General features: G+C 39.3%; 1 protein-coding gene and 1 pseudogene across 4 annotated transcripts; both read right to left on the bottom strand.

The window, feature by feature from the left end:
• Positions 1–230: 230 nt before the first annotated feature.
• LOC139705029 (ERV-BabFcenv provirus ancestral Env polyprotein-like) lies at positions 231–43,034 on the bottom strand. Of its 4 annotated transcripts, none has more exons than XM_071609209.1 (3): positions 42,923–43,034; positions 1,452–1,613; positions 231–968 (listed from the first exon to the last, which is right to left on the bottom strand). In XM_071609209.1, the coding sequence occupies exons 1-3, from the start codon at positions 43,010–43,012 to the stop codon at positions 624–626; spliced, it is 597 nt and encodes a 198-aa protein (XP_071465310.1). In that variant the 5' UTR covers positions 43,013–43,034; the 3' UTR covers positions 231–623. The 4 variants fall into 4 exon arrangements, with proteins under 4 accessions (XP_071465310.1, XP_071465313.1, XP_071465316.1 ...); XM_071609212.1 differs by having other exon boundaries at positions 231–785; XM_071609215.1 differs by having other exon boundaries at positions 231–773.
• On the bottom strand, positions 27,192–29,183 carry LOC139705027 (tRNA (cytidine(32)/guanosine(34)-2'-O)-methyltransferase-like; annotated as a pseudogene).
• Positions 43,035–60,948: the final 17,914 nt, after the last annotated feature.

Here is a 60,948-nt window from a genome sequence, read left to right as displayed (position 1 = left end):
ACAGTTGATCTTAGGACTATCACCCAAAGGATCTCTGCAAAAGAGTTCAGTGTAGAAAGCTTCCTATTTCCTGTTGCTCTCTCTTAAAATAATTTGGCCGCGGGCCTGAAAAAGTGCTGAACGCTCCTTTACTAGTTTTTCACAAACATTTGTGGACTATCTAGTAATATTAACAATATATATAATAGTTTGTAAAATTTTTCAATCAGGAAATGCAAAGTGTGATAAGGAAGACTGAAAGGAAAGCAAGGAACCTGGAGATGGGCGAGTGAGAAATGAAAGACAGAGACCAGGCAGAGACACGCAGGAGAGTTTATTTGTCAGAGCTGATAAATAAAGGCCATCTCTTCATAGACAGAGAGAGGCAAAACAGGCTTGGGGTTCAGGGCTTTTATGGGGCAGGCTCAGAGATCAGAGCCAGGTGGGTCCTAATGCAGGCAGTTAAGCCTGGGTTTGCTATGAGGGAGTGGTGAGCCTTTCTAAGAAAGGCCCTTGGGTGGGAAAGCAAAATTTTTCTTAAGATGGTGGCAGTCACTTAAGAAGGCCGTCCAGATGCTAAGCAAGGACCTTATATTCCCCTTTTCTTGTTTGTTATTGGGCCTCTCAGGAGACAGAGGTGTAGATCAATCTTCTGTAGATTTTTCCTGGTGGGAAAAAGTGGCTTCTGAGCACTTGTTAGGGGTGCAGGGCATCATTGAGGCAATTATGATGGTCGGGAGGTGCCGGGCGATGGTGACTCCAGATGGCCCAATTTTGTTGAGGGCTTGGAAGTCCTGTAACAGAAGCTGGTTCACGGTTTGGTTAGAGATCCTTTTAATCTGGTCTTGAATAAATCTAATGATACAGGGGGCAAGCATTAGCAAAAGGCCTATGACAAGGAGAGAGGTCAGGAAAGGAAGGGCCCACTGGAGAAGGGGGTTACTTAGCTTCCATCCTTCAGTTCCAATGGCAGTTGGAAGCTTTGAGGCCTGAAGGAGATCGAAGATAAAGGGGGCATTAGTAATTGAAGTTCCTTTGGTGGTAAGGAATCCGTGCTCCTTCCAAATAGCAGAGTGGGAGAGAAGTACGTGGAAAGAGTATTTAGAGTCAGTGTAGACATTGAGGGAGGCTCCCTTTGCCAAAATCAAGGCTCTGATGAGGGCAACCAGTTCAGCCTGCCGATTGGATGTATTATTGGGGAGGGGAGCGACTTCCACACCCAGGGTTAGAGACTGTAGCATACCCTGTCCAACAAACTCCCTCTTGAAGGAAGGAAGAGCCATCTGTAAACCATGTGTATGTTGCTTGGAGCAAGGGGCCTTCCTTGCTCCAGGCAACATACACATGGAATAGTGCCCTGTTCCCCTAATGGGAAGGCACATCCTCACAAAGTTGGGGGCTATGCTTTCTTTCTCCCCTCATATATGCTTCCATCCAGACTCACCTGCTGCTCCCCTGATCCTCACCCTTACCTGTATGTTGGAGGGATGTAGAAGAAGCTCCTCCAGAGTTTCAGTGCATGAATGGGTAAGAGGAGAAGAGATGGAAGAGTCCTGAGGAGCAGGGAGGAGAATAGCGGGGCTTAAAGGTGAGCCCGTGTGGAAAGTAAGACTGGGATCTTCCACCAGGGAAACCTGTAGAGATAAAAGGTGGCAGGGGGATAAGGAATAAAAGACCTTGTAGGTGAGCAGTTCCTTTAGGTGATGGGGAGCCAGAATGCCCCAAAGGTGAAGGGCCCCAAAGGTGAGTTTCTTTGACTCATTAATGAGTAGAGAGGCTTTGACCAGAAGTCAAGACCCTTTGATAGAAAAGCCACAGGGGCAAAGGTTGGCCCCAGCATGTGTCGGAGAACCCCTAGAGCAAATCCCTGCTTTTCAGCCACTTAAAGGTGAAATGGGCCTGTGAGATCAGGGAGATGGACAGAGAAAGTTTTGAAGTTATTCTTCTGTGTTGTAGCCAAGGGGAAAGCTAAATTGACACTTTGTTTTTCTTTCTCCCCCCCCCCCCCAGGCCTCTTATCAAGCCTGGTGAGTCTGTCCTTTGTATTTCAATGTTAGCTTCTGTGTGGCCCTGGCCAGGGAGATGGCTGCCTAGGGCTTCACAATGTAGGAGAGTTCTAGGTCCCTTGTTTGTCTAGAAGTAGGGTCTCTGGAGGAATCCAGAGCTTAAGTGGCGAATAGAACCTGGGTGGGGGGGAGCAAGAGGAGCAAAGGGAAGGCTTAGAATGGAGAAAGGAGAAAGCCTGCACATAAGGGATTTCCTTCCATTTTCCTAGGCACTCACAAAAGTTATGAAGATTGGAAGGTTCAATTGACCCATGGGCCTTTAGATCAGGAGCCAAACCGAGTGGGGCTAAGTGGGCAAGGAGGCAGCCAAGAGGTGAGTCAGATGGGATTTGGGAGTTCCCCATGGCAAAGTTGGAGTCTGGGACTGAGAGAAAGGAGTCACCTGCTACTTCCCTAGTCCTGGGCTTTGCCCATACAGCGTCTTGGTTGCCTGGCCAGGGCTTTCATGAGCTCTGCTGAGGAGCTGAGAACCAAGACCCAAGAGTGAACTCGCCAAGAGAAAGGGATTGGGAGTTTCCCATGGCGAGTTGGAGTGAAGTGGCACCCCCTCTCTCCACAGAAAAAGTCTTAACTGGGCTTCTCCAGGAATCCTCACCATGGCTGATTTTGGGACTGTCAGCCAAAGAGTCTCTGAGAAAAAGTTCAATATGGATAAATTTCCTATTTTCCTGTTGACCTGTTTAGCTTGGCCACTGGCCAGGAAGATACCAGCACTCCAGGTGCTGGGCACCCCCTTAATAATTTTTCACAAATGTATCCAGTATAGTAGTTTGTAGAAATGTGCTAACGAGGCTTCTGGCCTTGAGCTGGGCTTCACAGAGATGTCTACATTTTTTAAGATAAGAAGAAGATACCAATTGGGCTCCATGGTAACAGCTGGCAGGGGAAGAAAGAAAGGAGAGAAGAAGCTCTCCCTTTCTCAGGTGTTGTCCTTGAAGTATTAACTTGCCTAAAACAGTGAAGGAAAAAGCTGCTTTTGTGTGAACTTCTGCAGGCTGTGAACTTCTGAGCCCCTCCCCTTACATGCTGGGTATAAAACTCTGAAATTACCTGTATTCGCCGTTCAGGGGATTGATTGATTACAGCAAAGGCTGTACCCTCTGAACCTGGCTGCAGCCAAATAAAACTGTTTCCTGCTATCTTTGGTGCCCTGCCTTGTTTGTCCCTAAAACAGAAGTGAACTCATCAAGAGGAAGGGATGGGTGAGAATCTTGGTGCTGGGCCAAGATCTAAGTTGTAAAGACTTGTCTGGGGCTGGAGATGTGGCTCAAGCGGTAGCGCGCTCGCCTGGCATGCGTACGGCCCAGGTTCGATCCTCAGCACCACATACAAAGATGTTGTGTCCGCCAAGAACTAAAAAATAAATAAATATTTAAAAAATTTTCTCTCTCTTTTTTTAAAAAAAAAAAAAGAGGAGACTTGTCACTGCTGTCTCTAGGGAGTAGACTTGGGAGGAGGAAGAGAGGGGAAGGGCAAAGCCACTTACTCAAATGATGCCAGAGTGTAGATGAAGAAGAGTGCTAGGTGAATGGAAGAAGGTGTGTCATTGTCCTGGGCCCTCAGGCCAGGATCCCAAAGTAGCTCAAATTCCGGAGGGGAGAGCAAAGCTGATGGGAGAACGTGATCAAGTCACTGGCATCAATGAAAGAAAAGTGGCACAGGACTAATCACACACACACAGCTGGGATAAGAAGCAGGTTTATTGTCAGGAGCCTGACAAGGCTGCTCTGCAAAAAGAGAGGGACAGCAGCAGCAAGGGGGGAGAGCAGGTATTGTGATTGGGCCAGAAAATGGAGGGGGTCTTTGAGATGTATGTGAATGGGCTCATGGTGTGAGGTGATAGAAGGAAACATCCCAGATAGTAGGATCCACCTCGGAAGGGGGTAATGGGAAGGCCCTGGCAGAAGGAATAGGGGATGGTCCTAAGGTAAGGGTGCGGATCTGGACAGAAGCGTATATGAGGGGAAAAAGAAAGCATAGCCCCCAATTTTGTGAAGATGTCCCTTCCCATTAGGGAAATAGGGCACTGTGGAATGACCAAAAAGGAGTGGGTAAAAATTAGAGCCAAAAGTGCAAACAAGGCTAGGTGTCTATAAGTGTTGGTAGTAGGCCCCCAGAACTCCTTGAGGACTGAATATGTATCCCTGGGGTCTAGGAGGAAGAGGACAGGCCTACCTGAAACATGCAGAGTTACCCTGGGTTCCTGTGGAGTGATGGTAGTGGTCGGGTGATAGGGAGCTTGTCCTCTGCAGCCAGTCCCAAGAGTTGGAAAGGGGAACCAGAGGGCTGGATGGCCAGGGGCCGCTATGGGCTCAGGGACAGTCAACATCCCAGTGTCCCTCCTGATGGCATTTAGGACAAGGGCCAGGAGGCTTGTAAGAATTGGGTCACAGTTTCAGCCGCCTTCACCTCACATTCCAGCACCACCAGTGACCAGTGTCCCTTCCTCTGAGCTCTTGATGTGTATCCAGGTACCAGCCACACCCAGCCATAGTGGAGGAGGGGCAGAGTGTCTCTGGCAGCAGGTTTGAGAACCTCCTTGCTTCTCATTCCCATGAGTATTTAGAGGCAATGCCTCAGAGGTCACTTTTGCCAATTGATCCATAAGAGAATTTCTTGGAGGTAATTCTCTGCTCCTTGATTCAAAAAAGGTCTCCCAAGGTGCCAACTCCGACTGACAGCAAGGTTATGATGCCAGAGAAACCTTCATCTGCAGCATTATTCATTACTCTACGGCATCTAGTGGTCAGGATGGACTCACTCTTCTTCTATTATTAGATTCTGTTATTTGGTAATACTTAATAGATGCTGCATTCATCCTGTTGTGTGGCTAAAAACAATTCCACTTGTGGTTTCTGAAACTGGTTGGTCCTCTCACAATGGTCTAGTGTGGATACAGATCATGTTTAGAGCATTGACCATCAGTTTGAATGCATACAAAGGGTGGTACAGAAAATAAAGCCCAGTACATCCAACTCATCTCCTTGAGCATCAAACTAATGTCCGTGGATAGGCCATGTCTTGGGTCATCAAGAAGAAAGAATGTGGAATATGTGTCTTTATATAAAAGTCATTTTCAATTTGAACTCAATGAACAAGACTTGGAGACATGAAAGAATCCTTTCCAAGAGAAGGGTTGTAGTAGCTTCTGAGAGTCATTTATTAAAATTTCAGGAGTTGTGTGTGAGTTGTCCATTAAATCATCGATATCCTGAAATTGGTCCTAGTTGGAATATTATCACCATGGAAATTGGTAAATACTACTCTTATGGCTCACCCCTATTTCATTCCTGAATGCTTATTTATTGGCATGCCTCTGAATAAATGAAATGTCCTCAATGTATTAAGAAGACACACTGCATCATCTGAAAGTTAGAAATTGGAAGAATTGAGATTATGAGTGCATTAACCACTCATAGTTTATCAAAAGTTTTCAAAAGGGTCTGTATAGTTGTTTGTGTGTCAGGCACTATGAAGTGCTCTACACTGATTCATGCTGAACTCACAAAACTACCTCATTTGTTTATTCACTAATTCATTTATTCATTAATTGGGTGAATTCTTATTGAAGATCTGTTTGGGGATATAGCAAAGAAAACCAATAATTTGGCTTCATGGGTGCTTGCATTCTATTGGGAAGAAATAGATGACAATTTTATAGTTAGGAAAATGTCCTGAAGAAGATAAAGCACTAGTGAGCTGGGAGTGACTTGGAGGGGGTGACAATATAAACTAAGACCTAATGACAAAAAGGAGTCAGCTATGTGAGGATCTCAGAAGACTGTTCCAGTCAGGAGAAAAGGCCCATGTCCTAGGAGGTAGCTGCCATTATTTGGCCATTTTACCTGGGACAAGTGACATCAAGAAGTTTGCTCAGTGTCACACAGCTAACAAATGTATAGCTGTTATTTGAATCAGGCTGACTCTAGAGTCTCAGCTCTTAAACTACTTATTTATATTCCTTTTCTCAAAGAATCTTGCCCAAAGTGTGCTGGGCAGAATAGCCATTTTGTGGTAAGTTGATGTGTTATGAGAGAAAAGGGGCTTGAGGGCCAAGTGAACTTGGGGACATGCTGGGTTCCACGGAGTTTACCACAACTTGCTATTCTCCAATATGCCAGTGTGTAGGGCTCATTTCCAGGCAGCAGACTGGGGAAGGCAGAGCTTCTCAAGAGTATTTGGCTCACTGTTCTCTTGCTGCATTGGTGTCCTTTTAAGACATTTTTGAAAAATGCTATTTTAGAAATTGAAAATTGTGCTATTAGTTTGTGACCAACGAAATACTTAATAATATACAAATAGTTGTTTCCCTGTGCCAAGTAACTGAGAAATTTCCTTTATTAGTTATTTTGTAAGGCCAAGTTTATCGTAAACTGTTTCCATAGTCTCCACTGAGTTTTACAATGTACTTCTATCAGGTTATTTTAAAAATTTTTAATAGAAAAATGTGTCTGACCACTTTTGCTATTAAACCAGTAAGAATAACTCGGCTTGAATAAAGAGGTTGCCTGACCTAGGTTAATTTAAATGAATCTAAAACGGGGTTTAAAATGTACTTGAGATTTTAAAAAAGTTCAGCATGTTCCTGATTTCTTTTTCATTATGCATGGTTGGACCAGGTTGAGGCTAGATGGTGTAATGCTGGGGAATGGAGTGCTAGTGGTTTTATGATTCATTCTCAGGCAGGGGTGTTGGACCTCACATAAACCCTGTCTTCTGGTCTTGTTCAGCCTATTGTTTCAGGATGTTTGGAGTTGGCAGGAATTGCACATGGGGTGGGTGGGTTGCTTTACTATCTTGTTGTCTTTCAATGGTCTGGAAAAGGCTGAGGGTGACACCCACTCCTTTGTCTGGTAGGAAACAATGGTGAAAAGGTTGTGATCTCAACTTATTTGGAAGTTGGAAATCATTGCCCAGGAACTATGCCTGATGTAAGCCCCAGGCTTGGCTGAGCCCCAGCATTACTCACTAGTGTATTGTGATGCATTTTGATACAGGTTGATTTGATAAGACAGTGTTTAATGTGGTAATGGTTTACCTTGTTCTTTAGGTTTTCCTGCAAAGAACATACTGTTCCCTGTAAAGTACCCTAAATATTGCTGATCTGATTAAAGAAAAAAATGGTTTTTATATCAGGATCCTCTTATGCTTACCCTGCATACTATTTTTCTTGACTGGTCCTCAGAAGAAAGTCAGTGGACTTGGGACATGTCTCACTCTTTAACTGCCAAGCCCATTGATCTCCTATTCTAATACCTTCTGGCAGTTTGCCTTTCTTTAGTTGCAGGGGCAGATGAAGACTCAAGTCATGGGGGCCACATTTGCTAATAATCCAAGACAGGCAAAACCTGCAGGAGGTGGGACCTGAGCTTCCCTCTGCACTGTGGGTGGGCAGAAAGGAGAAGCAGGTAACATGAATTCTTGGTCTGATTTCTGAGGCCAGTGGGAGATTCACCAGGGAAAAGGTTGTGATCTAGAAGTTCTTGAGTTTTTAGGTCTTTTATTGATGGCTCAAACCTCCCCTGTGTAATCCCTGTCCCAAACTTATAGATGCCACTTTGGTGCCCCTTTCTCCAAACCATATAATCTCTTTCTCTTTAACACACATTTGTCTGTGGTTCTGCTGAGCCATGATTTTGCTCATGAAGGCATTTCTAAATCTAATAGATTCAATACATTCTATTTCTACCAACAAAGCTTATGATAGAAAATATTCCCAAACAAACATACCATTTTATATAGAAGATCTTTTATAAATGCTATTTCACATGTATATTATAAAACTGAATGATTATTTCCTATTTTAATATAGAAAGCTTTTGTTTTAACCTGATCAGTTCATTCCATCAATATTCCCAGGCCTCAGATATTGCTTGTGTTCGATAATATATTTTAATGATTGAAAAATAACTAGAGAATTGTTCTGTGGTTTGTGAGTATTGGGAAGGTGCATACTGACTTCATAAGTTCCATGTTCTTTTATGTTTTCTTTATCATTGCTGTATGTTTGGAGTGAAGCGGGAGTTTTGGAGTACCTGGAAATCTCCTTTCAGTTTTTGCAAAATGTGTTGGATGTTGTTGGGCCTATCTGGAATGTCCATATGTAGCATGCTGTGGAAGCATGGTGGCAGTTTTGTGATCTTGTTTATAGATTCAGGTGGGCAATAAAACAACTCGTACTCAATGATGCTTATTCCAGGTATAGCCCGATGCTGTACTAAGTAATGCTGTCATCACCATCTTTACACAGATAAGGAAACTGAGGCACAAAGTGGTATTTTCCTCATTCACAAGTGCTGGGGCCAAGATCGGACCCCAGGCGTTCTGGCTGTAGAATTTGTACTTGTCACCACTGCTTGCTATTAATCCTTGGATTGGTTTCACCAAGAGGATCTCAAAGGGTACCTAAATGCTGAACAGCTAAAAGCAGGAAAATGGATGACCAGCTTAAACCATGGCAGAACTGGTCCTTAAAGGCAGGAAGAATTTCAACACTCGGCTTGTGAAGAGGTCTGACTGAAGAAGGGATGGCTGAGTGGAGCCATGGATGTGGGAACTGTGGTGGGTTTGGAGTGCATCAAATTTGGGACTCATGAAACTCCACCTTTCAGGAGAGGGAGGAAATAAAGCTGAATAGATGGTGGGGGATCACTTCACTGGGGGCTCTGAGTATCAGGCGCAGAGGATTGGCTTTTACTCCCTGGAGCCTTTAAAGGCATTCATTCTCAAATGAGTCTCATGACCAGAGAAAATGACCAACTGAATCAATTCTCTCTCTCATGAGATTACATAGAATTTTCATTGACTGATGTCAATGTAATTCTCATTCTCCTTGTTTTCTATAAGTTCCATTTTCTCCTAGCACTTCATTCAGGATAGATGCCAACAAAGCATCTTTGTAGAAAAATGCTATTTCCGCTCCCTAATTTGACAATGCATCTCAAAGTACAATTTCATAACTTCTACTCTTCCATTTTAGATGACAGGAAATATATTCATTTCTTTTTAGCATATTTTGCTTTATCTTTTAATTCTAATGCATTCTTTAAAATTTGAATGCTACATGCTAATTTGAAATGGTTCAGGTTTTACCCCATATTGATTTTAATGAGTGTAATTGGCTGCTTTTTACAGTAACAGAGATGGTTGGAGTCCCAGGGGGCCATTAGACACAAGGCATTTCAGAACCTGCTGGGAAAAGGAAGTGGTTGGGGAGGTGGATAAAGGCTCCAGGGGGATCCAGAGAATGTCAGGAAGTCATACTGGGAGAGACAGATTACTGTCCTTTTTGCCTTAAGAGTGGAGTGATGGCTCCCTGAAAAATATTTTTTTGTTAGTTGACATAAGTTGTCATCATTGTCTGGTAAAACAATACACCACAAATAAAACCTCAGTAGTGAGAAAGGACTACAAGCCCTTGTACTGTGGTTATGTTAGTGTGTTTCATAAGCCATGGTAATGGGAAGTTGAGACAGGGTTGGCTATATCTAGGCTCATCCTATCTTATGTGGGAACATTAATTAATACCTTACATGTGGAGGAGGCTTAGTAGTTTATAGAACATGCTCCATTATAATGATTTCTTCTGATGCTCCCAGCAACCCTGGGAGGACACCGGGGCTCAGAGAAGTTTTGATGACATGTAACATTTACTGAGAATGCTGTGAGATCCGCCTGTGCTAATCACTTCCCAAGGAGTGCCTTTTTTATGTTCCTAATGATGTGCTGAAATGGATGATGGTTTTCCTGCTTCTCAGATGAGGAGGCTGAGGTCCTGAGGGTGATGTGCTTGGTCCAGGTTCTCAGAGCAAGTAGTAAATGATCTGGGATTCAAATGTGGGCCTGTTGGTGCTAGGTTCCTTGCTGCTAAACACTCCTTGAGACTGTCAGGGATTCAGACTGATAGAGAGTAGACTAGGATTTTGGTCTTCTGACTTCTCACACAGGGTTATTTTCTTTTTACATGCAAACAAGGAAAAATGCAAAGGGTTTTTTTTTTTTTCTTTCTTGCCACATCTTATCAGGGAATTTTGACTGTAAATCTGTGAGGTCACCGAGCCATGGAACGGTTAAACAGTGCTGTGTAGAAGGCAGCAGCAGGGTGAGGTCTCCCGGGCCCATTGTAGGCTTAGGAAAGTGAAAATACTTGGCCCTCCATGAATTCTTAGGGAATAGACCAGTTTTTGTGAGCAGAGAATAAGGACAAGAAAGTGGGAGGCATATAGAGTTAGACCTTTCCCACTTCATTTGTTCAAAGTTGGTCTTCTTTTCAATTTTCTTTACTTTATAATTAGCACACTTCCAGAAAGAAATGCTTTGCCTCCCCAAGCCAGCCTTACTTTTTATCTAGTTTTCATTACATATTTCAGATTTCTATGTCAGTAGTGTGACATTAAAATTGTATTTATAACTCCCAATAGGCACCTATTTCATTACTCTTCTGAAATTTGGTAAAGCAAAATCTACTTTCCTAAACACCCCGGCTTGAATGTGAAGGGGATTACTTTTTGTTTCTAGTTTGGCACAGAGGTTGTAGGGGTTCCTAAATGCTTTGAATTTTGCTTCCTTGATGTAGCCTAGCATTTTTTAGTCTCTGTACTATTGATATTTTGGAAAAGATAATTCATTGTTGTAAGGGCTCCCCCCCCCCCCCCTTATTTTATTGCTTTGTATCCTGTTTAAAAGCATCTAGGGCTTCTACCTATAAGATTCAGGTAGCAACCCCACCCTTCCCTAAACCGTTTCAACAACAATAAAAATATCTTCAGCCATTGCAAGATATCTCCTGGGGGGGTGAAATCAATTGTGAACTGCTGGTGAAGAGTGCGTGACACATCCTTTGGTGACTGGTCTATGGCCATGGGCAAGTACAGAAATTCCTAGCCACACCTGCTTGAAACTGTTTTACTGAAGAAAGTCAAGAAGATTGCTGTACTTCTTGACCCAAAGACTAATTGCAGGGGATTGAATTTAGGAAGCGGATGTCCTGAGGTGAGGTGGGGTGGAGGTTTGGGCTTGAAAACCAGAAATGGTGTGTGAGTGTGTGTGTGTGTGTGTGTGTGTGAGAGAGAGCGAGAGCGAGAGAGAGAGGGGAGACAGAGGAGAGAGAAAGGGACACACACAGAGACACATATAGAAGAGACAGAGACACACAGAAATAGAAATATGGAGAGACAGACACACACAGGCACAGAGAGAGGCATAGATACACACAGAGACACGAACACACACAAAGAGTACACAGAGACTTATACAGACACACACAGAGGGGGCGGGAACTGCCCCCTGCTTCACTCCTAGCCTCTCAGAAAATGTAGGTAAATTCAGGAAAAGAAATCTAAGGGAGGTGATAGGGTAGTATTTTTGATTTGAGCTACTGTGTGGGAAGGTTGGGACTTTATGAAAATAAAAGATATTGATTCTCAGGAGTATTTATGGAGGCAATAATTATGGACCTGAGAAGATACATAAACCTTACTTTCTGACTACCAGACATGCTATTAATTGACAATTTTATTTTACAATAAAGGTTGCTGTCCCCGTTCTCCTCAAAATGGCTTTTGAGTCTCACTTTGTTTTTTGAATAAACATTTCTCTATGTGAACTGCCACCCTCCCCCCCAGACCATCAAACTTCAAGATAATTTTGGAGTATAGTGGTTTTATCATGTGGAAATGTAGTACAGATGTTCAGAATTACCTTTTCCTTTCCTTCTTTAAAACATGACCACACGTGCTTTGCTCTAAGTACCATTAAGTATTTTTAATATTGCTATTAAAAAATCTTGCCTCAGGCAGAATCCTACTACATCTCAAGTAAAGGCAAATATTAAAATAGCAAGTATTAATGTGTATCACATTAAAATCTGAACTCATGTGTGGCTTTTTATGCAATCAAAATCTTTATTTTTTTTGACCCACTTGACCATGTCCTCTAGTTTCAGCTTCCTGTCCTCACTTTAAAACTTGCAGGATTTTGTTCCCTACCCCTCCCAACCAATTTTCTGTAGACTTGAGTTTTTCTCTTTCCTCTGCATATATCTTTGAACTCTGCCTGATCGCATAATGAAGTTTGATGGGAGGATTTGGACTGCCACCATGAATTAGTTAGTGCATGATTTTAAAAGTTATTAATGGAGCAGAGTTCTTTCCTTGCAGAGAATCTCAGATTCATGGCAGGGGTTCTCTGTTCTTTGAGTGCTGCACACCAGGGCCAGTGGTCATTTACCAAGGAAATAGTTTATCAACACTTGACACATCTCCTTCTCAGAAGTCTGTTTAGGGAGATTAGCTGCCACTCTTAAGATTAGCTTCTTTTAAGTCTATTAAGTATTGCTTTTCTTTTCTTGTTTTTAATATCTCCTCAGCCTTAGTATATCTAAAAGCTGGGTCTGGTGGTGCACACCTGTAATCCCAGTTACTTGGGAGATTGAGGCATGAGGATAGAAAATCCAGGCAAGCCTCAGCAATTTAGCCAGGCCCTAAGCAACTTAGACCTCTCACTAGGCCCTGTCTCAAAATAAAAGGTAAAAAGTGTTGGGGATGTATCTCAGTGGTTAAGCACCCCTGGGTTCAATCCCTGGTATCAAAGACAAAAAAAAAAAAAAAATTGGTTGCAGAGCTAGGGCGTATCTCAGAGGTAGAGTACTTGCCTAGCATGTGCAAAGCCCTAGGTTAAATACCTACTACCACAAAAATAAAAATAAAAATTAATCAATTGTAAGCCAGATGCAGTGGCACATGCCTGTAATCCCAAAGACTGTGGAGGCTTAGACTAGAGGATCGCAAGTTTGAGGCCAGCCTGGGCAACTTAGGGGACCCTGTCTCCAGGAAAAAAAAAATTAAAGAGGATTGGGGATGTGATTCAGTGGTTAAAGCACCCCAGGTTAAAAAGAAAAAAAAATTCTCTAAAAAGTTGCAATCCTCCCCATCCCGATTTAATTTAATTCCTTGATTTAATTTAATTCCTGGTGTCAAGAACACCCTCATCACCTAGTATACTAGAAATTAATCCTTGTTTAGACAAATGATCTTCCATAAAATGTTGCTTTTCCCATTCACATCCAAATAGGAATGCATTGCCAGGTGACGTTCTTATAGAACGTGGCATAGGCCTGTGCCATTCTGGTAGAATCAACACAGCAAGGAAATTGCAAGGTCTGAGTGTGCCTTAGACAGAAGAAATGACTCTTAATGTAGATATTCCACTCTGCCTTCATGGTCCCTTCCAGTTTTACTGCCGGTGGTGTCTGTTGCAATACTTTTCTGATGCCTGTCAAGGTTTAGTTGATTTTTTTAAGGACTCAAGTTTTGGTTGCTTTAAAAGACAGAATACTACACAATGATCGAGTCCTTGCCAATTGCACACTGGAAACTTGAGACACATTGAGGTTTGTGCCTGTTAAGTTTTCAATGTGTAGTATTTGGACGCCTCCTAAACAACCCTTAGAAGTAAAGGGATAATTGGAGGGTAGTGGAGAATTGAGGATGCTTGTGTTGAGCGTGGTGATGTTGGGCATGTAATGACACAGCCTCTCCAGAGGACATGAAATATTTTTTGAAAAACTCACTCTCTTTCCCCTTTTTTCTTGGCTGTGATTATCTTTGTTTGTTGGCTCTTTATTTTGCTGCCCTTTAGACACAAATATGCTTGTGTAGAAGATCGAAGGAGAATGGCCAAAACAACTGCATTTTCTGAAACCACAGCTGCCTCGCTGGGAATATGTGTGGCACTCTGCGTCTGAGAATTGCTGGGCTTATCATACTGATGGAGGAAGTTTCATGGAATCACATCTTGGGAGGTCCTGGTGGATGCTGTTAACATCATAAATCATCATCATCACCACCATCATTAAATAGAAGGCTTCCTGGGGTGGAGCTCAGTGCTGGGCTTTGTTACTCAGAACAGCTCTTTGAGGTGTTGGTGTTGACATTGTCGTATTATGTAATCAGGGAAGTGAAGTAACTTGCCTGAGACCTCACAGGGAAATTAACTTCGAAGTGAGAACCAGTATACTCTTTTTTAAATATATATATACATATTTATTTTTTAGTTATAGGTGGACACCATATCTTTATTTTTATGTGATGCTGAGGATCGAACCCAGTGCCCCACGCATGCTAGGCGAGCGCTCTACCTCTGAGCCACAACCCTAGCCCAGTATACTCTTTATTATTCCATAGAAATATAAAATAATTCTAATCATTTTTTTCCTACTGGTTCCTCTTCTTTTTGGTTTGTTTTCTTTGAAATTTTTTTTAAAATTTAAGTTTCTCATCTGGTTCCTATTATGACTTCATTTAAAATCTTACTGTTTCTCCTAACATGTTGATTTCTCCTCCTTATTTTAACCTCATTTATTTTCTTTCCTTTGTGCATTTTTTTGGGGGGGTGGTGGTACCAGGGATTGAACTCAGGGTAACTCAACCACTGAGCCACATCCCCAGCCCGATTTTGAATTTTATTTAGAGACAGGGTTTCACTGAGTTGCTTAACGCCTCATTTTTGCTAAGGCTGGCTTTGAACTCATGATCCTCCTGCCTCAGCCTCTCAAGATGCTAGATCCTTTTAAATTTAAATTTTTTAAAAAATTGTTGATAGATATTTATTTTTATTTATTTATATGCAGTGCTGAAAACTGATCCTAGTGCCTCACACATGCCAGGCAAGTGCACTACTGCTGATCCACAGCCCCTCCTTTGTGTTTTTAATCTGCATTGATTTATGGGGTTAATTATCTTTGTTTTATTCATAATAGCTGTGCTGTACTTTTGCAAGAGACCTAAGAATGCTAAGGAAATTTACAGGAGACTTCTGGCCTAGGAGAATTTCAATCAGCAGTTTTCTTTGCCTCCAGAACAACCTTTGCATCCACCTGTGCAAGTTTACTCTTTGGTCTCAAATGAGATGACCTATGTAAAGCACTTTGCACAGGGCTTGGCTCAACAAATGTCATTTATGTTTCCTTGAAGAAAGATGAGGAGGGGATAAGCAAGATTTGGCTTCACTGTCAGTTGATCTCATAAAGCAAGTCTACGGTCCCTTTTCAAACTACAGATTTCTGTCTTCAGGATCAAACTTGGCCTGTTGGTATTTTATAGGTCACTTGTTGGGGGTGCAGTGTTTGTTCTGAGCTGAGAGAAATCAAGGGTGACCTCTCTACCATCCCAGTTACATTTCATAAAAGTGAACCTTCTTCAGTATGTTATGATTATATTGTGTGATAGATATCTGATTCACAGGGCTTGAAAATTAAACCTATGTGTAATGCGTGTTATATACATATAGAGCCTGGCATGTTGTAAATGCTCAATGTTTTAGTCTTCCAATTTATATATATAATCCTTTCAAAACTATATATTCTATGAGAGCAGAAATCACACCTTTCTCATCTTTAATATTGCCAGCACCTTGCACATTGTTTTTATTACTATTGATATGCCTCCTACCTAGACTGCATAGCTTTTGAGCAGAGATTTTTTTGTTTTTAAGTTGTAGATGGACACAATGCCTTTATTTATTTTATTTTTATGTGGTGCTGAGGATCGAACCCAGTGCCTCACATGTACAAGACAAATACTCTACCACTGAGCTACAACCTCAGCCCACAGCAGAGATTGTTTTCAGTCTTCAGTGTCATATCTTCAGTAGGGATACTGCTGGTTACTGGTGAGTCCTGCTGCCTCACATGTTGAAATATAACATTGGAGAAGCGCACCTAGGCAAGCATAGAAAGCAAGGTTTATTTAAAAAGGGGTAATATAGACTTCTTTTGGGAGGAAGAAGGGGGCCATAGCTGGTATCCCAAGAAGTGAGGGTGTTTTGCCTTTTTTTTTTAATTTGTTTTTTTCAGTTCTTGATAGACATTTATTTCATTTACTTATATGTGGTGCTGAGAATCAAACCCAGTGCCTCACACATGCAAGGCAAGTGTGCTACTGCTGAGCCCCAGCCCCAGCCCCAGCCCCAGCCCATTTTGCCTTTTTATATGTCTTAAGCTGCCTTTGTTCTCCTGCTCTCTTCACCCTTATCTCTCTCATTCCTGTTTAAGTGACTAGGCCCAAGAGATACTCTGGTGGATGGCCAAAAGGGGAGAAGCAGATGGGCTGGAGGGGCCAAGGTAGAGTGATCCAGGCAGGAAGGGGGCCCTGGGTGCATTAATTAACAGCTTTTACAACTCCCTCTAGGGAGGGATAATCTCTGGGACAGGTTACCTTTTGTGAAGGATCAATTTTTTATTTTTAACTATTTTTATACTTATAGAAAATATGCAAAAATAATGCAGAGCTTCCATATGTCTCTCTCCTGTTGTTTCCATCTTAATATTGTGCACGACCTAAGTATAATTATTAGAACCAAGAAGATACCAGTTTTCCTTGCTCTGGTAGAATACCATAACCAAATTAAGGGCCCCATTTAAACTTTACTGATTTTTCTATCAGTGTCCTTTGATTGTCATTCTAGGATCCTGTGTTACATTTGGTTGTCATTTCCCCATGGTCTCCATATTTTCTCCATGGGTTCCTTAGTTATTTCTTATCATTCTTGGTACCTTGAAGATTATCAGTGAATTATTTTGCTGGATTTCTCATACTTTAGACCTTCTGATATCTTCTCATAATGGTACTCAGGTCCTGCCTTTTTCTGAATGTGATAGAGACAATGCCATGTCCTTCTTAGAACATTGATACATGGAGTTCATGGTGGTATTTTATCTTTTCATTAATGACTGGTGATCATACCAGTTTGAATTATTCTTTGGGATATTGGCTTAAGTGGGTTGTTATTGTTGTCAACATGGCTAACTTATTGATCTTTTATGGTGTGCCAGGCACTGTTTTAAACTCTTGATATGTGGTAACTCATTTATTTAATCCTCACAGCAGCTGTTGAACCAATTAATCTTCCCTGGTAACACATGAAGAAACTGAGAGGGAAGTGGACTACTCTGACTAGTACCTCAAAGGGAGTCACAATCAAGGTGGTCAAAGGCCTGTGTTCCTAACCATCAGGTGACACTACCTTCTTTGTGCACACCAAGAAGGGACAGCTGGGGGTGGGGCTGATAACACCATTCCAAGTCCAGAGTTTCTCAGGGAACAGTTATAACTCATATTCTCTCCATAACTGGCCCCCATGTTGGTCTTTATAATTCTGTAATTATCAATTAGGAGTTAGTTTTGAAAGTCTAGGAGACTGTTCATGAGGTTGAATTAAGGTGATGACAGTGGGTACAGACAGGAAAAGGAATTCAAGAGGATGCCTTGAAGTAGGAACCATAGCTAAGAATGTAAAGAATGCAGGGAGCAGAAGTGTCTGTGATAAGTTGTACTTGGGACAAAGAAGGAAGAAGGCACACAGTGAGAAAAACCAAGAAGGAAACTTTTATAGAGAGAAAAGAGAACCCCAAAAGCTGAGTTTTCAAGGACACGTTCATTTATTCAGTTGTTTTATGAAGAGCTTTTAAATCTAAACTATGTCTGCAGAGGGGCAATGAAATGACGGAGACCCTGTTATGGGGATTGTGTTAAGGTGGGATTTTTGGGCTGAGTCTGTAGAATTGGGAAGTTTGTTGACAAATAAGTAGGAAATATGGGATCAGGGGTATATGGCCTGGAAGGTTGATACACTAGCAGATGTGATATCTATTCTTTGACCTCCCCAAATAAGAAGCTATATGATTTTAATCAAACCTTGAGTTATTCAAATTATATTAAGACTTATAGTTTTCCTAAAGCATATACTTTATCATACAATATGTCATTTAAAGATTCTGTGAATCCCACAATAAAATGTGGGGTTAATAAAAAATATTAAACATGAACTAACGTTTTGGTTCTATGAATAGTAAAGATCCAGATGAATGACGGGTTTCTTTATTGAGTCTGGGGATTGAGTGGATGCTGGGAGCAGAGTATGGCAATATCCCAGCATGATATTGATGGTGGGTAGCAATAGCTAAAGCTGCATAATAAAAGATGGTTTCATGTGATCCTGGTCAACACAGTAGAGTTTGAGCTGTCTAAACAGGAAATTAGAAAATTTGTATCTAAAAATAATCTTATCTTTTTTCTTTTCATTGTGACCTCCAGTGCTAAGAAACAAAGACCTTGCAGAAATTGTGGGAAGTTTCTGAAACCCCAGTTTGTAACCAGCTGATTTGATTTTCTTTAGTACAGTGGGAGACTATTTGTGAGGAAATTAACTTCATTATAGGCTAGCCATTGGTTGCATGATATCAGCATTTCTATCAGAGTTCAAGGAGAATTTTTGAACATGGGAGTTACCTTTGACCCCAGTGCAGTTTTACAAAACTTCAGCAGCTTTGGAAAAAGTTTAAATGAACTTGGATCCTCTAGAACAGGATTTCTTAATTGTAGCACTGTTGCCATTCTGGGCTTGATGGTTCTTTATTGGTGTTGAGGGCTGTTCTGTGCATTAGAGGATGTTTAGCAAAAAAAAAAAAAAATCCTTGACCTCTGTCCAGAGATGCTAGTACTGTTAACTCCATGCCCCAAGTTTGCCAATTAAAAATGTCTCCAGTTATTGCCAGATGTTCCCTGGATGACAAAATCATTCCCTCTTGAGAAACACTGATCTAAATTGTGGTCTGGAACCCAGCAGATCATTGGAATCTTCCCAGAGCCAGAACTGCAGCAGCTTAGCCCCCAGGTCACTGGAATCTCGGTCTGCATTATAAAAAGTTCTGCAGCAGTCCTGTGGACTTGTGAAAGTTTGAGAAACTTTGACCTAAAGCTCTGCCTAGAGCAGTGTGGCAAGAGCTTTGAAGCCAGGCATGGCTTACCATTAATAGGGATATGACCTTGGGCAAGTCATTTCACCTCTTGGGGACTCAGTTTCCTCCTCTGTAAAATGGGACTAAGGAAACCTGTGTTATGAGAGTGAAAGGAGGGAATGGAGTTGAAGCAAAGAGAGGGGAAATCTTCCCTCATTAGAATCTCAGTTGGGCTTGTTTCTGTCTTTTTTATAAAGCTGTTTTTCTTGGCCATATTGGACTTACTCTTATTTGTAATGATGATATAAGAGGCTGAGGAAAAGCAATATGTCTGAGTTAGTGCTCTGCAAGTAGAGAAGGCAATAAAAAATCTGCTTGTTTACAGATATATTTTTGAATCATCTACTTCTTCAAGCTGTGGCTCTCATGGTCTGGTCCCCCCACCCCCCCTTGCTTGGAACACTGGGATCCCCTTTCTGGAAAACTCATTATCCTGAGCTTTGTGAACTCTCAATGATCTCGTTTAAAGGCCAGAATCTAAAGGTGGGAAAAGTAAAGCTGATGGCAGCTAAAAGCAAAAGCCATTTAGGGAAGAAGCAGCTTGTAGGATAAACTTTATTCCTATGCAACTGGATTTTGAAATGGGGTGATTATTTTTATGACCATTAGTAAAATTTTCTGGTTAAGATAAGGATAAATATTTTTGTCTTGGGAATAAATTGATTGCTCCAGAACTCCATATTTTCCCCCTTTCCTCTTTTTCCCACCATGTCATTGCTTTAGTGTAGCATGTATTTCTCTTTCCGATTTATCAAGAATAACTTTTATGACTTTGGGCTAATAATCTGATCTGACAAAGACAATCTTCCTTTTTTGGCAAAATTAATTAGAAGAATAACATAGAAAATGGGTACATACATGCAGAATATTATCAGGGCAATTTTTGTGTAAATCTTGACTATAGTCATGGGCATTATAATAATGTTTTGATTTATCACAGACCACATATATGACAGTGGTCCCATAAGATCATAATGACACTGAGCAATTCCTATTGCTTAGTGATATCATAGTTATCAGATGTTTAGATACACAAACACTTACTATTGTGTTTCAGTTGCCTACAACATTCAGTATAGTAACATGTTGTACAGTTTTGTAGCCTTCAGGCAAAAGACTATACCATATTACCTTGGTATGTAGTAGGCTATACCACCTATTTTGTGCGTGAGTTCACTCCATGATGTTTACCTAACAATGAAATTGACTCGTAATGTGTTTCTGAGGACATATCCTTTCATTAAGTAACATATGAGTCTAGTTAGTTTATCTGAAGTTCTCCGATTCTACTAATATAAAGGGATGTCATGTAGAGTCAGAATACATACTTGTGTAGATTGAATACTGCAAACTCTAGAGGGTGCCATTTATATCATGAACATCATAAATTTGTGTACATATATTATGACAGTGCTAGAATATGGCAACACCAACCTTTATTCTAGCAAAATCAGTATATTGTAGCAGTGTTCTGGCAGATGGAAATAAAATGTCTTGAGGGAAGGGGCTTTCTTCTGTAATTTGCACAAAGGGGCCATATGCATTAGTGGCAGCCCCGCCAACTAACCTTTCTTTTGGAGCTTTACTATGGTGCCTACATGCAAATAAATGTCCCAGAAGAATGAATATAGCCAAGAGCAATGAAAAAAATAAAATTTGTTTAACCTTCACATTTCACAAATATGAAAAAAGAAATCTTCCATGAAAGGGGTATCCTTGAATATCATTTTCATCTTGAACCTACTGACAGTGCCTCCCAAGTAAAGGAGAAAGCATTTAAGAGATGGGAGAGTTTAACTATCATAGGAGCAGCATACAGCAGTCAAGATATAATGAAGAATTTCATTGGCTCAGACTGGTTGAAGATTGGTACTGTGAAGGAAGGTGAGTGACATGGCATTGTGCCAGAGAGATAGGGAGAGCATTACCAGTCTTGTACGTGAAATGCATATGATGTTCTTCAGGACTTTGCTTGTTGGACACAAGGACAGTTTATATAACTTAGTACTGATCAAGTGAGCATTTTTTTTTTTATGAGCTCCCATTTTTACCCCATATACAGATTGCAGAATCACATCAGTTACACATCCATTGATTTACATATTGCCATACTAGTGTCTGTTGCAGAACACAACAGACACTAGAGCATTTTTGTTTGCCTAGTATTAGGTCTTAGGTTGACGTTTTACCTATGTTTTGCAGTTTTTCATTTTTATTCCCTGTCTTTCTAGAGAATCTACAGTTCCACATGAAATTGCTTCTGAATAGTAACCAAGTAGGGGAAAATGGTAGTTTCAACTTGGCCTATGAGATGCAATAGTATTGGTAGATTAGGTACTGGGGTTCTTAATAGGTAGGACAGTAGAGAGAACATGGTTACCAATAGGAAATGAGATGGAGGAAATATACTTTTTTGTTTAAGCACTAAACACTTAGAATTGCTTACTTTGGAATAGATGTGCCAAAATTGGTTATTTTGACTAGATTGCAAAAAAGTGGGTCTTGGGGCTGGGATTGTGGCTCAGCGATAGAGTGCTTGTCTTGCATGTGTGAGGCACTGGGTTCGATCCTCAGCACCACATAAAAATAAATCAATGAAATAGAGGTATACAAAAAAAGATATATTTAAAAAAATAGTGGGTCTTTCCTGGATGATGATGATGATGATGATGATGATGATGATTTTGGTGGTGGTATAATTTTATAGCTGTGACTATAGCAGGGTTTCTAACTGATATGGATAAAGTTGTGAGTGGTCGGGGGACAGTTTGTTTTTAATAATAGTTAAGGTCATAAGATTTGAAAAAAAACGTGTTAAAACCAAATTATATGATTACAATGTAATAATGATAATGGAAATAATAGGAACTCTGTTAGATATATTATATAATTGAAAGTTTAGTTTGAGCCTATGATCATATTTAATTCTCATAATTCCCTGAGGAAGTTTTTTTTGTTATTGCTGTCTTATGGTGAATGGAAAAACTGAGGTTTAGAGGGAATACATTCACATTAGTGGGAAGCAGAAGGGATGGGATTTGATCCTAGCTCCGACCAATTTGTGTTTCCCAAGGGGTTATGTATAATAACCACATCTCTGGGTGTTGCTCATGGGATATGTGAATGTCATTGCTCCTCCAAAGATCACCAGTCACCCCAGTTGTCTGTGAATGAGGAGTTTCCCAGGATGCAGGACTTAAATTAAAACTAGGCAAATCCTAGACAAACTGGGAAGAGTTAGTCACTTTATTTTTGCATGTGCTGGTAGAGACTAGAAAAGGATAAGGTGTGAACCACTCACTGGATTGCTTCATTCTCTTTGGTATTGTTATTTGTTTTCTGCCCAGTTTGGATGAGAATGTGGCTTTCCTATTAATCTTTTTCAGGAGGTAAAGAAAATGTGAGAAGAAAGTGCCAGGCCCTTTTAGATCCTGTCTTTAGCTTTGGGTCTTTCTCAAAGTCTTTCTAGAAGGGGGGAAGAGGAACTTTTAAACACAGACAAATAGCCTGCCGTGTCGGTGGAAACACAATGACTTGGCCATGGTGGTTGCATTTCAGCCAGATGTCTCAGACTTGGTTTTTGCTAACTTGATGGATTTTAGTAATTTGGGGGTATCCATCTGTCATATGACCCCACCCTGAACATGAGCTGTTCTTCCTACATTATAGAATTTAATGTTTAACAAATATCCACATTCTAAAACTGGAAAAAAACAGTAATAATATGCTTGTTTTAAAATGGAAATTTGGAAGTATCTGTTCCTTTGGGGAAATTCTTCAGGTTTGATCATCTTATTATGGAAGATCTGCCTGTGGGCCTGGCAGTTATTCAAGGAGAAACTTATTTGATTCCTTTTTTTCCCCTTGTAAAAAATAGAATGATTTATCTTTTTTTTTAAGGTGTCTTTGTGCTCTCATTGGAAATTGAGAAATATAGATTTTAACTAATTGACTGTGCTGCTTATTTGGTAACTCATTTTTTTTTGTCTTTTTTTTTTATCCCCCTAAAACCCTAAAATGGTTTGGGGTGGGGAGGAGATATCTGTGTCTCCTTAGGACATCTGCTGTTTGTTGTTATAGCTGACTTTGGAATGCTCTTCTTGGGACGGCTTCCAATGTGGAGTGTCCATATGCAGTGCTTCATTAACTGATGGAGTGAGAGAAAGTAGCTTTCCTCCTAGGACAACTCCCCAAGTGACCAGCGCCTCGCCCTTTGAGTGTTAACACTTTCAAAAATGATTAACCACTCTGAGGAAAACCTTTAAAAATTACAACTATTTGAATTTTTTCAGGCTTTCTTGCAACAGAGAATGGCCTGAGCAGATAGGAACCTTTACTTCATAGCTCAGGGTCAAGATTAGCAGTGTTTGTTATTATTCTTTCCCATGAAAGAGTGGGTGCTTTTAAATAGTCTTGGGAATAGACTATTTGCTTCCCTCCTAAGTGGTCCCACATGATCACCTTTTACTGTCTACTTTCAATGTCTTTATTTTTTCCTGATTCCTCCTATGCTGCTAACCTCTCAGGCTTAACAATATTTGTGTCTTAAGCACTTCTCTCACATTTCAACTTTTGACTGTTAATTTGCTGTGGGTTGGGAGTTATTGCCAAGCTTATTAGAATTGTATAGAGTAACTAGGATCTAAATAGATGTGCCCATGGGTAAACTGAGTGTGTCTTGGCATGTTAGATTAGATTATCAAAAATAGGATTTGTAGATAATTGTGATGCCAGTGTGTTTAGATAGCTCCTTGTGGGTTTTGACCCTGGCGAAATACAGTTTGTCACAAATTGAGTTTGAGATGAGAAACAGGAAGGATCTAATTCTTCAGAATGCTAACCAGACTTCACTTCTTTTTAATGGAGATGGTGCTTGGAATTCTGAAATCTTTTCAGATACCTTTTATTATATCTAGTTGTGTAACAGAATTTTATTCAAGCTGTTGGGATCTTGTGTATTTAAAATGTTAGTCAAGATACTGGTACTTATATTTCCTTTGTTTTCATTTTAGTGTTGAATCTGAAAATATTACTTTAACATTTACTACATAGCCTATAGGAAGGCAGGTGAAAATTAAAACTTTTACAGCAAGATATTTCCTTCAGCCTATTTTATTAGACTGAGGGAGGGTAAACTTTATCTAATTGTCAGAACTTCTAATTTTTGTTTTTCAACATTTTATTGAAATTTAAAAGTTATTAGTGAGTAAGATTAAGTAGGGAAGTTAAGTCACTTATACCAATCAGGATTAATAGAATATAATAAATAAAACAGTTGTAACAAATTAAAAGCTATTTTAGTTTTGTGAATTATTAACTAGAAATTTTATATTAGTATGGTATACAGAAAATTACTTAAGTTTATAAATTCTGAGGGCATATGGGGGTTAGAATAAATAAAATACAAATTTCATGTTTTGTTTTTTATACATGTACTATTTATTTTTATTGTATAAATTTCAGTTATAGTGTTTTAATATGCATATACATCTAAAGTGATGACTACAATTAAACAATTAACATATCATCTCACATAACTTCTTTCCTTCCTGTGGTAAGAGTTCCTTAAGCCTACTCTCAGAAAATTACCAGCATATAATGTTAGGAACCATATACTTCATGTAGATCTCTCAATGTATTCATCTTACATAATTTCAGCTTTGTATCTTTTGATCTTTGTCTCCCCACTTCACATGCCATCTCCCTTTCCCACTGTAACTATCATTCCATTCTGTTACTATTTGATTTTTTTATTTAAATTCCACACAAGAATGTTTTTTCCCCCATATTTGCTTTATCTCACTTTGTCTAATGGCTTCTAGGTTCATCCATGTTGTCCTAATTAGCAGAATCTCCTTTTTCAAGGCTGATAGTTCATTGTGTATTTATGTGTGCATACACTTGTGTGTATCTCACAATGTCTATTTTCATTCATTTTTTGTTTTTGGCACTGGGGATTGAACCCAGGGGTGCTTAACCAGTAAACCACATCCCCCGCCCTTTTTAGTTTTTGATTCAGAGTCTCACTGAGTTGCTTAGCACCTCACTAAGTTGCTGAGGTTGGTTTTGAACTTGTAATCCTCCTGCCTCAGCCTCTGGAGCCCCTGGGATTAGGTGTATGTCACTGTGCCCGGCCATTCATTTGTTGTCAGACACTGGCTATTTCCATGTGTTGGCTATTATGAATAAAACTGCAGGAACAAGAGAGTGCACATACCTTTATCAGTTGGGAATTTTATTTCCTGTGGGCATATATTCAGAAGAAGGATCACTGGTTCAAATGTTAGTTCTATTTTTAATTTCTTTAGTAGCCTCTAATTACGGAATGTAGATTGGAATCTACATTCCCACCAGCAGTGTACAATGCATGATTTTTCTCCGTATCCTCACCAATATTTGTTATCTATTGTCTTTTTTGATAATAACCATCCTAACAGGAAAAGGAAGATGTTTTAGTCAGTTTTTTTTCTCTGACTAAAAGACTGACAAGAATAATTTTAGAGAGGGAGCGGTTTATTTGGGGGCTCACAGTTTCAGAGATCTCAGTCCATAGACAGCAGGCTCCATTCCTGGGAGCTTGAGGTGAGGCAGAATATCATGGTAGAAGAATGTGGTGGAGGAAAGTGGATCAGGGCATTGCAGTCAGGAAGCAGAGATGGAGACTTCGTTTGCCAGATACAAAATATGTATCGCAAAGACATGCCCCCCAGTGACCAACCTCCTCTGGTAATACCCTACCTGCCTTCAATTACCACTCAGTAAATCCCATCAGGGGGTTAATTCACTGATTGGGTTAAGGCTCTCACAACCCCATCATTTCACTTCTAAGCCTTCTTGTGTTGTCTCACACATTTTGGGAGTTACCTCACATTTAAATCACAACAGAAGAAATTTCATTCTGGTGTTGATTTGTATTTCCCTGATGATTAGTGGTGGTGAGTACCTTTTTATATACTTATAGGCAATTGTTATATCTTTGTTGGAGAAATGCCATTTTAAATTGAATTAATTGTTTTATTATTGAGTTGTATGAATTCCTCATTTATTTTGGATAATTACCTCTGATCAGATATATGGTTCACAAATATTACATAGGCTCCCCTTTCATTTTGTTAATTGTTTAGAAGTTTTTTGGTTTTTTTTTGGTAGATGAACGCAATATTTTCGTTTTTATTTATTTATTTTTATGTAGTGCTGAGGATCGAACCCAAGGCCTCATGCATGCAAGGCAAACACTCTACTATTGAGCTACATCCACAGCCCTTTTGTGCAGAAGTTTTTAGTTTGATGTAGTCCCACTTATTTTGTTTTTGTTGCCATTGTTTTTGGTGTCCCATAGAAGAAATCATTGCCAAGATTGATGTCAAAGAGATTTCCGCCTGTTTTCTTCTAGGTATTTTACAGTTTTTGGTCTGTCTTTTAAGTCTTTAATCCATTTTGAGTTGATTTTTGTATATGGTGTAAGATGAGGTGCAATTTCATTCTTCTGCATGTGGATATCCAGTTTTACCAGTACTATTTATTGAGGGGAATTTCCTTTCCCCGTTTATATGATGCCCATATTAAAAATGAGTTTATCATGTATCATTTGGTTTATTTCCGAGCTTTTTATTCTGTTCCATTGGTCTTTGTGTATGTTTTTATGTCAATATCATACTGTTTTGATTACTATAATTTTGTGGTATAATTTGAAATCAGAAAGTGTAACATTTCTAACTTTGGGTCCCCCCCCCCTCAGGATTGCTTTGGCTGTTTGGAATCTTTTGTGGCTCTATATGAATTTTAGAATTTTTATCTATTTTTGTGAAAATGACTTCAGAATTTTCGTAGGGATTTTATTAAATATGTAGATTGCTTTGCGTTTTTACATTTTTACAATGTTAATTCTTCCAATCCATAAATAAGGAATGGAATATCTTTCTTTTTTGTGTGTGTTTTCTTTATTTTTCCCATCATCAATTTTATAGTTTTCAGTATGCAGATCTTTCACTTCCTTGTGTAAATTTATTCCTATGTATTTTATTCTTTTTGATACTATCATAAATGGGATTATTTTTTTCATTTCATTTTTGGGTAGAACATTTTTTGGTATTCTTTATTGATTCTTTTTAGTTATACATGATGGTAGAATCCACTTTGATAAAATTCTGCATGCATATTTATATCTTACTCTAATTAGCATCCCATTCTTGTGGATGTGCACAGTGGAGGGATTCACTTAGGTTTTGTTCATATAGGCACATAGGAAAATTATATCAGATTCATTCTAATGTCTTTTCTATTCCCATCCTTCATTCTTGATTAAAGAAATACAACTGATTTTTTCATATTTTTTGTATTCTGAGGCTTAAACAAATTCATTTATTAGTTTTAACAGTTTCAAATGTAGTCTTTAGAGATTTCTACATATAGAACTATGTCATATACAAAAAGGAAGAGTTTTTCTTCTTCTTTTTTCAATTTGGATGCCTTGTAAGACTTATTTTGTGGTTTTTCATATGATCCATCTTGGAAAACACTCCACATGTGCTTGAGAAGAATGAATTTTCTGCTCCTGTTGGATGCAATATTCATTTGTTGGTAAGTACAATTCAAGTCCAATGTTGCTTTATTGACCTTTCTGCCTGAATGAACAGAAAGAAAATGAATGAACAGAAAGAAAAAAAATGAACATTTTTGAAGGTAGAATATTGAAGTTTCTTACTTTTATTGTATTGCTATTTCTCCCATTTGATCTGTTCATATTTACTTTATTTAGGTGCTTTTTTGTGGATGCATATATTGACAATTGTTATATCCTATTGATAAATTGACCTTTTTATTATTGTATAATGAACTCTTTTAAGGTCTGAAAGAAAAAATTACCAACTAAGAGAATCCTTTGCCTAGAAAATGTGACCTTCAGAATTAGTTGAATGTAAAAATTTACCTCATTAAAGGTAATTATAATTTTTTTTTTCCCACATACCCCAAGAGAGGTTTAGGTAAGAGGCAAGTCCTCACACAAGTTCAAGAAAGTGTCATTCCATTGCAGAAGACTTCTGCACTGTTTCTTTCCTTGTTGTCCTTGTGGGGTTTGTTGTAGATTTCCACACTGGGCTTATTTGTTCAGACCTTGTTGAGATTTGAAAAAAAGTTCATCGACTGAAGTTCTGCCTCTCCTGACAGGCGGCAGCTTCTAATTTTTTATCAGCTTGCTAGTTTATCGTGTTAAGTTGAACAGTTCATTTCATTGTCTTCCATCTTGGGGACCAGAAGGGTGTGGCAGTAAGGGCTGACCAGGGACTGGGTAGTATGTTCATTCTAGTGATGGAGCAGTCCTGGGGGCAGATCTCCTTGGCCAGCTACTCCTTTTTAAAAATTTTTTTTAAAATTTATTTTTTAGTTGTAGGTGGACACAATGTCTTCATTTTACTTTATGTGGTGCTGAGGATCAAACCCACTCATGCTGGGCGCGGGCTCTATCTCTGAGCCACAACCCAGCCCCAGCTACTCCTTTTCTAAGTGCAGGCCTTCTGGTATGGGAGTGACATGGGTAGTGTGTGGGTGGAGTGCACTTTGTATGCAGAGCCATCTTCCACATCCAGTGGGTAACTGCGATCCAGATCACAGGTGCCTACATCCTGACAGATCATGAAAGGCACAGTGATGTGAGTGGGACCATTCAGTTGGTTAAAATCATTCTAATGGTCTATCAGGTCTTTGGTCAGGTTTGGCATAAGCCCTTAGGAAGGTCATAACCCTGACAGACAGCAAAGGTCTTGATGCTGGAGTTATAGGTGCCCCTGGGCTTGGCTCAGAGCATGCTGGAGAAGAAGACTTTTAGCTGGCTGTAGAGCAGTCTCACATCTTGGCCTCACAATATCTTGGCTACAAAGAAATGGCTTCAAGACATGTTTAGCAATGTTCAGAGTGGCTAGGAGGAACCAAATGCCAGGTGACCTGCATGTACTCATGCACATTATAGAGGCCAGCGACATCAGGGCCCTATCACATACCACTATGTCTGCAGGACAGTTCTCAAAGTACTGGATGATTTCCTTGGCAGTAGAAAATTGGGTGATATCCCCTGGATCTGTATCACACCTGGTAGCAGAATCATAGCCTGAAAGTCCACAGCTACCACTTGGCCAGACCCCTGGCTCCTGATCTTCTGGCTTAGTACTGGCTCCAGCTGCCAGCTGCCTGGGGCTGTGCATAGGTCAAACACCCATATCAAGCAAATTGGAATAGGAAAGCTGGAATTCTTCATTGAGTTGTAGCACCTTTAAGGCAATGCAGGCCTGCCAGCCATTCTCCATACAGTAGCAGACATCACACTTGTCCTTTGATGTTCATCCCATCTCATACTATTTGCCCAGGGACCTGTCACCAGTTGTCTGATGCCACCCTGTATCAGTAACCAAGTGAGTGGGCCACAATCTACTTTAGCTCTTGGTGCAGGGAAGATCAGGAATAAGGAAGTTGGTGCACCAACATCCAGGCCTTAGAAAAAGTGTAAACCCAGTGAGAAATGGTAAGACTTCAGTTTGTGTTTTTAAGTGAACCAAATACCTGTCACACATACCTTAGCATCACTGTAGTGTAGCAAATGTGATATCCTAGAAGGCCAAGTCCAGACCTGATCTGAATGTACAGTAAGAGTCCTGTCATCTTGTGTCAACATATCTAGGTCACGCCTATCATTGATTTTTTGATAGTTGGATTATAATATGTCTAGGGGAACTTTTCTTTGGGTTGAGTTTTACTGGAGATTTCTGAGCTTCCTGTACCTGTGTGTACATATATGAAACTTTGTTTTCAGCCATTATTTCATTAAGCTTTATTTTCTGGAACCTAAATTACATAAATGCTTGCTTTCTGTGTTGTCCCATATATCCCAGGGCTTTCTTCATTTGTTTTCATTTTTTTTTCTCCTCTGAAGATATGATTCCAAGTGGACATACCTAAGCATCATTGTAGCGTAGGTTTTGAGTTTGCTTTTCATTTTTTTTGCTTAATTTATGTGCTGTTGAAACTCTTTGCATTTTTTAGTTCAATCATTGCATTTTTCAGCTCTAAAACTTCTCTTATGTTCTTACTCATATTTTATCTTTTTGTTTAACTTCTCATTTTGTTCTTTTACTATTTTCCTGATTTTGATAAATTGTGCATCTATGTTCCCTTGTAATTTGTTGAATTACTTTAGAACCATTATTTTGAATTCTTTGTCATGGGTCCTCAGTTATTTGGGATTAGTTACTGGAAGCTTATTGTATTGCTTTGGTGGTTTCAGGTTTCCCTGATTCTTTATGACCTCTGTATTTGTGAAGTGTCATTTGAAGAAACAGTCAGTCGTCTGTTCCAGACTTTATGGAATGGGTTAATAAGGAAAGACTGTCCCTTATAGGGAGAGAGGCGGTGGAGAGGCACCTTAGGGTGCACTATGGTTTTGGGTTCATTGTCTCAGAGCAACAAGTATGAGGACATATGGTGGCTCCAAATTCAGGGAGGCACTGTGTCTCACTGGCTCAGGTAGAAGCTGTTGGGATTCTCATCTTTACCTGTGGGTCTAGGAGCCAGAGGCGGGGTCCACCAGTAGTAGAGGCCTAAGGCATATGTATATGTTTCACTTTGGAACTTGTTGCAGATACATGTGTAGCAGGAGAGACCAGCTACAGTTTCTTGCACAGTGACAAGGGCTAAGATCTGAGGCAGGGGGTCTGGGCTGACTGTGAATGAACAGATGGCAGTGGGGACTGAAAGCCTGGATACACATGACTGCAGAAGCCAACTGTGAGCTGGTGGTAGGGATCAAGTCATATAGATATACATAGACAGCTTGAGGGTTCTAGACATTGATTATAAGCATTTTTTTTTTTTCCTCCTGGGATTGTTTGCAGGCACATATTTTGAAAGTGCCTTCCGCCCCTGGATCAGAACACTCATGGAGGGGTGGCCCAGGAGGAATGATGGTGGGTCAGGTACTTGGAGCTGTTTAGCTGGAACCTTGGGCTTGGGTACTTGTGATAAAAGCAGTTCACTTAGTTCTCTGAAGCGGGGAGAGTGGTGGTTGGTCAGGCACCTGGGGGAGACTATAGTGTTGCATTCCTAGCCTGGGAAAACTGCAGCAGTGGTTTTCCAGCAGCTCTGGGTGGCTCCTGGGAGCACAGTGCAGATATCTAGAAACTGTGAAGGTGGGGGGAAAAAACAACAACAACTTTGTGGCCCTGAGAGGTGAAGGATACAGGGAGTCTGCTGCTGCTCTGCTGGAAGTTGGTTTCCTCAGAAGTGAAAGCTGCTCTGGGGCCTTGCAGAACAAGTTGCGAAGGTCCTAAATTATAGACACTGCCTTCACCAATTTGTGGTGAAAGCTGCAGGGAGTGTGTGGGGGCTGTTGAAGTCTTCAGTGAAGAAGTCTGCTGGAGTCCTATGCCAAGCAGGGCACTTGGGGTCATGGTGACTTTCTCTGCATGACTGATATTGACAGAGCCTATCCATCTTCTTTGTTTCCCACTGTCTCCAGACACCTCAGCTGTGCCGTCCTCCTAGAGAGCTGGGTGGGGTGGAACTGAAGCTGGTTGTTTGGGCAGGTTCCTGAAAGCCTAGGGGAGGCTGGCTGTGTACTTTGCCCTTCTTTTCTCTGCAGGGGTGTGCTCAAACAAGGAGTTCCCTCCACCTGTCCAGCTGTGCTGGGGTGGGGGATTGGGCAATGCAGGCAAAGTGAAATTGTTCTTCCTACTCTTTTTGTGTGGTTATCCTCATGTTTTTTTCTTTCACTATTTTGCTGTGGCTACTTAAATTGAATCCTTAAACACTTACAGAGTCACCTTTGTTCATGGATAACTGCTTAATTGTTGCTCTTGGTGGGGAAAGAGAAGACTGGGACCTCTTTCACCATCTTGCTGATTTCATTTACTTGCTTGTAAATGAGAAAATCAAAAGCTGAATAAGTAGACTAAAAATAAAAGTAGTTTTGAACTTAATTTACTATCTTGTAAGTTTTCATAAGCCTGAGAGTGAGAAGGGTTTCTCTACCTGAAAGGCCATAAAATGAATGGAAATTTGTTTCCTGGAGTCCTATGCCAAACTGGCCTCTTGTTGCTACTTTTTGTTCTGAAAGTGCTTCCTCTGTGGCCAGTCTCTATGTAGGTATTAAAAAGATAATTTTGCTTTAGGGTAATCAGCTTGTGACTGTGAAAACATCTAAAGTTGTAATTTCTATGTTGCAACTCCTATATGTGAGATCAAGGAAGAAGTGATAGTCTTTGGAATATTTTCTTACTAAACATTCCTGCTTACCTGAGGATATTCATATTAGGACTAAGATGGGACTAAAATTGGCCACTAAAATTTGTATAAGTCAAAAGGATGATCAGATTGGATTTTCATTTTGGAAATGAGATTAAATGGTATGATATGAGTTTAAATCTTATGTTTAACAAAATGTAGGTGACAAGGGTGACTATACACTAATTTCTAGAAGAAACAAAGAATGAAATTAAAGTATCAGTTTTGCATTGGGGCATCTTTTTTTTTTTTAACTTTTGTTTTTTAGTTGTAGATGGACACAATACCTTTATTCTGTTTACTTATTTTTATGTGGTACTGAGGATCGAACCCAGTGCCTCACACGCACGAGACAAACGCTCTACTGCTGAGTCACAACCCCAGCCCCATTTGGGCATCTTTTCCCCCAATAAAACTGGAGGCTAGCATGATGTAATATCTGTTACACTGTGTTTGACCTTTATACTACCTGCTTTTAAAAAGAGTCATTTTGCCAAAAATATACTGATGAAATATACAGTTTCCTCAGCAGCCTCTTTAACCTATTGTTAGTCAAATAACTCTCTTTGGAAGTTCCTGCCATCGTCCTGTTAACTGTTGAAGCTCACTAGAACTTCACTTGTGATGGCTCTGCCTGAGATTTAAGGGTTCCCAAGATCTCACCTTTATTGAGTGTCTGCTCTGTATCAGACATGGTGCTGGATGTTGGGTCGATGTGGCTCCTGCCCTTCCAGTCACATAACAAGGAGTAGGAGGGGACATAGTATGGAAGCCATAGTCACAGGCGACTCTTAAGCACTTGAAATGTGATAATGCAAACAAGGAACTGAATTAATTAGGTCTACAATACCTAGAACAGAATAGACAAGATGGAGAGAAGCTTTTGTGAGGATGAAGAGGAGCAGAAGGGAAAGATTTTGTAAGATATTGTGGACCATGGTGATTAGTCAAGACTTTATCCCAGAGCTTTAGGAAACCACTAAAGGTTTTGTATAATGGTGGGACATAACCAAATTGGCATTCTGGTCTGGGAACAGGATGCTGGATTAGAGAAAAGAAGATTGATTCTGAGTAGGGTGTGGGGTGCAGTGGACAGGGAATAGGGGAGATGGAGAGAGATCAGATGGGCATGTGTTAGAGCACAGTGGTCAATAACAAGTTCAGGAGCTTGGTTACTGGAGACACATTCTGGCTTTGCCCTCTTCAGTTTGCCTGGGGAAAGGATGTTTCAACTTTGTAAGCAGTGCTTGACTCCAGCGCTGGCCTGGCTCAACAGCTGCAGGGTAGATGACAAAGAGACCACCTGAGTTTATAGCAAGTCTTCAGGAGCTGTTGTGTTTTGACAGTCCAGGAGTGGGGCACACTTGTGATGTTCTTCTGTTTTTTAATTGTTTCTTTTGGCACAGAAATTAAGGTGACATCTTGTTGGTTACATTTCATTCAGTCTTTTACCTGTTTTGGTAACTTTTTCCATTTTTATGTAAAATCTGTTATTCTCATCAGCTATCTATAAAAAGGTGCTTGCCAGTTGCAAGAGTCTAAGGGTATATGAATACAGGGGTAGTTTCTTGAGGGTTCCACACAAGTTTTAGAAGAACTTGCTTTCCTCACTTGCAGATCAAACTAATGAAGCACGTTTGCTTTCTCTCTGGAGAAGACTGAGCAGTGTGGTTAGGAATGTGGAATGAGAATAGAGACAGGGAAATAAATGTATGTGGAGGTTTGGACTCTGTTTGTTTTTTAGAAACCCCAGCTAGCTTAATCAGAAAAGAGTTTTTCCTGACAAGGCAACTTGTAGAATCCAAGTGCTGGATGTTCCTGGTCCTGAGGAAGTACTGGAGGTGGGAACCTGAGAACCATCAAGATGTTCCACTGCTGCTCTGAGTACCGCTCTTTCTGCATCTGCCTATGTGATAAAATTTGCCAAGCCATAATCTTGAATTTATTTCTTATGGACCCTGCTAGAATGTGGGAGGAGTCCAGTGTGGGTCAGTTTTCATCTTCGCTCCAGTCAGGCCTAGATTTTGGGGAATGGCCATATGAATACAGCATGGTTTCTGGGCACCCCTTTCCATGAACCCTTAGGGTAGAGACCCTGATTGTTATCAGTATGGTGTATAATATGATATAATATGATTTGATGTGAAACATAATTATAAACTATAAATATATATTAATATCCTAGGAAGCATCTAGGATGTTGTATAAAAAATTACTACAAAACCCGAATTTTTTTCTCCCATACCTACTGTATCACCAGTCATGCTGGTATAATGTTTATTCTAAGGAAACACTCTTGATTCTGCCCCATTTTTCAGTATCAGCTACTTACACTTGAGTAAATAGGGGCAAAACCTACTTTCATGAGATATGTATGAGACACAACTTTTTGAGGGGGGGGGTGGGATTGATATGTAGGATTGCAATACATCTTCTCAGAATTAAAATTCACCATGTGTGAAAGATTACATTTGAGATGATCATGATTTATGGAGAAAAACATAGTTTTAAGTTCTTAAACAGCCCCCTGGTGAATGAGTAAGATATGATTTTCATATTTGAACCACTTTGGTAAATATTGTGGGTAAAGTGAAAATAAATAAAAATTTAAGTTGAAACAAATGCAGTTTTAGGTATTTTCTGCAATATGTTCTGTTTCTACATCTTAAACATTACATAAACCAAGAAATGATAAAAACTACGTCTCTAGATTTGGGTTGGCAAACTCTAGCCCTTGGGTCAAATCCATCTGGTACTTGTTTTAGTAGATAAATTTCATTGAAGGACTAGCATCCCCATTTGTTTACAAACTATCTGACTGCTTTTGAGCTATAACAGCCAAATGTAGTATTTGCAGTACATGATTTGACCTACAAAACTGAAAATGTTTGTTATCTGGCCCTTTACAGAAAAAGTTTGCCAACCCTTGGTTTGCATCAGAGACAGTATATTTTAAAGGTGTCCTGAGGGAATTTTAGAGTTCTTGGGGTGAGTTAGGATCTGCCACTGAATAAGACCTGACAGGCTAGGGCATTTGGTCACCTTATTCTGTTTGATCCAGAGTAATGTGGATGCCCTGTTTGCTCTATTAGGCTTCTGCATATGACTTGATATGAAGAAAGAAAGGATTTTCTTGCATAAAATATAGTGCTAGAGTGTACTTATCTGAAAGTACAAGAGGACATTTGGAAAAAAGGGACGTCTCTGAGTATAACTTATTATCTTCGTTGTAAACTGAGGTGGTTGGTACCTTGCATTGAAATCTCCAACTAAGGAACAAAGTCCTTGATGAGAATTTAGAAGGTGAAATTGACTCTTGTAATTACTGACATGAAAGAAATTGCTTTAAAATCCTTGGCAGCCACAAAACTCAACTCTAAGTGGATCAAGGACCAAGGCATTAGACCAGAGACCCTGTGCTTATTAAAAGAAAAAGTAAGCCCAAATCTCCATCATGTTGGCTTAGGAATCGAATTCTTTAACAAGACTCCTAAAGTGTAAGAAGTAAAATCAAGAATCAATAAATGGAATGGTATCAAATTAAAATGCTTCTTCAAAGCAAAGGAAACAAAAGAAAGAGCCTACAGAATGGGAGACAAATCTTTGTCACCAGCACCTCAGATGGAGCATTAATCTCCAGGATATATAAAGAACTCAAAAAAAATTAACACCAACCAAATAGCCCAATCAACAAATGGGCAAAGGAGCCAAACGGGCACTTCACAGAAGAAGAATTACAGTTGATCAACAAATATATGAAAAAATGTCCAACATCTCTAGCAATTAGAGAAATACAAATTAAACTACACTGAGATTTCGAGAGGATGTGGGGAAAAGGGTACACTTGTACATTGCTGGTGGGACTGCAAATTGGTGCAGCCAATTTGGAAAGCAGTATGGAGATTTCTTGGAAAGCTGGGAATGGAACCACCATTTGACCCAGCTATTCCCCTTCTCGGTCTATTCCCTAAAGACTTAAAAAGAGCATGCTACAGGGACACCGCTACATCGATGTTCATAGCAGCACAATTCACAATAGCAAGACTGTGGAACCAACCTAGATGCCCTTCAATAGACGAATGGATAAAAAAAAAATGTGGCATTTATACACAATGGAGTATTACTCTGCATTAAAAAATGACAAAATCATAGAATTTGCAGGGAAATGGATGGCATTAGAGCAGATTATGCTAAGTGAAGCTAGCCAATCCCTAAAAAACAAATGCCAAATGTCTTCTTTGATATAAGGAGAGTAACTAAGAACAGAGTAGGGACGAAGAGCATGAGAAGAAGATTAACATTAAACAGGGATGAGAGGTGAGAGGGAAAGGGAGAGAGAAGGGAAATTGCATGGAAATGGAAGGAGACCCTCAGGGTTATACAAAATTACATACAAGAGGAAGTGAGGGGAAAGGGAAAAATAATACAAGGGGGAGAAATGAATGACAGTAGAGGGGGTAGAGAGAGAAGAGGGGAGGGGAGGGGAGGGGAGGGGGGATAGTAGAGGATAGGAAAGGCAGCAGAATACAACAGACACTAGTATGGCAATATGTAAATCAATGGATGTGTAACTGATGTGATTCTGCAATCTGTATATGGGGTAAAAATGGGAGTTCATAACCCACTTGAATCAAAGTGTGAAATATGATATATCAAGAACTATGTAATGTTTTGAACAACCAACAATAAAAATTAAAAAAAAAAAAACTACACTGAGATTTCATCTCACTCTAGTCAGAATGGCAATTATCAAGAACACAAATGACAATAAATGTTGGTGAGGATATGGGGAAAAAGGTGCACTCATTTATTGCTGGTGGGACTACAAATTGGTGCAACCACTCTGGAAAGTAGTATGAAGATTCCTCAGAAAATTAGGAATGGAACCACCAGTTGACACAGTTATCCCACTCTTCAGCATATACGCAAAGGACTTAAAATCAGCATATTATAGTGACACAGCCACATCAATGTTTATAGCACCTCAATTCACAGTAGCTGGACTACGGAATCAACCTAGGTGCCCTTCAACAGAAAAATGGATAAAGAAAATGTGCTATAAATATGCAATGGAGTATTACTCAGCCATAAAGAAGAATGAAATTATGGCATTTGTGGTTAAATGGGTGGAATTGAAGGCTATCATGCTAAGTGAAATAAATCAACCCAAAAAACCAAAGGCTGAATGTTCTCTCTGATATGCGGATGCTGACTTAAAATAGGTGGGGGAATGGGGGGTGATGCAGGGAGGGTAGTGGAGGTTCACCGGATTGGATGGGGGGATGGGAGGGAGGAGAATGGGAAGGACAATAGAATAAATCAGACATAACTTTCCTATGTTCACATATGAATACCCGACCAGTGTAACTCCATATCATGTACAACCACAAGCATGGGAAGTTATACTTCATGTATGTTTGGTATGTCAAAATGCATTCTACTGTCATGTATAACAAAGAAGAATGGAAAAAAGAAAAATCTCTGGCAGTCCATTTTCCCTTTTTGTAGAGGAAGATGATAAATTACCCCCTGTACTACAATCAGATTAAAAACGAAAATGACTACCATTGATGTATGTGGTGAGGTTTATATAAGGTATGTTAATCTATTAACTGTTGTTGTAACAAAATGCCTGTGACCAGGTAACTTATAAAAAATAGGAGTTTATTTGGCTCATGGTTCCTGGAAACTGAGAAGCACAAAAGCGTGGCACCAACATGTTAAATGATTATTTCTTAAGGTCACATGTAAGCATTTAAGCATATGGCCAAACTTTCTTCTGCATAAGACTCCCTCCATTGAAAAATAACTCCTTGGGGCCGGGGTTGTGGCTCAGTGGTAGAGCGCTTGCCTAGCGTGTGTGAGGCACTGGGTTTGATCCTCAGCACCACATAAAAAATAAATAAACAAAATAAAGATATTGTTTCCACGTATAACTAAACAAATTTAAAAAAAGAAAAAAGAAAAATAACTTCTTAGATACTAAGTCACTGACTATAACAATAAAAGATAAATTGTGAAATTTTCTGGCTATCAAGAGCAAATACTCTATATATTAATGAAAGAAAAGTTATGCCTCCATTATGTTCGTATTAATATAATTTTCATTGTGAGTTATTAATCTCAAAGCCATAGTCAACTCAATTTTGTGTCCAACTCTTATTGAGTACTAACTTCATTTCAAGTTGATTTTTAATCACCTGTTGGGGACAAATATATAGTAGGTTGTTTTTGTAATATCAACCAGTGTGATTTTCCTTTGTGGTAAGTGAATTGTTGTGTCTAGATGCTCTACAAGTCTCCTTTTGACAATTCAAAAGTGTCCGTTCATTCTCTCTATGGAAGGGGTAAGGCTTACTTTTGGGATTCCAGATGGAGTTTTAAAATTGTAGCAATCTAGACAACAGGCTGGGTTTGATTTTCCATGACCAGCTTTGTCGGAAAAGAGGTTTTTTCTTGTCTTTCTTCATGAAGGTCCAATTGGAAGAATTGTCTTGGAGTTTATCTTTCGGCCACTGTGTCTCAAACTGTAATGAGGTTTCTACTTACTCGGGGATCTTGTTCGAATACGACTTCTCGTTCATCAGGTCTGTTTGGAGTAGAGCCCGAGATTCTGCATTTCTAATAAGCTCCAAGGTGGTCCATGCTGCTGGTCCACAAACCACACTTTGAGTAACAAGTATTTAAGCCACAGTAGAGAATGCCTAATGGCAGAAAAAGGTTTTCCCACCCAAAGAAGAGAAAGAATTCAACCTACAGGGAAGAAAAATGAGGTCCAAAAGAGGTTGGAGTTGGAAAGCAGGCAGGTTTCTAAGAAAAGATTCCCTGTATTCTGTCCCATTTCTTGTGATGGAGGCAGAAAATAGATATGTCTCCTCAGATCCAGAAATCTCATATGAAAGTGTGGAGAAGTTTCTCAGGAGGAATATGTATATTCCAGGACAGCTTGAGGAGACTAGCTCATGCACATTCACTAGTTCTCTGAGTGGAGAATTTGGTAGTGGTTGCAGGCAGCCTGATAGGAGTGAAGCTTCAGTGATAGGAAAGCAGCCAAGAGGTCCTGAGCCTTCAAGGGAAGCTGTAACAATGCTGAGAACATTGGAAGACTAGGAAGGCTTGGGATGGGAACAAGAAGGACTGAGTGCAGTGACATTGTTGGAGTCCATGCTGGGTACTCTAGTCATTAATAAATGATGCCAGAGGATAGTGGCCAACTCCTGTGGCATCAGCAACTCTGGTTCTAACTGTGTTGAGCAGGTATGTCTCAGAAGCCACCTTCGCCGTGTCAGAAAGGTAAAGATAGATGAGAAGATGGAGAAAGGAGAGACTCTTAAGATTAAGGTTCAAAAAACAGTGATGGTTATTTCCAGTTGCTAAGATTAATTGTACCTTTATCTTTCAGTAGGGGGTGGGATTAGAATTTGTTGCTTATACTGAAATTCAGTTGAATAGATCTATTTTGTATATTAAATATAAAGCTATATTTTACACATTGTATTTTAATAATCGCTACAATATTTTACAACCAGAATCAACTAAATTCCTTTTTTTTTAAACTTTAAATTACTTTTAAAATATTTGATAGGTATTGGACACAATATCCTTTATATTATTTCACATTGTTTAGGATGTATATACTATTATTTAATATTGTGAGACAGGAACCATTATCTCATAGAACAAAGGCTCAGAGAAATTAGCTATCTTTCCCCAGATCATACAATTGATAAGTAAATGAGGTTAGAGTTACTGACTCAGCTTCTTGGACACTGACATTGGATTTGACACATAATAAGAGTATAAAAATATTTAAATAAATGAATGAATGATTATGCAAATGTATGGCATATCAGTTGATCAGTAGTCTTTGGAAATACTGGAAGGAAAAGTGGATCCTCCTTTCAATGAATTTGCTATGCATAGAGTTAAAACTTTGGAAATACTCATGGGTCCTTAAGAAAGTTCATAAAATGAAGGAGCACTGGCTATAAAGTGATATGTTGGAAGTGAAAAAATGAGAAAGTTTTGTGGTTTGGGACTCATGAGGAATGTCATTTACTCTTGGACTGAGTATAGTCTGGGGCTTTGAAATAGGGATATAGAAAGTATTTCAGGTTAGTTCATGCCTCTTGAGAGCTACCCCATCATATTGCCTAATCCATGTGCAGGATAAAAGGGGATAGCCTTCCAGGGCAGACCTAAAGAAATTATAGCCAGAACTTATAGCCAGAACTCCGGTGCCGAGCTGTGACAGTTTCATACTTGGGCACTGGCCCTTTCCCAACCTGTCCAGCCTAACTGACAATGCTTTTGTCTGGTTTCCACTTTGCACTTGGGCATCTGTTAATCCAATTAAAACACCAGTCCGTATATAGCAATTGGTTTATGTTAAGACTTTGCGGTTGAATTCCTAATTAAGAGCTTTTCTTCACATACCAGATGTACAAATCCTGTTGAAAACTTAGGATTTTAGAGCTCAGGACATCTTTAGAATTTGTATTGCACATATAAACTCTTACCTTAAAGACCATGTTTGTGTGCAAACAAATTGAGTATTTCCAAAGCCTTAAGATTGTTTGACATAGACTGAATGAGGAGTGATCACACCTACAGTTATCTTTCAAGTCTCCTATTCATAACTTAGGGCTAAGAAGTTCCAAATTTGGTATAAATTGGTATAAGTTTGGGCAAAAAAGCTTGTCAATATAAGTGAATCTTACCCTTGGATCCTATAATTCTGCTTTTGGACTATATCCTTTGAAAATCAATTCTTGGTACAGAAAAAAATTTATGCCCAAAGATATTGAGAGTGATTTCTTTTCTCCTGCTCTTGTTTTTAAATAAAAAACCTTAAGTTTTCTTAAATAATTTTTTAAATAAGAATTTTCTTAAGAGGAGATAAACATTTTTCAATTATTAATCTAGCACTAAAAGTATAGTCATCAAAAGTACTAGTCATCAAAATGATTTAAAAAATATCAAACATGCCTTGTGTTTATTTTTAAATCTTCAAGTTATTATCAACCCATTTTTAAATTTTGAGAGTAGGGAGTAGGCTATGGAACCAGAGTTTGTGAACACATAATTCTGTTTCAGAATAGCCAGCATGTAAGGTGCAGTGGTGAAAAACACTGAGACGTGTCAGACTTGGAGACTTGGCTGTGGTTCATGCTGACCCTAGAAGATGTGTAACCCGAGGCCACTCAGTCTTAACCTGAACAAAATACTCTGAAAGTTACTGTATGGCCAACAGCTTCATAGGTTCCTTGGCATGCCCATAAATACAACATCCACAATTGTGTGTGTATGTATGTTTTAGATGTTGCATTTACTTCCAAAGGAAAACATACTTTTCAGAACATTTTGTAACAATTGCCTGGGAAGCTGCCTTTGTAATTTTAATATTATCATCCCACATAATATCTACCTAAGTTGGACAAGTGTAAGGCATGTTCTTCTTAAAGCTTTAGGTTATAATTCTTTGATTTTTTTTTTTTTTTTTACAATCACTATTAGGCACTGTGGTTGTTCTTCAGGTTTACATTCAAATGGGACCTGTCTGAGAGGCATCAGAAATGTTTTATACACTCTTAAAATTGTGTTTCAGTGAAAAATAACAAAAACATACAGAGATGAGCTACCACTTTTGACCGTATAATATTCATATAACTCTATAGCCAGATTAAAATTGTTAAAACTTGGAATAAAATTGTGATTCTAAGTTTTAAAATCAATATTTCATCTGACTGCAAAAGGATGTCCTTCTAACAGGCACATAACTTGAAGTGTCCTGACCTTTCACAGTAGAATTTTAATGCTAGAGAAGAGGAACAAGGGGGAGTACTTCATAGTCTGTCTCCCACTTACATCTACCCCTCAGGTTACAGAGAAAGACTTTCTGTGGGCCTTGACAGTTTATAAGACTGTCTTGGGAACCAGAATACATTGCTTAAATTGCTGGAGCCCTCATGTGTAAAACTTAGAGGCAGGAGTTGGATTAGATCAGCATTTCTCCCATTATTTTAAAAAACTCCACTGTTCTATGGGGAGCTTAGAGGCATACTCAAGTAAAGAGTGTCTCTGAACGAATATAAGTGAGAAATGCCATTTCTCCTTTTGGAGATTCCCAGGGTGTGTTGACATATATAAGTCTGCAAGATAGCCTATAATAAAGATGTCTTTTCCACAGTGTTTCACCCAGCACGTCTCTAATGTATTTGATGACAGATCTTGTTATCAAGGAACGTATTTTGGGAAACACTGAACTAAGTTTCTTCCAAGACTTTGGGGTTTTAAACAAGCCATCCAAATGTTGCTTAGCAACATTAGAGCCACTTCATTTGCCCGCTAGATGGCACCCTTGAATGAGATTTATTTTTCTTTTTGACTGGCTTCTCTTTGGACATTACTTTTCCTGTGTACCAGGAGAGTGCAGTTATAAAATTGATCTTAAGGTCATTCTGGTAACATTTTACAATCCATTTAAAATAAAACAGTTGTGTCAACTGTAGGGATAGATACTAGCCAAGATTGAAGTAGTACATGAATTTTTCTCACTTGAGTTAACTTTTTCTTAAACACTGTTTAAACAATACCAGTATGATTTAAAATCATAGTTTAGCCGCGGGCAGAAGACTGGACCGCCGAGCCCCGGGCCGCGGCGGCGGCTGCGCGCCCCCCCGGATGCGGTGACCCCCTGCCCGGGGGCGGGGGCCGGGGCAGGACCCGCCGGGGCCGCTCCCGCGCTCCTCCTCCCACCCCTCTGCCCGCCTTCTCCCCCTCTCCCCGCCCCCCAGCCCCGAACCCCGCGCACCTCGTCTGGGGACGGGGCGGGGGGGGCAGGGCCCGCTCCTCCCCGCCCCCTCCTCCTCCGGCCTCTGGAGCGATTTGTCAAACTTCCCATTCCGCCGGCAGCGCGGTCCTCCTCCTCCTCCTCCTCCACCACCACCTCCTCCTCTGCCTCCTCCTCCCCCCGTGCTCCTCCCTCCCCGCGCCTCCCTCGCCCGCCCTCCTTCTTCCCTCCGCACGTTCGGGGATCGCGGCGGAGCGCGGCGAGGGGGGGACGCGGAGAGCCGGGGCGCAGCAGCATCCTGCGGGCGGCCGCTCTCCGGGGGGGAGGCTGAGAGCAGGCCCGCCTCGCCCCCCCCGCGGGCCCGCCGCCCCTCCCTCCCTCTCCTCAGCCCGGCAGCGGCGGCGGCGGCGGCTGTGGCAGTCGCGGGAGAAGCATCATGCCGAGGAGGAAGCAGCAGGCGCCCCGGCGCGCAGCAGAAAATTTTAGTACACGACACAGCGGCTGCTGCAAATAGCACTATTTCCCCAGCCCAGGCTGTTTGATTGCAAGAGGCTTGATTGCATCATTAGTCCTGAAGTGCTGTGCTCACTGAAACACACCAGCATCTTGGACATTAAAGTGGCATCCTGTTGTGTATGAGGAGAGGCCTCGCACACACCACTTCATCTTGCAAACCTGCCTTTTCCCCAGAGTCTCCGAGCAGCATTAGGTAAACAATTACAGGAGATGACTTTGGAGGTGCCGTCTTCCCCTTTAATTCATGCATACAGGCGTTGTAGCGCTACTGCTGCGGTAGGAAGCACAATGGAGTTCTCACTAACAGACATTTAGAGATTTAGGCAGATTTTCCCCTGGAAAATGGGAAAGGCATTTTAAGTAGCGGGAACTCCTACCTCCCCCCACCCCCCAAAACCAAGCTGCGTGTGTGAGTACTGCTTTTATCACGGAAGACTTTGAGATCCTCCAGCATTTGGGGCTTACTTCGGGCTCCAAACCTTTCCCGTTTGCCTCGATATTTATTTCCTTCCCCTTCTCATCCCACCCGAGGTGGAAGTCTAATTTTATATAGCAGTAATTATTACACCTTGCCACTCTCCCCTAAGTTGCCACTTGATTAGTGCTGAATGGGTAAAAGTGACAAAACCCTTCTCGGTGGGAAAAAAAAAAGGTCGATGTCTCTTTAAAGTCTTTGTCCGGCTGGTTATTTTTTATATGAGCTCAGCTCACATCACTTTTTATTAGCTTAATAAATCACCTTTCTTGTCAAAAAAAAAAATAAAAAAAAAAAATAAAATCATAGTTTAGCCAAACAAAATTTAATTGGACATTTGAGTCATTCTACTGATCAACTTGAGACTTAGAATCATGATACTGTCAGGGAATCTGGTGGCAGTTGGGAACATGCTTTAGTCACTGTGGTGGATAAGAAGGGTTCTCAGACAATCCATGGGTACAACCCTGTTTTAGATCACCAAAGTATTGTGTTTCGATGGTAGTGCACTTTCAGCCAATCCCACTCAGGCAGCCTGTGTTAAGTGGTCTCTTAAAGTCTCCTTCATGTTCTAGTAAATTTTTGATTGGCTCTTTATTAAAAATAATTTGCCATTAGGCATGAAGATTTTGCTCGTCTGTGGGTTAGTCAGTTAGTCTGTCTCTTACTGAGTCTCCTGTTGTAGGCTTAAGCACTTTAGCAATCCTCTACCCACTGCCTGGAGTTCATGGAATTTCACACGTCAGTTTAAGTGTGCCCAGGAGTTTTGGGAAATGAAGGCAACTTTACTTAGGAATAGTCATGCTTCAAGTTTATTCAACTGAAGGATGTTTACCTATTAGCAATGTGTGCCTTTTTAATGATGGAAAGGGAGCTTTAAAAAATATAATGAGAAGGCTTCCTGAGCTGCTCCCTGAATTACCTGAAATATGTGTGTGTTGTAGGTGGGGGTGGGGTGAGAAGTCAAACTGTGACAGAAGCCTCCTCATGCTCTTTCAAAGCTTCCTTTTGAAGGTGAAATCTTCTTAGATCTTAGATCTTATTCCAGTAAAAAAATTCTTTCCAAACACCAAATAGCACCCCAAAGGATGACAAGTTCCTCATATTTCCTAAAGGTAAGTTGTCCAAACTGTCATTTTCTTAGCGTGAATATCAGTGCTATAGCTATCTCTTGCTATATGTTGTACATTTTAGCTTTTTCCTCCATATTGTTCATTATGGTATGGTCTCTGGGTTTTAGTTTACCTTTGAGCTTTAGATATTTAGGTGGTGTGGGGCAAAACCATTTGTGCATCACACTTTTATTTTGTAAGAGTATCTATTTGAGGAATTTGATGTAGATTTTGTGAGTATGATTTATAATGGAAATGTCAGACAAAATGGGTAATAATCTTGGTTAATATGTATTTAGTATTTATTGTTTCAGGTACTGTGCCAAGATTTTACCTGTCTTAGCTCATTTAGGCCTCATGACAACTTGATGACAACTTGTAGGAGGTAGATGCTATTTCTATGGCATTTTCAGATGAAGAAACGGCATTAGAAAGTTTAAGTACTTTAACTAATGTCACACAGTTTGTAATGGGCCCACCAAAGAACTTCATACCAGGTTTCTAATGCCTTATGTTCTACCAGTACATAAGTGATATGACATATTTGCATCTTAAATGTTTTTGCTGCGTGCATATGAATCCTGGTTAGGTTAAGGCAGGCTAGACCTTGTAGCCACAATGTAGCACAAAATCTCATGATAATAAGAATCCAACTGCCAATTTTGCCCTCAGCTGTAGACACCAAGATTTCTTGGCCTGATGGCTTCATATTCAAATATGTTTGGCCATGTTTCTCAAAACACTGAGTTACTATACTTTGCAATAACAGTGCTTGGCTTTGTCTTTTATGCAGAAAGCCCCTCCAGGCCTCTGTAATGTGCTAAAAAAGATCTTGTCTAAAACTCATGAAAATAAATAACATAAAACTTTTCTGAATAAATTTGAGTTAAATGAATAGAACCCTTTTCTGTGTACGTGTATTGCATACATACAGTTGTGGGCTCCTATGAACACATGTTCTGTCACTGGGCCTACTACCAATATCCTCTGTAGTGAAAGACATCTCATAATTTCCATTATAAATTATTTTAGGGGTTTATAACTAATACTGTAAAACATTCAGCAATGCCTGAATCTTACTTTACTGTATTTACAGAATTAGTTGCAGCAGCATTGCAAGAAAGTATATAGATTTAAACCTATCATTGCGTTAGCCATTGAAAGTGGTGCAAATGTTTGCATAATTGTTGGCAAGGATTGGTGAATTGAAGGAAATAGATTAGGGACCTCAAAAATTCAGATGGCAAAGAGTAACACATTAGTTGGATTTAGGATGCCCGAGGCAGATGAAGAATTTGATCTTTAATGTCACTTGTAAATAGGAAGAACATACAATACATCACTGAACTCTGGGTGAATTCCATTGTTTTTTATTTTTTTAAGAAGTTAACTGGCAGAAATGGAAAAATTATTAGAATTATTATACAGAGGAATATTTTTACAATCAAAACAAAGATTCAACCCAAAAGTCACCTCATCTGGAAAGCTTTCAATAATTGCTCATGTGCTATGTTTGAGGTAGGGTGCTAAGCTCTTTACAAGATTTTTCTCATTTGTTCCACTAAACACTTCCATTTTACAGATGAAGAATCCAAAGATCATAGGCAGGAAATAACCTGCTGAATCTCACAGAGTAGAAGCTGATAAAAGAGCTGTCGTGCATGATACCCGAGCCTGCACTCTGTACTGTGGTGTGTCTAGCCATTCTTCATTTCACTTTTGCACAGACATTCCTTTAACCCAGCTGTTCTCAGCTCTGAAGCTCATAAGATCATCCAAGAAGCTTATTTCCCATTCCCCTTCTAACTTTATTCCCGATCAGCTTCAATAGTTGTGAGGGTGATTATCTCTTTAGTGAAAGGGACAATTAATTCATAACCTATCTATTTAAAATTCACACCAGTTTGTATGGACTGGAAAAAAATTATCTTTGCAAAGGGTTTATTAAACAAATTAATAGATTACACTGGAGTATAAGTGAAATGTTTTTCCTATTAAAGAGCACAAACAGCTTTCAAGCATAATAGAAAACTGTTCATTATAAACAAATAGATAGGTGAATATTCATGCTATGTTTACATTCATTAAATAAACTTGTAAGTACTGTTAGTCTATAGTATATTATTAACCTAGTTGATTACTTATTGCTTCTAAAAAATATTCTAAAATTCTAGCTTTTGGTGCAGTAAACTTGGGTTCTCCCTACTGCTAGTTGACATTGGTGTTTGCTGTGTGGTGCACTGTAAGTCTTCATGTAATTTTTTAGCTGTGTGCTTTGTCTCAGGCATAGGATTTCAATTTCTTAAAATCAGGGGTCTTATCTCTTACATTTTTAGTACCCATGCCAGTGTAAAGGAGGAGTGTAGTACTAGTTTCTAGTGGGTATAAGCCACAGACATTATTAAACATTCCAACAATGCCCAGGATAGCCTCTTAAGACAAAGAATTAGAAGATATCCAGTGTCATTTGATCATTTTGAGGAGCACAGAAGGGACCCAATGTAGTGGCAGATAGAACATGCCTTTTTTGGAAACCTTTTTTGAGAAACCCTTATTTAGATTTTAATAAGCATGATAAGTGAAGATAAATTAACCAAGAAAAATTGAAATTTTAAATCACGAAGTGCAGATATTATAGTTAAGCATCTAAGGGAAAAAGATTGTGATGAATAGGGAAAAAGTAGGACATAGGAAAGATAGAAGAAGTTTGGTTTTAGGAAACAGCCCACCTTAGGACATAAGAGTTGATGGAGTAGACTTGAAAAAGTCTTGGGGGCTGTTGTTTGGCGTTAAGCATCTAAAGGGCATATTCTTTCTACTGCTCTTAGAGATACCCAATATGAAAGCATTCAGGTAATGAAGGAACTTTTGTTGCTTTTTAAAAATACAATGTTCATGGAAACATGCACAAGTTTAGCAAGTTGTATAGATTATTAAGTTTGTGTCATTTGGAAGTAACCTTTAGTCCATAAGTCACCAGTACAAGCAGTATATTGGCTGCTGTGCTGGCATACGCTGAGTTCCTTCTGTGTTTCTCAAAATTATCAATTTTAAACACTTGAGAAAGAGTAGTGGCACTTTTCATAATAAGTTGAATTTATACTTTGCCATATATGTCTCTGGTTTTGAAGATCAGTATTAGAAAAAACACTAATACCTTGGAAATAAAACCAGAACTTGTATTGGAATATATTAAAGATATATATTAAATAAATGTTTCAAGGTAAATATAATATTTAAAATAGTGTACATATTTGTAGACTAGACTCCAACCTCTTTGGCCCTGTATTTATCCCAGGCATTTTACAGTTGGATTTCCTATCTAACTGTTGAGCCTTGTCTTCTATCGTATTCCTCATCTACACTGTGCTCTTCTTACAGCAGAGTGATGGCAACATGAAGTCAACTGGAGAGGTAGTTTTTCTGCCTCTAAAGGGAACTTCTTGTTCTCAGATATATCACTTGGCATAAAATAGACAATAAGCATTCAGTGAATGCATAATAACAACACCATTACCAAAGCATGTGCAGATGCACCAGGTATTGGGCCTACCTAAATTTATATCTTTATTCTTCCCTCACGCAGAAGATTTTCTTATGGAAACTCATCTGTTTTAAAAAACTACCTGAAATCTTCCTTCATAAGGCCTTCTCATTTCCTCTTTAATTCCCTATCCTATAAAAATGAATCCCCTACTCTTCAAAGATTCAGAGAACTGTGTTGTTCCTCTGTTTGCCTTTTGTTAGTTTGTCACAGCAGTACTTTTGTTCCTATATTGCATATAGCTCAAGGCCATCAACTGTACATCCTTCTACTGCCCCAGGATATTTACAGACAGAAGATCTTCAAGCCCTGATTGAATAATTCAGTGGGTTTTTCCATTTTGATCAGCTAGAGGTTCTGTTTGATATTATGCTACATGCTGTTTGTTCACTTTGAAATGAAGTCTAAGGAGATTAAGTCTAAGTGGACTCTTAACTCTTTGAGGATAGGGGTTATGTCTCAATATATTTGGTAACCCTTATCTAGAGTGGCATAGAAAGCATGCCCAGTAGCTATCTGGGAAATGATTGATGCCTTGAAATTGCTGTTAGTTGGTTAATGCTTCTGTGTTATGTGTTGTTTGTGTTGTGAAAGGCAATTGATGGTCCTTAAAATATCTGTCCAATGAACAGAATCAAGGAGGTGGGTGGATTTACTCTATGTGTTAGTAATACAACTAGTGTGGAATTGATTTATGTCCCAAATCTTAACTTGTAAAAAGAAGGGCAAAATAGAGAGTAAAAAATCCCTTCTAGAAATGGAAATTAGCCTGAAGGAAGGACAAGTGTGAACAGGTATGTGTGTCTGAAAACATTTCAGCTGGATTAAGAGATTTGCTACACTTAGACTATTAAAATCTATCAATAAGAAAACATTAGCTGCTTTTTATTTGGTGCCAGGTGCTACTTGGAGAGTAAAACTAGTACAGCATGGCCTCTGCCCTCTAGGGTCTTGTGTTATCATGCATATCTTGGCAAACTTTTTCTTAAAGGGCCAGTGATAAATATTTCTGCCTTTGTGGACCATTTAGTCTCTTTTAATTATTGAACTCTGCCCTTGAAGTGTGGAGGCAGCAGCTATATACAGTCCATGGATGAATGAATGTGATTATGTTCAAATAAAGCTTTATTTAGAAAACTGGTAGTCAGGATTTAGCCAGCATGGCATGGTTTGCTGACTACTGGTCTAGAGTTTGGGTGAGCATGTACGCATGTGGATATGTGTATGCATATAAATCTAATGTTGTATCTAATGTTGGAGTGTGTACTCTTTTTTTTGTCAATATTTGCAGGAATGCTCAGTTAAGAGAGAAAGCTGGGCCAGAGTAGCAAGGGAGAAGCTTAATCAAGGGGGGCTGTATTGTCTCTATGATCGTAAGTCTGAAAACCTTCCTTATTCCAATTTCTTATCAGGAAAGCTGTTTGTAAAGTCACTCAATTTTAAATTTGTTCTACAAGTATTTCTAAGTGGTTATTATATACAAATGTGCATTCTGTCTTCTTCAAGTTGAGTAGCTTGAAGTGTTTTCTATATTTTAGTGACTCATTTTACACATTTAGCATCTCTGAAATTGGAATTCATCTCATAGTTGATGATTCTGTTACAAGATTTCCCCCTTTCTATGGCTATTAATAAGGTACGTCTAATATTTGATGGCTTAAATTCATCAGAAATGTGGCAGACATCTTACCACTGCCTTGAGTACTTTCTATAATAGGATCATTTATTTTAGACATTACATTTACATGTATTCAGGAACTTACTAGACTAAAAGATTCTAAGAAAAATTTAAATAAATACTGGCAAAACTTTTTAAAAAAAGTAATATCTTCTGAGAGAGATTAGTTACTTTATATGTTTCAGTTAATGTCCTGTTAAATAAAATTCTCATGTCAAGCATGGATTTTCATGTACTTTTTGGATGTTTTTGACTTGTTTCACAGATTTCCTTTGGAAAGATAAAATGTCTTTCTAAAGATAAAATGAAATTTCAGAGATACAGATATGTGGCCCAGGGAAGAACCTAGGTCCCTATGTCCATTTCCTATAACTTTCCTTTGTTAAAGCACAGGATTTGAGAGCAGGTGTTGGAATTAGTATGCTTTCCCCCAATTTATCTCATTTTCATTTCATTGCTCTCAGATTTTCTAAAACTATGAAGTTCTTTATGCAGGTCTGGCCTAATTAGGCGAGCTTGGGAAGGTTTGTAAAAGGTTTAATGTTCACCCTCTTTCCTGTCTGTGTAAATCAATTAAAATGGACTATGAAGGAATTCACACTCAAATAGTATGTAACCCTAGATCTCATTGCCATATGTTTGTTTTCTACATTTGAGGAGAAGGTTCTGCTTAACTGTATTTATGATTTACAGTAGCTAGAGATACATTTCAACCAGTTCTGTGATATACAGGAATGGGACATAATATAGAAACATTATTTATGCCTCCAATCAGAAGGGGAAAGCTGTTTCTTATACTGTACTTATGGTTCAAGCAGTGTGCAGAGTGAGCACATCTGTCCTTGCAATTAGTATAAAAAACACATCGCAAAAATTAAAACTCAGATTAGTATTTCACAACTGACATCTCTTAATATTAAGTTAGTGCTCCTAAATATTAGCAGTAATACTCACTAGTGTTTGTTGTCTTTGGCTGCTTTTGACATGCTTTCATTCATTTGTTCTCTTTAAAGTTATTGTTTGGATGCTGAGTTTTGAAATAATCTTTTTATATTTTTTTCTCTTTGTATATTTTTAGAAAAGGTCTTCAGTACAAGAAGGTGGTTAAGTGTTAATTGCCAATTGATCATTAGAGAGAAATAAATGGTGATTCTTATACCACATGGAGAATTTTACAGTATAGTATTTGTGGTATTTTTTGTATATGAATCCTTAAGCATTTCAAACTTTAGTTTTAGTTAATGACATTCTTTTTATAGGGCATGCAACCTGAGAGGTAGGAAAAGGGCAAGCCAGAGCTACAATTCATTCAAAGGTTTCTTTTATTTTCTGGGAATTCTTTTTTAACATAACATCTTGAATTGCAATTTCTTTCTTTCTTTTTTTTTTTTAAGAGAGAGAGAGAGAGAGAGAGAATTTTTTAATATTTATTTTTTAGTTTTCGGCAGACACAACATCTTTGTTTGTATGTGGTGCTGAGGATCGAACCCGGGCCGCACGCATGCCAGGCGAGCGTGCTACCGCTTGAGCCACATCCCCAGCCCTGAATTGCAATTTCTATATTGCTTTATCTTAAGGTACTTAAGTAAAAATATAATGACTTTATAGAACAAGTCAAAATTGTAGAGCAATGTAATTGAGTCATCTTATTTTTAGACAAGAACCCAGAGACAGGCTGCCCCTAACCTTAGTGTGGAGCCCAGGCAAGTTCTAAGGAGACCCACAGACCTAATATCTGAACATGCTCCTGGTCCAATCAAGCTGAGCCTGCCTTTTCTTCTGGGCCCTGTAACACTCTGTCTAGATGCTCAGTCTCTTTAGGACCCGCTCTATGGCCTGTGAGCCTGTGTGGTAGCATGGAGCTATTAGAGCAGGGCAGGGTGGGTACTGGACCTAGGTCCAAGACTCCTGGGTTTACTGTGCCCAAAACAGGGATGACCTACTCAAGCTCCCAAGGGAGGATGGTTAGATTCTTCACATCTAGGTTTTCCTTGTCTGACTTAGGCCTTTGAGGGAGTTCTAAGTACCTTCAACTCTGTACTCTGACCAAGGGAAAGGGAGGCAGCAGAGTTACCTGGGGAATCCTGTCTAACCAAAGACACCTATTTTGTCTTTTGTTTCCAAGGACAGAGGTTGTGGTTCATATTCTCATAGATTCTCAGCTCAGTATTGCGTCCAAGTGTAGTTAATGAGTCCCTCCCATTGGTTTAGTTTGTTCCTAATTTAAAAACACAAACAAAGCTTCCTTATCAAATGGAGAAGAAAAAGAATGACATCTGGGGGTTTGTCATGTGCACCAGACAATTGAAGTACATGGCCACGGACCCTTCCTTGTCCTGGCCAAGGTCTAATATAGGTTGAGTGGCTTGGACAACATTATCCCACCCAATAGTAGGACAGGCAATGTATCTTCTTCAGAAAATACAAATTTATTCCACCTACATTATAATTTACAAATATTCCTGCTTCTAATAAAGTGCAAAAAAAAAAAAAAAAAAAAAAGGAAAAACAGAAAGACAGAAACCATTTAAACAATGTATTATTCACACTGTCATCAACCCATCTTAGGTTTTCTTTTCCTGCTGAATAAGGAACCCTTAAAACTCACAAGTACGTCGTGACTTCCAAAGAAAGAACAGCTATCAAAACACCCTCCTGTGTGAAATTTTCCATTTCTTAGGGAATTCAGGTGTGTGAATCACTTCCTTCTGTCCTGTCATAGAAAAAAAAAGAAAGCAACATGACTTTTACCGTTCAGCTGAGGCCTGGTTGGCATTCTCAAGGGAAGATTGCTTATCATGGAGAAAAACTATGTTCTTAAATGGACTTCTGCATAGACCTTACAGGAACAGTTTGCAGATGTGGATGCATTCCCAAGAAAAGATTTTTACAGTGACTGACATCCCCAAAACCTTCCCAGAAGAAGGAAAACGTGTCCTTTCTCAATTTCACGTATGCTTTCTACTTGATCAAAAGGTGGATTTATCCATCGTGGCACCTGAAAAATAAATTTTTTAACAGAGTTGCTTCACAGTAAAGATGAAAGTGCAAGCAAGTATTAGGCCAACTGGAAGGGCTTGAGTGTGAAAGATTTTGATGTTTTTTCTTGCAATAAGCATATGTGGAGTTTAGGGATGGTTGATGCCATCATGTGGTGGTGTGATGGAGATCCCCACTGATGCTGGGAAAATACCAGGTTAATGAAGTATAAAATGTGGCCTTAGGTACAAGCAGATATTTTGTGGATTGGGACGTCTTCTTGATGGGAATACAATCTTAAATCTTATGGGGTTCAAGGATCTGAGAGGGAAAAGTAGACGAGATCAAGCTGGGAAGTGACAAATTGGATTTGTTTTTATCTCATACTATATCTGGATGTCCTGTCTCTCGAAGAAATGATTAAGAGATGGTCTTGTGTAGGTTTCATATGTTGACTGGATATGATGTCTTACCAGTATTTATTGGTTGTTCATTTAAGGCTTATTAAAGATTTCTATGAGTATTGTTTGCATTAGTTGGAGGGACTATGCTTACTTATGTTGGCTTTACCTTTGGGCTGTGAATTTTTTTTTTTTTTGACAATATTTAATCATCTGTTTTTCTCCCACTGAAGCTCTGTAAAGAGTTGTCATTTAGTAGAGGTTGGTTACATGGAACCAGAAAAGCAAGATCATATCTTTATCATATCCTTATCAGGCGAGCATATCCTTATCAAGGGGCCACAAATACCTCAAATATGGATCCCCATATTTGAGAAACTGTTGGCAAATCTTGGCTAGGATCTGAAGCAACTGCCAAGGCATGCCATTTTCACTAAAGGTGCAAATTCTCGAAAAACCCAAAGATGCTCTCCTCCAGAGAGAAGTCATTATCCCTTAAAAATGAAAAAGATTACTGTGAAATCTACTCAAGAAGAGCATTTCTGTCTGCAGGGAAGTGGTCTACTCAGCATGTGACCATCACATTTAGGGTCTTGATTCTCTTAGAAACTAACATCCTTAAATGCAGGGAAGAAATGTTGATTTTTCTGGATGTATGCTCTTTAAATGAAGATAGTTTCTCAAGCTATACTTGAAAAAAGAAAAATATGACAATATTATTTGATGAACAAATTTATATGTAGCCCTCTCCTGCTACATGTGCATAGATGCTAACAAAGGTGTGTGTGTGTGTGTGTGTGTGTGTGTGTGTGTGTGTGAGTGAGAGAGAGAGAGAGAGATTGAAATGAAAGATTGACTTCATTCAAATCTCATCAGGAAAGATTTCTATGAGCAAAATTATTATCCTAGCTTCCCTTACACATTGTTCTCTTTGCCTGGATCACTTTTTCTCCAACTTCCTTCAGTCAACTAATGTTGGCACATCTTGTAGAACTGAGCTTTGTAGTCATATTCATAGGGGAGCTTGAATTCCCAGCTGCAGTTTGGTCCTCCTGATTAAACAAATTCATATTATCCTATACCAGGGCTTGCAGACTTTTATGCCTGCCTGTATGAGCCAAAAGAGTGACAGAGATGCACTGTTGACAGCAGAACCTTCTGTGATAATGGAAGTGTTTTATCTTTGCCTGGTGGCTTATGGTAGCCACTAGCCACATATGGCTATTGGGCAGTTAATGTGGTCAGTGCATCTAAGGACTTGACCTTTTAATTTAACTTTGAATTGATTAAAATCAAATAGTTACATGTAGGAAATGACTATATTCTGGACTTGCAGGCATATAGGACAGCAGCATAAATGTAATGGCAATGGTGAGTAGAATTTGGATTCAGTGCAGAAGACAGAAGATTATTAAAATCTGAAAACTTAAGTGCTCTATATACAAGGGTGGACTACTATTCAGCTCTAGCCAATTTTTGAAAAGAGTAGTATGAAATCCTCATTTTATTGTGAAGTTTCCTTATTTTAAAAAAATGACAACCGTCTAAAATCCCAAGCTGTAGTTTGCTCATGTGTAGCCATTTTCTAAGTAGTTCTTAGAAAATGTGGCAAGTACCATATTATAATTGTTTATGTAATTATTATTTTTTGTATCCCCAGTAAAACCTAAGGGATCATGTCTGTCTCATTCACTATTTTATCTCAGTACTTGTCTTGGGATTGAGACATGAAGCACTAAATGATATTTGTTGAATGGTTGTTATATGCATAAGGTAAAAGTAAATTAAAAGGAGGGGAAGCAAACCTAAGAAATAAAAGATAAGAAATTTGATTATTTTTTTCTTTCTTTTTTGGTACCAGGGATTGAATCCAGGGACACTCAACCACTGAGTCACATAACCAACCCTTTTTTATTTTTCATTTTGAGACAGGGTCTTGCTAAATTGCTGAGGCTGGCTTTTAACGATCAATCCACCTGCCTCGGCCTCCTGAGTCACTGGGATTACAGCTGTGTGCCACTGAGCCTGGCCAGGAAGTTGATTCTTGAATGAAACCCATCTGGCTTTTCTGTGTGAATAAGCAGTTGCCTAGACGGGAAAACCCTTCTGAATATAACCAGGCACATGGTGGTGGGTTTAAGGAGTATATCTCTCCTAGTATGTGGGTAGGACCTATATGTCCTAGAAATTCCAGGGTTCACAGCACAGAAAAAAAAAAAAAAAGGTTAAGGACTGTGAATGAATACCTTTGATTTCAGTATTAGTGTATCCCATAGAATTGCATTTTGGGGATATTGGTGTAAACTTATGAAATTTGATGGAATTAAATTTTTTGCTCTCCATTTATTCATTTGAGCTTCTATAAAACCCCACTCGAAAGGAAAGGAAAAATCATCCTCTTCAGTCATATACACCATTTTATTTTGGGCTATTAAGGCAGTTGCTTTGAATTGAGCAAACCATTTGCTATGCACAGTACATGAGGAATCATTTCAAGGAAAGAGTGAATTATGTGTTTTTTCATGTTGCTACTCTGACTTACCTATGGTTGAGTTTTCTTATGTAATAGATTCCAACTCCTATTATTATTAGTGTTCCTATAATGAAAGGCACAGTAGAAAGCAATTGTAGGCATAGTAATGGCCCCTGAAAATGTGGACATCCTGATCTCTAAAACCTGTCATTATGTTGCAAAAGGATCTTGCCAGCTGAGATTAGTTAGGGTCTCCAGATGGGAGACTATTCTGAACTGCCCAGTTGAGCTCAGTGCAATTACAAGGATTCTCAGAAGTGAAAGAGGGAGGCAAAAAAGTCAGAGAAAAAGGTGACCATGGAAGCAGAGGTCAGAGTGATGTGGTTGCTGATGACTTTAAAGATGCCCATGAGCCAAGGAATGCTGTCTACTTCTAGAAGATGCAGAAGAGGGGAACAGGTTCATCCCTAGAGACTCCACGAGGAATGAGTCCCTGCTAACAGCTTGCTTGAGACTCATTTTGGACTTCATGCTTCCAGGTTAGGCATCTAATCTGTTTTCTAAACCATTATTTTTCGCTAATTTGTAATAGCAGCCCTAGAAAATTAATATACTGATGAACAAAATGAAATCCGTTTACAAATGATGGCTCATTTTCCACACCAAAAAACTGTGAAATGTGGCTTAATAATAAAATTCAGTCATTCAATAATATTATTTGAACATTTTCCATTGCAGGGTAGTTTTCTAGGCAGTGGGAGTTCAGTGGTAAGCAAACCTTGTGTTTATGTTCATGCTCTCAGAAAGCTGTGTTCCTTGGAGACATCAAAGAGCTAAACTAGTGTTTAGTCACACACGTGTTGTTAAAAATCAAAGTGCATATGGTCCATTAGAAGGGGTAGTCAGGGAGGGCTTTCTAGAGGAAGTGATTTTTGGGATTGAACTGAGTGTTGAGCAGGAAAATGGAGATAATTAGGAAGAGCATTTCTGGTAGCAGGAACAGCATATGTGAAGGGGTGAGGCAGAAGGCCCCAGAACTCTTGCATAACTAAAGAATTCTAGTGTGGATAACAGAAAAGGGGTAGCTGTACATGGTGGTGCACACTGGTAATTCTAGCTGAAGCAGGAAGATTACATAGGGTCTTACTAAGTTGCTGCAGTTAAACTTATCTTAGAATAAAAAAAAAGGACTGGGGATAAAGCTAATGGTAGAACACACCTGTGTTCACCACCAGTACTAATGGGGGGCGGTGGGAGGAAAGATTCAGGAAGCTGTCTGGGTCTGGCAGGATAGGCTTGGGAACCAGCACAATAGAAGCCACAAAAAGTTTTAAACTTGGAAGGAGTCAAACACTGTGGGATTAAAGCATCATTTCAACTATGATGTGTAGAAAAGATTGAAGTGAAGTGAGAATAAATGAGATGTAGGTTGACATTATGCACATTGGGACATTTCCGAGAGTGAGGGGAGGGGCTATTAATACTTACAGTGGGGACAGTGCTAAGTAGGACTGTCCCAAGCAAACTGATAATAGCAAGCTATTGTAGTCCTTGGGTGAGCAAGGGCATTAGTAGCCTGGACTGTGTGGTGGCTGTGCAGATGGGCCTCTGGGAACCTCATTACAATATTCTTTCTTCCCCCTTGGCCCTCTGTATTTTTAAGGTTTATTTAAGAATAAAATTTGTAGACAAAGAATTTCAAAAAGAGTCTAATTGCTTTGTATGTTGTTCTCTTCGGAGCAGGCATTCATCACATTCGTCTCCTTTGTCCTTGTGAGTTTATGAAGCTTCCCTCTATGGAGGTACATGTACAAGCAGGCTACCCACATGGCAGCAAGGTATCTGCCATGGGACTCAACACTGCAGTTTTCTGGGGCTCGAGCTGTAATTTCTTCAGACTTGCTTAAGTTTTCATTGCTATTCCTATTGATAGAAAACAATGGTTCTCATTGGAAATCAAAAGCACAGTTGTTTTTTTTTTTGTTTGTTTTGTTTTCTGGTGGTGATTTCCAACTGAGGCCATTGTATCTGAATCACCTGGAAGGTAGCCACAGAGCCTCCCCACTCCTGCCTAGTGCCTGATTATGGGGAAGAATAAGAATATTTGCAATCAAATGTGTGGTCATCTGTACTTTTTCTACCATTTTGTATGAACCTCAAGAGAGTTTTCATATTTGACATCTGGTATTATTATTACTGAATTTATGCCCAAACTTTGCATTATGCCTGGGAAGCTGTGGATTCTGTAAAGGGTAGAGCTTTAGGCATTTATTTTTATTTTTATTTTTTTTGAGGTTTACTTAAGGTTGACAACATGTTATAGGTGACTCATAGATAATAAAATGGATTCTATGGTGAAGGAGATAAACATATCATGGTTACATTGTTTGTGTTGAGAGCAGCTAACATCTTATTTAACAGACATCCCTAATACAGTACAACCTTCTTAACTTTAATCTTCATGTTGCATATTAGATCTCTAAACTTTTTCATCCCACATATCTATTCTGTATCTTTTGACCTATATCTTCCTGCCCCTGTATCCTTGGTAACCATTATTGATGTCTATACATTTGAAGCTTCATTTCATGCCTGTTAAATTGTGATGCAAGAGGCCAAACTCTTTCATGTGTGGGGTAGGAGGTGTGTCTCCAGTGATCATGCTTTTTCCCACTTACAGCTCCATCCGTCACTATATTCCCAAGAGCATCTTCTACTTTTGGCACAAACAACTGTCCCCAGCATGTCCTGAGATGTTTCTTATTCTACAACCTGCTGTTTGCTGTGCTTGTACCTGAGGTGTCCTTTCATTCTTATAGCACATCTCAGTACTGATTTCCACAGGCTAGTGGTCTGTTTTCCCTCTCTGTCTAGTACAGTGTTTTTGCTGTGACTCTCATCAACTCATGCCTACAAGGAGTTATTGGCCCCATAGTTGAATATACATGGACATCCAGGAGGTGGGGGAGAAGGGAGAAAGTATATTTCATCCCAGCAAAGCCTTGTAGGTTATGTTTTCTTTTAAAAAAAAATATTTATTTTTTAGTTGTAGTTGGACACAATACCTTTTTTAATTTATTTTAATGTGGTGCTGAGGATCAAACCCAGGGCCTTGCACGTGCTAGGCAAGCGGTCTACTGCTGAGCCACAACCCCAGCCCTAGGTTATGTTTTCAATAAATATTTACTTTATTGAATTATGAATGCAAATCTTGTTGAGTAGTTGGCATAATATTGGATTCTTATTTGTAAGTTTTAACAGACTGGTTTTAATGAACTTTCCTCATTTTTTTCTATTCTCAATCATGATGTAGTTTTTAAAAGAAATACTAAATAACTAAAGTTCTACAGTTTGGTTGGGCCATCTTACTTTTCTCTGAGTTACTTAGATCTTGCTGTGTAGTCTATTTCAAGTATATTTCACATAATCTTTGGTTATGTCAAAGTTTGATGTTGTTATAAAAAATTGTTGGATTTATTTTTGATTGTCTTTACTTCATATCCTCTGGCAGAAGTGTGTGGTTTGGTGTCTATGAATTCCTGGAAGTTCTGTGTAGTTGCAAAATGATTCACATGGTAAACATCTAGGGCTGGTTTTACAAATCTTATGGTACAATCTTTCAGACATCATTGACCATCAATCATTGCTCTGTTGGAAGTTAAAAAGAAAAAAAAGAGATTAGTTTCATGCAATATTCTCATCTTGGCTTTAACATAATAGGCGTTCTTTAGAGCAATGGTTATCAAAGCATCACTTGTGAATTTTAGAATCCCAAAGTCTCAGAGTCTACCCAGGACTTACAGGATCAGAAATTCTGGGACTGGGCCCAACACTCTTATGTTTTAACAAGTTCTCATGTTCTTCTCTTACCCAGAAGTTTGATAATTACAGTTTAAGAAGATAAAGGGAAAAATCTGGATGGCAACTGACCTGCCTCCTGCAGGCGTTCACTCTGAGACTTGGAATAAGTCTTGCTTTTCTCTTTAGTTCTTTTTTCTGATCTTTTTCTAAAAAGGTCACCATCCTGGGATTTTTTTTTTTTTTGAATCTGAGAATTGCAACCTCAATTCTATATTTTTCAGGAAAGATTTTTATTCTTTTTAAGAAAGGCAGCTGGTAGAGAGATAGTCATTTGAATAAATTGTTGCTTGCTTATGACACTAATTAGTTATCTTGTACCTTTTCCCCTAATTAAAAGAAGTTTGCTCATCAGATTTATTATTCCAGCTTGGACTATATTTCATCAAAATTGCCAGCTGACCAAAAATGTTGGACATGGCACTGTACTTAGGGCTTTAGCATATTAGAAGAGGAGCTCCTTTTGCTGGGAAGCAGAGATGCAGGGAGTGAAAGTCACTCATTTTAAGTCCTGTAGCTAATGAGCAGTTGAGCTGTGGGCACACTCATGTTCTATTCCAAAGTCTTTGTTCTTGATCATCACACCTACTATCTCACCAGTGTCATTGGCTGTGAGACAATCACAAGCAATGGCTGTTCAGTGGACCACTTTAACATCAGAGGAGCCACAGTCTCCAAGTCCTTGGAACTTCATCTCCCTTTCTTCCCACCAAAGAATAAACTTCCAGTCCAGGAAAATCTTCGAAAAATTACTTAAGATATCAAAGGAAATTGGAAATATCATTTAGGCTTAGAGTTTTCAGGCATTTGGGATTAAAAAAAAGAGAGATGTTTGTCACCAAACTTTTGAGGATGGATGTAGTTTTGTCAACTTTTAATTTTTCCAGCTAAAAATTAATTAGCATCAAATACCTTCATCATTTTCAATCTGAGACTTTTTCTCTTTTCTCAATACTGAGTCCCTGGATGATCTCATCTAGCATATGGATCTAAATACCATCTGTTTACTGA

The sequence above is a fragment of the Marmota flaviventris genome, chromosome 1 (assembly GCF_047511675.1).
Source record: "Marmota flaviventris isolate mMarFla1 chromosome 1, mMarFla1.hap1, whole genome shotgun sequence".
In the NCBI taxonomy this organism is placed as follows: domain Eukaryota; kingdom Metazoa; phylum Chordata; class Mammalia; order Rodentia; family Sciuridae; genus Marmota; species Marmota flaviventris.
This window is presented reverse-complemented; position numbering and strand designations above follow the sequence as displayed.

Bases quoted from the DNA above. Each gene is read 5' to 3' on its own strand.
- LOC139705029 (XM_071609209.1), bottom strand. From the start codon at position 43,012: ATGGGAAGTTTGACAAATCGCTCCAGAGGCCGGAGGAGGAGGGGGCGG. The intron at 1,614-42,922 runs GTGCGCGGGGTT...TTATCTCTACAG, and splicing joins CCGCCCCGTCCCCAGACGAG to GTTTCCCTGGTGGAAGATCC. The intron at 969-1,451 runs GTAAGGGTGAGG...GATCTCCTTCAG, and splicing joins TACATCCCTCCAACATACAG to GCCTCAAAGCTTCCAACTGC.